At 34.7% G+C, this 72,089-nt stretch overlaps 2 protein-coding genes and 1 pseudogene across 3 annotated transcripts; 1 reads left to right on the plus strand and 2 right to left on the minus strand.

Annotated features, from left to right (window-relative positions):
- The first annotated feature begins 18,382 nt into the window (after positions 1-18,382).
- On the plus strand, positions 18,383-22,185 carry LOC120183690. 2 transcript variants are annotated; one of them, XM_039188347.1, is made up of 6 exons: positions 18,383-18,498; positions 19,918-21,099; positions 21,325-21,375; positions 21,444-21,542; positions 21,640-21,804; positions 21,897-22,185. In XM_039188347.1, exons 2-6 carry the CDS (start codon positions 19,942-19,944, stop codon positions 22,041-22,043), a joined length of 1,620 nt encoding a protein of 539 aa, XP_039044278.1. In that variant the 5' UTR covers positions 18,383-18,498; positions 19,918-19,941; the 3' UTR covers positions 22,044-22,185. The 2 variants fall into 2 exon arrangements, with proteins under 2 accessions (XP_039044278.1, XP_039044280.1); XM_039188349.1 differs by lacking the exon at positions 18,383-18,498 and adding an exon at positions 19,005-19,102.
- A 1,381-nt stretch (positions 22,186-23,566) lies between these two features.
- Positions 23,567-25,700, minus strand: LOC120183681. The gene has a single exon (XM_039188342.1). The coding sequence runs from the start codon at positions 25,259-25,261 to the stop codon at positions 24,011-24,013; it is 1,251 nt and encodes a 416-aa protein (XP_039044273.1). The 5' UTR covers positions 25,262-25,700; the 3' UTR covers positions 23,567-24,010.
- Positions 25,701-26,758: 1,058 nt separating this feature from the next.
- Positions 26,759-32,291, minus strand: LOC120183709 (annotated as a pseudogene).
- Between the last annotated feature and the right edge of the window lie 39,798 nt (positions 32,292-72,089).

Here is a 72,089-nt window from a genome sequence, read left to right on the forward strand (position 1 = left end):
ACAAATTCTTGGATTTTTTCCTATGAAATTTACGTGCACATGTTATCACGAGGGAAAACATCTGTGTCATTTCAGATCGCAGAGTTGGGATCAAAGCAGCAATGAAGTCTTTCGGTCCAATGTGGCAACCACCCTTTGCCCAACATAGGTATTGTCTCCGACACATTGCTGCGAACTACCATGGAAGGTACAAGAGGAATGATGAGCGTCAATTAATTGTGCACATGGGTAAGTGAAACTGATGTAGTTTGTTTTCTTTCGATCCTTTTAATTTTTCAAAGAAAACAAGTTCGTAAGTTATACATTTGTTTATCAGGTTACGAACTACTTCCTCGAACTTTTGAATCAATGCTTCAAGATTTGAGGGCGAAGAACGAGGAAGGATACAATTATATTATCCTCATCGACAAAGAAATGTGGACGAACGCATATGATGGTGGATATCGATATGGACACATGACGACCAACTTAGCAGAGGCAATAAATTCAATCTTAAAGGGTGCACGTCACTTACCAGTAGCGGCTTTGGTAAAGACTATATATTTTCGTTTGAGGGCACTTTTTACGAAGCTCGGGGGACAAGCTCAAACCTGGATGCAAGGCGGTCATGTCTATCACCCTATATTAGTTGCAGATCTACAGAAAAAAATTATGCATCAAATGGAATGTCTGTAACAAGCTTCTCTAGAAGGCATGAAATGTTTCGTGTCACAGAGTTACCGTGACCTCTTCAAGGGATTGAAGCTGTGTCGTTAAGAGTAAATCTAAGTGACAGAACGTACGACTGCGGGGTTTTTCAAGCTCTAAAGTATCCATGCTCTCATGTGATAACAACTTGCTCGCATACACGTCAAGACTAAAACCATTTTTTGAATCCCGTATACCTACTATCTAAAGTTTTTATAAGGTATACGAATTTGAGTTCCTCCCATAGGTAATGACAAAGACCCTGATGAGGTTCAAGATTGACTTCCGATTGTACCAAATCCGAGTTTATTGAGGGAGTGTGGTCATCCAAAATCCAATCGAATTCATTTGCAATATGGATATTCGAGAAAGATCTAGACAAGATAGAAGATTTGGGCATTGTAGAAACCCATGACACAATAGAAAAACATGTCCACTTCTGTTGTCATCAAGTAACAATTGATGAGGAAATGATGTAGTTGTTTATCAAATAATAATTCTTGTACTTTAATTTTCATTTACTTCAAGTTAATGTTATTCGATAACCGCTGATGAAGATTAAAAAAACGATACAATTATACAAGATTGGACGTTGGCGTTATATTAATGAATAATTGATATTAACGATACAATAAGTATTAAATGGTAAATGATAACCAAATTACAATAACTTATATTAAATGATAATAAACAAAATTAAGAAAAATAAATTAACAAAAAAGTCAAACAAATTTAACAAAATAAATTAAAATCAATCCAACCATATTAACGAATTAAAGTAAGTATTAAATGATAAATAATAAAAAATTACAATAAAAAGTCCAATAAACAACTACAATAAAAAAGTACTAAATACAAAAATAATAAAAAAACAAAATCTATCGTTGCTTGCGACGCGAATGTGTTCCGTAGGGCGGTGGCTGTCGGTCTAGAGGAGGATTTCTTCGTATCACTGGTTGTGACTCCTCGCTATCATCATCATCGCCATCGCCATCATCATCATCGCCGTTGTTGTCGTCGTCGTCCTGAGCAGCTACATTTTGTTGATAAGGAGCTGATGACGATGAAGCACCTCCATAGAATAATGACCCTTGATGTGTATGACTGACTATCCCAACAGCCTGCGAAAATTGGGAAAACTCATAAAACCCAGACATCGCTGAGTGTGAAAACTGTACAGGAGGTGGCTGTGATGCGGCCATGGGTGATGAGGCTGAACCCGCCAAATATCCAGCATATGAACCCTACGTCGGATCTGCAAACATAGACCCATAATAGCCTCCAGGAGGGGTCATAAAACTCTGTGACGGTGGCGGCAACGGGGTCATAAAACCAGGTGAAGGCGGCGGCGGCGACATCTGGTAATGGAAAGGCGATTGCAATATCATATTTGGTTGCGGTATGTAAGTTGATGGATACGGTGGCTGCTGTGAAGGTCCTGCTAGTGCAGCTGAGGATGAACCGGAAGCACCTGTTCTTCGTCCATGAGTATGGGGACGATGGTGCTGTGTCGGTGAATGTCTCTATCGATGTCGCGGAAAGGCCCGTCTTTGAGCATCCTCGAGAAGCATAAATGGTTTCCCGTTATTATTGAACCACTCATAATAACCGTCAGCAACCGTCAATAGGTCATAAAAAATGGGCTCTCTACGTGGAAGACGCCGATGTCGATCCTCCCTCAACACGACCCACTCATGATGCCTCACCATCCAATCTGTATTTGTCTTGCCGCGTCTATCTGTGTTATGCAACTCGTCCATATTGCGAGGTGCTTCCGGAATTGGTTGAAAACAACCAAATTGCCGGAGCACGCGATCAGTGGAGTGCCACTCGACGGTCGCATAACAGATCAAATGGACCATTGCCATCCAAACATCTGATGGGCCCCTCAACTCAGGTGGGATCACCGTCCTCACATCATCAGTAGAATATGATACCCATTCAAACTAAAACAAATATATATAATTTTTATCAAAATAATAATCTAATTATATAAATATAATCTAAAATCAATTTTTAAACATTAAAATTCATACTTGTGTGCCAGCCTTCTGATCGATTAACACCCTAATTTTTTCTAAATCGTCATGTAGCTCCTGATGATTTTTCCTATCAGTAGACCACCTATTCAAGGAAAAAAATTATTATACGCTGTATCAAATGGTTAATATACGAAATCAGTTTTACAATTACCTCAATAGTAGTGGAAATATGAATGGGTTCTTGACAACGGGAAATAAAAAGGGCAATCGATACCATGCCCAAGACTGCAGCAGCAGGAGACATCCGTCGATAGCATTTCTCATGTAGTCAATGGCTCGACACATCTCCCTGTACAAGAAAGTCAAAACTGTCGAGCCCCTACTGAGTGATCCGACCAGATGAAAGTCGCTAAGATGTCACAACCACATGCAGTGAACTTGGTTGCACGATTTTTCTGGCATCAGCAACCCTCCTATCAGCTACAGTATGCATGCCCGTGCATACATTTTAACTTCATCATCAGAGGCATCCTCGCTCAACTCCTGAAAATTGGCATCTAACTAATTTAACGGTATCCGACCACTGTTAAAATTTTCCGGGACACGCCCTAGATTTTCCCGGTACAAAGTAGTCCATGAACCCTGCGCGATCCCTGATGTCACATCTTCATACACCGGAAGCCCCAGGTGTATAACAACATCCTCAAGTGTAATCGTGCACTCTCCGCACGGAAGATGGAATGTGTGGGTCTCCGGCCTCCACCGCTCTACTAAGGCAGAAATAATGTCTAGTTCTATCTTACAGTGACCCTTATATCTACCTATGTAACCGAATCCAGCGTCTACTAAATACGACAAGATACAGCTAGATATCACTAACTTAAGGTTCCTAATAAAAGGATCTAATACACGGTCCTTCTCCTAAAATTAAATAATTACAAAAATTAATTCTTAATCTAATAATCATGCATTAAATAAATCAATAAATTATTACTAATAATTTAAATTAAATTAAAACGATAAAATGTTATCGTATCAGCAAAGTGTCGAGATATATGATTTTCATCCAAGCGAAGTAGATCGCCTTCCACTATATATCTGCAAAAAAAATTATATAAGTTAAATATTAAATAAATTAAATACTTAAATAAATTAAATATAAAATATTAAAAATATAATAAAATATACATTAAACAGAGAAATGATATTCCTATTTGAGAGAAGTTGAGAGAAATTGAGAGAATTTGGTGTGATGAAAGTGATTGAGGATGGGGTATTTATAGGGAGAGATTGGGGGGGGGTGAAGCGTCGGGGTAGGTGGGTAATTAAACCTAAGGCGCGCCACAGAGGGCGCGCCTTACTGACGCGTGACAGATTCACTAGTAAGGCGCGGCCCTTGCCCCGCGCTATACCCTACGTAGCCTAAGGCGCGCCCCAAGGGCCGCGCTATATACACGTGTATGTCATGTCAGCATAAGGCGTAGGGCGCTCGTTACCCCATGTTGCGCCAAATCAACGTTAAACGCGCGACAAAGAGAGAACCTTACTGCAAAGGGTGTTAGATTAGGAAATATATCCTGAATGGTGCCTGATCGGAAATATTAAATGAAAAAGGTGATTTTTGGGATTAACGTCTTTGGGTGGATAATTTGATTGGGAAAAACAAATAGAGAGGGGATTGTCTCAGGAAAGGCGGGTTAATATACGGCTAATATACGGCGTTACCAGATACATTAAAAGATATTTAACAAATTCGGTTTAGCGCTACTGGAAATGTTGACTAATAATAATGTAGTAGGTCTAAGTCATGAAGAAATATTAAAAAATTGTACAACCGACAAACTTAACTTGTCGGTTCGTGTCGATCCAAATTAAAAATGTGTCGATCCAAAACGATATAACAGGTAAAACTATGACAAAACCGGTATTGAAATGATAAAATCGGTAAAGTGCTACCGTATACATTTAAAGTGTCGGTACTTTAATATAAGGATCGACACTTCGTGAATTTAAAAGAGAAGCAGTTTTAAATCTTATAAAGTGTCGATACTTTTAAAAAATTTATCGATCCAAAATGATATACCAGGTAAAAATATGATAAAACCGGTAACAAAATGATAAAACCGGTAAAATGTTACCGGATATATTGAAAGTGTCGATACTTTATATAAGGATCGACACTTTGGGAATTTAAAAGAGAAGCAGTTTTAGCGCCTATAATGTGTCGATACTTTAAAAAAATATATCGATCCACAACGATATAACATGTAAAAATATGATAAAACCGGTATCAAAATGATAAAACCGGTAAAATGATACCGAATATATTGAAAGTGTCGATACTTTCGTAAGTTCGTGTAATAAATTATCGACACTTTCAAAGAAATAGATAATTATCCTTTCGAAAGTATCGACACCTGACATAAAAGTATCGACACTTTTGTATTTGTATCGATTAAATATAAATAACATATCCGATGAAAATATAAAGGTCATAGCTAAATATCCTCTGAAAATAGATAGAACGGACGAGTTTTTGAAATCGAAGAGTAATTGTTGCTGCATTTCAGAAGGCGTTTCTAAAGCGAAGTTTGTTTGTTTGTTGCTGCAGTCGAATCGAAAAGTATGTTGTTGAAACCCTAATTTTTTATTATACAGTAATCGTGATAGGGTTTTATGTGTTGTTTAGGGTTTTGGAGTAAAGATGCATTTGGGACCGATTGCAGGTAGAAAGTGATATTCAAGGAAAAATATAAATGTCGATACTTTAATTAAATATTATAGGTAAAAAATGATATTATAGGTTGTATAAATGTGCCGACACATTTTGGTGTGGCCATTCAAATTCTTTTGAAAAAAACCGTTTTACCACAAGAGTAGTTATCTATATTTGTATATTGAATAAAGTGTATGTAACAAAATAATTTGATTTGCGTAAACTGATATATGAAGGAAAAATGGAGTCAATGGGTTGGAAAATTGTTGGTGGAGCAGATGACTTTGAAATTGAGGCCGAGACTCGAAAGCAACCAAAGGGTGGATATATGTACTTCTAGTAAGTATCAATGTATTTTTGTTATTATTGTTGAAATGGTAATTGGATTAAAGTATGGATAAACTTTAAATTGATTACAAATTTTAAATGTTGACAGTATGGCCGAATGCAAAAGGATGAAGGAAGATGACACACAGAGCGGTTCGGTATGTAAAATGAAATTGACATTGAGTAGTATTTAGTGTTAATGTATTGATTAAGAAATGTTTATGTTTAATATTAGGTGACAAAAGATGTGAGGTCCAAATGAAATTCAATGAGTGATGCTGAAAAGGAACCTTACATCACACAGTCAAGGAATGATAGTAAAGAATACAAAGAACGGAGGAAAGCACATGAAAATAAGGTATTCATTAAACTTGTAAATACATTGGTACAAAATATATAAGAACTATAACATTATATATTGTTAAAAAATCTAGGAAGTGTCGACAAGATGCAGCATTAAAAGGGTGAATTCATTAATTAAACACCTTAAGGAGAAGGGTCAGTTGAATGTGCTGGGAGAAATAGGTTTTGGATCGTTGGTAGGAGTAAGGGATCGACCTATTCGGAGGGAATTGTGTCGATCCTTGATGGAGCAATTTGATGTCAGACAATGTATTGCTAAGTATGGTGATTTTTCATTTCCTCTCGGGATCCCATGTGCTGCAGCCGTATTGGGGGTAGAAAATGAAGGCAAAAGTGTTGTAGAAGTCTGTAAGAGTAAGGACTGGAAAGCACTTGCCTCCAAATATGGTTTGAAGCAGAAGGTGACATATGCTGAAATTGAAGAGGAAATAAAAAGTGGATCTTACGTTGGGGATGAGCTGAAGGCCTGAGTTCTATTATACCTTGTCGGTATCTTTCTTTGCCCAACGGGTAATACGTCAACGAACAAGGAACATATGAAGCTCATTTGCGATGAAGGTTTGAAGGGTGAATTCAATTGGGCTGAATATATCCATTCGAGATTGATTGAATCAATAATCACCTTTAAAAAGGGCAGCCAGAGATACCTCAAAGGGTGCATAGCAATCTTAGAGGTAAATGAGTTGAAGAACTTTTTTGTGTTTTTATATAAAAATATAAATTTTATTATAAATGCAGGTTGCCATGTTCGATTTTTGGTCGGGCTGTGAGCTAGTGTCGACTTATGAAAGAACCGGAGTGGCACGCATCCGTGCATGGGGGGAAGGAAGAGGTGGTTAGAGTGATGGTGAAGTTGAAGTTGGATAGAGCGAAGAAGCAAGAAAGGGTAATAAATGTAATTAAATAATATTAAGAATATAATCAATGTCTTAATATTGTAATTTAATTTTGAAGGTTATTGGCAAGGATGTAGAGGAGGCAGTGGAGGCAGAGGAGAAGAAAGGAGAGATGGTTGTATTGGGGGATGACGGTGAGTGGGACGACGGTGAGAGAAAACATAGTAACTTTGACATTTTGATGTCTGAATTGGCTGATATCAAAAACATCCAATTTGATATCATGCAAAGACAATCAAGAGTCGAAGAGAAACTTGATAGAGTCGAAGAGAAACTTGAGAGAGTCGAAGATACACTTGAGAGGCATAAGGGGGTAGTGGAAGGAAAAATAGATGGAGTGGTGAAAGAAGTAGAGGTGTTGAGGGGTGAAGTGGTGAAAGAAGTTGGGGTGTTAAGGGGTGATATTAAGATGGTGACGGGTGAAAAATTTGAGGGAGTGGTGAAGGAGGTTGTGGAATTGAGGAGTGAACTTACGGGGGTGAAGGGGGTGGTTGATAAATACTTGGATGGAGGAGATCAATTGAAGGGTGAAATAAAAGAGATGAAGAGCTATGTAGAAAAAAAATACGATGAACTGAAAAAATATGAAGAAGAAAAGAGGGAGGAGGAAGAAGAAGAGATGGAAGAAATGAAGAGGAAGGAAGTCGATGTTATTTATACACCGGAGAGTGTTATAGCAGCAGATTTGGATTCGGAATGTCCTGCACCCCAGAAGAAGAAGCAGAAGGTAAGTTGAATAAAAGAAAACTTAATTTGATTTTTATTATGTTGTTGTGACAAAAATTTGTATGCAAAATTATAGGTTGAAAAAGCAGATATTCCAAGCGGAATTGATGACATCGAAGCTGCAATTTGTGATTATTTATGGAATAGTGAGTTAGAATCGGAGTAAGTGAAATATATTGGTTTGTGAGTTATATTTAAATATTTCATGACAACATATTAATCCTAATGATTCATACATATATTCTGTAATCTCAATGGGAAATCAATTCGCTAGTGTATACGACGTTGCAACATTGAAGCCTACGGAATGGGTTGGCGGTGTGGTAAGTAGAAAGTAGAAAATGTTAAAACTTATTGAATATGTTCTGATTGTGTAATTAATTTTGTTAGGTTATTGATTTGCTCGCCTGGATAGTATGTTACGATTCTCAGAAGTCACTCTGGAGGATTGGCTACCTTCCATACCACTTAGCGGTGAGTTAAATTAATAAATGGAGATAAGTAGTGTTATAGACGGTAAATTAATAATGTTTGTTGCGTAATTGCAGCAGCAAGCGTTGGATGCCAACAGCAAAGAAAGTGTTGAGAGTATTGCTACCTTCTGAGGTCCCATACTGAATAACTATGTGAAATTCACCGACTGTGAGAAGGTAAGACACCATACCAATTGCAAATGATGTTTTCGGATATAGAATGTTGAATTTTGTCAAATTGGGTGTGAAATTTGTTGCAGATCATAATCACAATAAACTACCATAATTCACACTGGTATCTGTTGGTGTTGGATATGGTAGATCGTGTTGCAACAATATATGATAGTATGTTTACAACTGAAGCAGCTAAACAGAGAGTGAAGGATGCTAAGAGATTGGTATGTATGTATGTATGAAAGGACATTATGTAAATTATAATGCATAATTTTTTGGATCATAACTTCTTCTATTTTAATGCAGATTAAAATACTAGATTTTTATAATAAGAAACGCATTTGGGTTGAATCCTGTGGATCTCTAGGAAAGTATCCCTTGAAAAATTTCAAATTTGTGGAGCATAAGAAGAATAAGCAATTGAATGGGTATGAGATGTTATCACAAATAGAAAGCTTAATTTATGCAGTATTCATCATAATTGACATGATTTTGTAACAGACATGATTGCGGCATGTATGTGATGATGTGGATGGAATCGATCGGTTCTACAGGGGCAACTGGTGATTTTGTAAGTGGAAAGAAAAATTCGTTTGTGGTAAAATTGTTAAAAGTAGTAGATTGAATGCTGTAGTTTACAATACTTAACGTTCTGACAATTTGAATATAGGTTGTTGGAAAGTGGGATCGATCGCGAATATTAAACGATCTCGTAAGCCACAATTAAAATCAACGAAGAATGGAGATAACAAAAGCTGCCATGATACATAAGAATAACAAAAGGATGCAATGATGTAAATGTAGGGTTAATTTTGTATAAGATTTATAATTTTGTATACGATTTATAATTTTGTATGTGAATATAATTATGAATGAGATGAGAAAAGTTAGCAGTATGTTGTTGTACATGTTTCTTATACACATTAAGGGTCATGTTGATACTTTAAAGTAAAAGGCAAATTTACAATATGGCAAACAGGGTGCAACCATAAAGTGTCGATCCATATATAAAAAGTGTCGATCCCAAAAACATCGAAACCCAAAAGTATAATGTAATAGGTAATTTTTCAATCTAATCGGTGCAAGTATACCGGTTTTATGAGAGAATAGGTCTAAATAATGCATCGACACTTTTTTAGTTTGTGTCGATATTTCTGGTCCAGAATGAATGGCAAACATGCTGCAACCATAAAGTGTCGATCCATATATAAAAAGTGTCGATCCCATAAACATCGAAAACCAAAAGTATAATGTAATAGGTAAATTTTCAATCTAACCGGTACAAGTATACCGGTTTTATGAGAGAATAGGTCTTAATAATGTGTCGACACTTTTGTAGTTTGTGTCGATATTTTTGGTCCAGAATGAATGGCAAACAGGGTGCAACCATAAAGTGTCGATCCATATATAAAACATGTCGATCCCATAAACATCGAAAACCAAAAGTATAATGTAATAGGTAATTTTTCAATCTAACCGGTACAAGTATACCGGTTTTTATGAGAGAATAGGTCTTACTAATGTGTCGACACTTTTGTACTTTGTGTCGATATTTTTGGTCCAGAATGAATGGCAAATATGGTGCAACCATAAAGTGTCGATCCATATATAAAAAGTGTCGATCCCATAAACATCGAAAACCAAAAGTATAATGTAATAGGTAATTTTTCAATCTAACCGTTACAAGTATACCGGTTTTTATGAGAGAATAGGTCTTACTAATATGTCGACACTTTTGTAGTTTGTGTCGATATTTTTGGTCCAGAATGAATGGCAAACAGGGTGCAACCATAAAGTGTCGATCCATATATAAAACGTGTCGATCCCATAAACATCGAAAAACAAAAGTATAATGTAATATGTAATTTTTCAATCTAACCGGTACAAGTATACCGGTTTTATGAGAGAATTGTTATATAATATGTATTGACACTGTTTAATGTTTTGTCGATACTAATTTAAATATCAAGTGTTTTTCCATCGTTCACTATATATAGTACTCTAAATCGAAAAACCCTAAACATAAAGGCAAGCAGGCAGAAGATAACTCTTCCTCTCCGAAGAATACTAGCGTTACCATAACAGTGACGATCAGATATTCATGTAAATTTATCGATATTTTATGGGTTTGATTGATTTCTATATTGGAGTTTTTTTCCTGAATGTGTTTGTGTTCCATTGTAATAGCATCCAACCAAAATGGCTCCAAAACGTCAGCATCAGAAGCGCGGTCTTTCTCAAAGCTCTTCTCAACCCAGTTCTTCTCAACCACAACCTCATTCTGTAACAAACGATTCTTCTGAGGAAATCAGGTCCTTCGAAACTCTGAACTTTAGATCCGATATGGAGAAACAAACCAAAGATGGCAGACGAGTTTTAAAGTAAGAAAGATTCGTCCCGAACGTGTCATTGACCTGGGTTTCTTGTTTGATGATAAATATGCATTTAGTTTTAAATCCACATTTACATCTTGGGGTTGGCTTGAATTTCTTGGTGTAGAACCAAGATATTATCCCAACCTAGTTAGAGTCTTCTACAACAATGCTTCCTTACAGCACGAGCCTAATAAGACTAATATAATAGGAATTAATACACATATCATGGGGAAGGATATATATATATATATCTCCGGAAACTATTGCGGAGGGTTTAGGTGTAGCGAATAAAGGGGATTCAGATGAAAATGGTGTAGATTGGTCTACAATTAAACGGGTTACTAGAAATAGCCCAATTCACCTCGATGTAGAGTCGAGAGTGTTTCACAAAATGCTCACATGGTATATCCGGCCTAGTGGGGGAACACATTCAACGCTTCGAGACAACGATTATTGGTGGATAGCAAAGTATAAATCCAAATCCAAAACGGCTCCAAACATTGCAAAACTCATATTTAATACAATTGTATATATGGTCACAAAGGGAGCAACAATTTCAACTACACTACCATATGGATGTGTCATCACCCATCTGTTAAAGAAGAAGGAAGTTGATTTTTCGCATGACGCCCCTGTTCGATTAACCCGCAAGATTGACATGGTATTTATTAAAAAAGAGAGATATGATTTTGTTGAAAAACTCGGTTGGAAGCGTGTCAAGGAGGTCGGATTAGATCAAGAGAGGGAGGAAATGGACCCCGTTGGCCATGAAGAAGAGCAACCAAGTGGAGACGCAATGATGGAAGAAGCTCCAGTTGCAGAGGATGTCACAATTAAGACCGTGATGGAATACATGATCAATTTTTGGGAGTATATTGATTCCCTTGTGAGTGGAATGCGATCCGATATTTCATCATTGCAACATGAAGTCTCCATGTTGCGTGACGAATTACGTCAACGACATCAAACGAGTTAGGTAATTCATTATTTATGTTTCTAAACATTTACACGTTCTGAACTATATTTTATTTTCTTTTAACAAATGTGGACAACCGAGCGGTCAATGAAGATGAAGCTGACGATGAAGATGACGATGAAGATGACGATGATGATGATGATGAAGATGACGATGAAGATGACGATGATGATGATGATGATGATGATCCAAACAAGTATATCGTGTCTGCAACGCCGCCTTCAAGAAAACTTTTAATTTTTGATCTCAATGGTGTCCTTGCCTACATCCCAATACTGCCTGCAGGTTTTAATTCTATTATTTTGTATCCATTATTTTAACATATAAGCATAGAACTTTAATCTCATTTTCTTCATGTTGTAGATGTTGTTCTCAGAAGAGGATTATTTGAATTTATGCAATTTTGTGTCGACAATTTTGTTGTTGCCCTTTGGTCTTCAAAGATGAGGTTAGAACATGTTTGGAGCAATTGAATTACTGTAGTCAAAATCGTTAATATACATTTGAATGTTAACATTCAAACTTGATTACAATCTCAGGCATAACGTCGACCGTGTACTTGAGAAACTACCTTTATTTTCTGAGCATTTTCTATTCGTGTGGGTAAGATGAATGTCATTACAGTTTGCTGACTTTTCGTTGTCTATGATTCCTACATATTTATGTTCGACTGTTTGTGAACAGGATCAAGAAAAATGCAAAACATACGATGATGTTACCTACTATAAAGATCTCAATGATGTTTGGAACGCGTGTCCAGATTTTAACGAGCTAAATACACTTTTGTTCGATGATTCAGCGGAAAAAATGATTTATAATCCGGTAAGTTGCATTTATGCAATATGTTTTTCCAGTTGAACAGGTGTTCAGACATTGATTATTTTAATAACTTATGTGTTTATATAGAAATACAATTACATATGTCCACATACCTTTGACGCTGCTTTCCATTCGAACGACAATGCTCTAGGTATGACACAAATTTATTCATGCTTATGCGAATTTAGTTTATTGTTTGTAAAATTGCACCTTATTAGTTTGATAATTGAAATTATTTATGTATGTCCTCAGAAAAAGGCGGAAACATACGAGAGTATTTGGAAAATTTGTTGAAGGCCTCTAATGTTCCGAACTTCGTTAGAAATAACCCTTTTTCATCGGATTAATTTCGTTTGTCGGTACATTATTTGAACATTCTTGTTATGTATATTTTGGTGTGATTTTATTGTGTGTATATTTTCATTAATTATTCCATATTTGCTTCTCTGTATACATATACATTTGAGGATTGTTGAAATATCAATACTAGTTATTAATGTATTTTACATCTGCTTGCAAATGTATCGAAACACATTAATATATCATTGTTTTCCATGATATCCACAACAAAGTTTTCACACTTTTTAATATTTTGTCTGTACTTTATGTCCAGATTGGAAGAAAAATGTGTCGATACCTTGTCAAAAAGTGTCGACATTTATACATCGAAACCCAGAATTATAATGTAATAGATAATTTTGTAATATAACCGGTATAAATATACCGGTTTTATGAGCGAATAGGTCTACAACCTATATCGACACTTTTTAATATTGTGTCGGTACTTTATATCTAGATTGGAAGAAAAATGTGTCGATACCTTGTCAAAAAGTGTCGACATTTATACATCGGAACCCAGAATTATAATGTAATAGATAATTTTGTAATATAACCGGTATAAATATACCGGTTTTATGAGCGAATAGGTCTACAACCTATATCGACACTTTTTAATATTGTGTCGGTACTTTATGTCCAGATTGGAAGAAAAATGTGTCGATACCTTGTCAAAAAGTGTCGACATTTATACATCGGAACCCAGAATTATAATGTAATAGATAATTTTATAATATAACCTGTATAAATATACCGGTTTTATGAGCGAATAGGTCTACAACCTATATCGACACTTTTTAATATTGTGTCGGTAATTTTAAGTAACGCGGTTTTTATTCCTTCATTCAAAATATTTATATGTACATACAATAGGAGTCATGTTGATACTTACGATATATGGAGATCGTTGTCATTCCATTCCGTCTTCGAAAAATCAGTTGATGTAGGCTGTGTGCTTGTACTCAAACTGAGCTTGACTTGAGGACATGTTAGTTTGTTATGTCCCTCACCGTTGCAGTACCCACATCGCCTAATTTTCTTCTCGACCTTGTTCTTCGACACTTCTTTTTGTTTGCGTTGTTTTCGTTGAGGGTCACGAACATTGTTTACTACAATGCTCTGGTTGACTGAATCATTCAAACCAAACGAGTTTTCTAATTCTTCTATTAGTTTTTTCATCTCATCTCTTGCGGTTTTGAAAGACTCGTCTGTCTTTGATGCAATGTAGCATAACCTACTTGACGTTGAACGTAGAACAGCGAACCTTGCCATTTGCATCACTTCTGGAGACACATTCAAATCAACATAGCTGGGTGCAGAAGCCTTCGCATCATTAGTCCACCTACTTTGAATCAAAGTCCCGGGCAAATATGTGTAGTCCAAGTGCTTCAAAATGTGAAGTTGATGGCGACACGGAAGTCCAACGGTCTCGAATTTTTTGCAGGAGCAAATTAGAGTTTTCGTACGAGAATCAAAACTAATTTCAAATTTCCTATTTTTTTCTGCGTACTTTGACAAAATATAATGTTGACATTCATCTGATAAGGACTTAATCTCTGCCTCAATCCGGTACAATGTCTCCCGTATAAGTTCATCTTGGAACACACGAAAAGATTCGCGGGTAAAAATCGCAACGACATGGCTTTCAAGGTCGACCAGTTTTGTGATCTGGAAGGGCTTCATATGGGAACTTAAGTAATCCGCTTTCAAATCGTTCATACGCATTCTACTAATTCCATCTTCAATTGCACGAACAACATCTAAATATGTCTTCTTGTGTTTCAGTGCAATAGCTAGTGAAGCATTCATAGACTCACACCTTTGTGTTGAGCGAATATTGGCAAAGAAATGACCGGTTAGATATGCTTGTGCCCATAAGTGTCGTGTATTTCCCTTCTCAATCACCCATAGATGCTTTTGGACGTTGAATTCTGAAACAACCGAACGCCATTGAATATCAAATTCCTTGGTTGTCCACCAGGAAGCCATGCATTTTGAGAATGCTGCTGTAAACTTTGGGTCACCAATGTTAGCTTGTGCATTGTGAGAAAGATGCCAAGAACATAATCTGTGCTTAGCATAAGGGATAACAGATTTGATAGCCCTCTGCATTGCCCTATCCCCATCGGTGACAACTGAAATAGGTGATTTATTCATCATGGCTTCTAAAAAATTCTGTAGCACCCACTCGAAAGATTGAGACGTCTCGTCAGCGATTATGACAGTGGCAAACACAATTGTGTTATGGTGATGATTGACACCAACAATAGGCATAATTGGTCGACCATACAAATTATCTTTGTACGTTGTGTCGAACGCAATTACATCATCGAAGCATGTGTAATCCGATCTCGATGTAGAATCCGACCAAATAAGATTATACAATGCCCCCGATTCGTCTACCGAGTATGTCATAAAAAACCAGGAATAATCATGTTTCTTATAATCAAAGTAGGCAATAAGCGCATTCACATCCCCATCGACGATTTCCTTTGCTTTACCTCTTTGAAGTGCATTGTAGAGGTCTTTATATGTAAATCTAACATTATGATCCTGCCTGCTGCGTTAAATAGTTCATTACTTGTGACGTGCCAACACCGACCTCTTTCAATATTGTTGCCTCATCGATATCAGCCTTACTTACAGCTCTATTAGAACGCATAAATGGTGTCATAGCAGGTGTGCACAATGCATGATTATGTTTCTGATCAGACTTACTTATAACCCACTGATCGTTTGTATTTGTTGCTGTAACTACGACTCTAGCTTTACATCATGTTCTTATGACTGGCGTATGAGCACGTTGACGATCAACAGTATTGACTTTTGATACTCGAAACCCTTCTTTGGAACAACAAAATTCTTGTGTCTTCACATTCCCTTCCACGTCAAGCCGTGTTGTTCCCTTACGTGCACTAAACCCATGTTCCCGTACGAATCCCTTGTAAAAGTACCAAGCTTGATCACGTGAACAGAAGAGCTGACCAACCAATCTGTCAGATTCATCAACATTATGTACTTCATGGCATTCCTCGGTTGGCTTAACATTGTCTACATCAGTATTATCCATGACAAAAATTTTGTTGTGCAAGTTCAGTGGTCCAGGAGTTGATGGAGATGCAAGCAAAGGTTCATTTTGAACATGTTTCAGTTGTGCTGCTTTCAATAGGATGTGGTATTGGTACTGGTAGTTAAAGGGTAGGTACAACATTAAATTCACAGTACATATTTAGGTATGTACAATAACTACAAGTATATATTATCATTAAATTTAGGTATGTACAATAACTACATATTTAGGTATGTACATCTTTTGAGTGAGTTTTAAGATATTAATTTAGTAATTATAGGCGTCTAATGATTTATTTTTTACGTTACGGTATATATTATTATTAAATTAAAAACAATAAACATATATATTACATATTTATTATTATCTTTGGTTAATATTGTTAAATTTAAATACTAAATAATATTTTATAAAATATCAAAACAATCAAATAATTTTTTGTGTAAATGAAATTATTAAATTAATATTGTAGGTGGAAAACATGAAACACTATTACAAAAAATTGAAACATAAATTACATAACTTTAAAAAAGTATCGATCATTTTTATAAAAAGTATGGACACTTTCAATATAATAGGTAAAAATATGATGGAATAGGTAGCGCTTATATAATGTAATAGGTAGCGTTTATATAATGTAATAGGTAGTGCTTATATTGTAAAGTATCTATCCTTTTTATAAAAGTGTCCATACTTTTTTTCACTGTGGAAAACATTAATTTAAGGTTATCTTTTGAGTGAGTTTTAAGATATTAATTTAGTAATTATAGGCGTCTAATGATTTATTTTTTACGTTACGGTATATATTATTATTAAATTAAAAACAATAAACATATATATTACATATTTATTATTATCTTTGGTTAATATTGTTAAATTTAAATACTAAATAATATTTTATAAAATATCAAAACAATCAAATAATTTTTTGTGTAAATGAAATTATTAAATTAATATTATAGGTGGAAAACATAAAACACTATTAAAAAAAATTGAAACATAAATTACATAACTTTAAAAAAATATCGATCATTTTTATAAAAAGTATGTACACTTTCAATATAATAGGTAAAAATATGATGTAATAGGTAGCGCTTATATAATGTAATAGGTAGCGTTTATATAATGTAATAGGTAATGCTTATATTGTAAAGTATCTATCCTTTTTATAAAAGTGTCCATACTTTTTTCACTGTGGAAAACATTAATTTAAGGTTATCTTTTGAGTGAGTTTTAAGATATTAATTTAGTAATTATAGGCGTCTAATGATTTATTTTTTACGTTACGGTATATATTATTATTAAATTAAAAACAATAAACATATATATTACATATTTATTATTATCTTTGGTTAATATTGTTAAATTTAAATTCTAAATATTATTTTATAAAATATCAAAACAATCAAATAATTTTTTGTACAAATGAAATTATTAAATTAATATTGTAGGTAGAAAACATGAAACACTATTAAAAAAAATTGAAACATAAATTACATAACTTTAAAAAAAATATCGATCCTTTTTATAAAACGTATGGACACTTTCAATATAATAGGTAAAAATATGATGTAATAGGTAGCGCTTATATAATGTAATAGGTAGCGTTTATATAATGTAATAGGTAGTGCTTATATTGTAAAATATCTATCATTTTTATAAAAGTGTCCATACTTATTTCACTGTGGAAAACATTAATTTAAGGTTATATTTTGAGTGAGTTTTAAGATATCAATTTAGTAATTATATGTATCTAATGATTTATTTTTTATGTTACGGTATATATTATTATTAAATTAAAAACACTAAACATATATATTACATATTTATTATTATCTTTGGTTAATATTGTTAAATTTAAATTCTAAATATTATTTTATAAAATATCAAAACAATCAAATAATTTTTTGTGCAAATGAAATTATTAAATTAATATTGTAGGTGGAAAACATGAAACACTATTAAAAAATTGAAACATAAATTACATAACTTTAAAAAAAAGTATCGATTTTTTTATAAAAAAGTATAGACACTTTCAACATATTATAATTTAATAGGTAAATTTGCAATACTATCAGTATAAATATATCGGTTTACTTATAAAATAGATCAATATAAACACTAATTATTACATTATATAAGTGCTACCTAATATGTTATTATATTTTATAATATTTTTAGTTAAATAATATAATATAATCACTATAAATTTTAATTAATCATATCGTATATTAACCGTTTTTTAGACGGCGCAGCGCAGAGAGTGCTAGAGTTTCGTTGACCTTCCTTTGGCTAATTCCTTGGCAGAAAAGTACCTTGGGGTTTGAATATTACCCAACACCAATTTGCTGTTTAGGTACTGCAATTGCCAATGGCTTTTGCTTCTTTACTTTCTTTCCTTTCAAGTTCCAATAATATAAAATAATAAAAAATATTAAGAATTTAGCTGCCAATTGCAAATTTGCAGGCTGCTTTGGGTCTTCCTAATGCGCCTTTATTTCTCTCTTCTTTATGCTTTTATCATCATCTCCTTTGAACACCTTTCCCCTTCTTCAATTTTTCAGAGAGAACCAAACAGGTACACCATGATTGCTTACCCCTTTCCTTCTTATTTAGTTTTCTTTTTTCACCCGCACTTCCATCATATTTATCTATTCAATTAACCTTTTTTTTTCTGAAGAAACAAAAATCTGGCCATTAAAGGTCATTCTTTCTATCTCTTTTTTCCCCTCTAAAAAAAGGATCTTTGTTATAATCCAAGGGTTTTTTGGGTTATAAATAATATGAATGAATGATTACTTTGCTTTCCAAGAAAAATTTGGTAACGGAGCCTCTCGAATTTCTGTATGGTGGCTTCGAACTTGGAAGAATTTCTTCATTTCTTTTTCGTTTCTTTATTTTTTTCTCTGTTGGTTTCCTTTTAAGTTTAATTTAGTTTTGAACCCTTAAATCACGGATAAAGTCTCTTTTATTTTTAGGAAAGAAGAAATGAAAAATATAATAAAAGTGATCGTGTCGGCCTTTGAAAATGAAAACCAAACTGAGAGAGACTCACTTTTGTTGGGTTCAAACACAAAAAATACTGAAACATGTGACCATATACCCTCCTTTTTTTTCTTATTTACTTTTGGTTTTAAGAAAATAAAACACCCAAAGCCATGTTTTCTCATTTGATTACACAGGTGCTTATTTCTTTTATATCCTTCTCCCTCTTTTCTATGCTCTCAACCATCCATGTATTCTTTTGGTTCAATTCAGTTTTGAGGTGATTTTTTTAAAGAACAATTACTTTGGTTCTATTCATAACCCTGTCATGCAATTCTAGAATTATTTGTTTTTGATGGAAAGAAAATTGAAATTTAACACCTTGCTGAACAAGCCTAGTAGCTTGTGATATAGAATTGTGTTTAGGACTCTGTTCTGCAAATTTTCCTTGTTAATGGTTTGTTTTCCGTTCCCCAGCTCCTTTGGAAGGAAGGGTGCATAGGTTAGAGGCTTAGAGCAATGAAGGTTATACAAACTCTATCTATATGGTTCCAAATTTGAGTAGCCTTTAACTATTGTTACTTGTCACTATCACTTTGGTGATATTTTTGCATTGCTTGGTGGTGATTACGTTAATGGCTCTTGAATCATAGCCTGAGTAAGTTATAAGCATTCAAGTTAATAAATTGAAGTCGCAAATTTGGTTTTTGTGGAAAGGCAAAACCATATTGAAGTTGGATCTATGTATGAACATTTGCGCCCTTGTTTCTTGTTTTGTGTGTTATGCTAGTTTTGTGTTGAAAGTTACCCAGCTTTAGAAGTTTGACAAGTGGTCCTTGTTCTTTAATTTTTTTTATGGAAAGTAGCATCAAGAATAGTCATCAGGAATTGTTTTGTGTGTTATGCTTGCAATTATGGTTTTGGTTTCTTTCTTTTCCCTCCTGAACTGAACATATGTCATGGTAGAGGATCTCTGTCATTACTTGATACATTTATTTTGATTTATTTCCAGATATAAAGGATACTTGTGATCTACATGGATGGATATAATGGTAAAAGAGCTGTTGATGGGCCTGTTGTACATGGAAAGGGATCGGGTCGCATTTTGAATGACAGTGTTAATAACAGAGAACAGAATGCTCAGTTTTGCAATCGAATTGGATGCAGTGGTAGGCTGAATTCCTCAAAAGGCACTCCAAATGGTGGCTTCGATAAAGCCAAATCTTCAAGGCCTTACCACTCTTCATCAAGTGGAAAGCAAGTAATTGGAAATTCCTCTAGGGTATCCTCTGCAGTTAGTAACACTAAGAAATCATCTACAAATCCTCGGAAAAAGCTATCATCTCAGCTGGAAACGGATTCATCTGAAACTAGTAGCCTAAAGGATGAGCCGGAAGTGCCTGAGCTCATACCTCCACCAGGAAAGATTCTGCATCATGAATCCAACAATGCAGATTCTAGGGATGTTACAGTGATGGGAGTTGGAAGCTCTAGTGTAGCATCGAACTCTAGACCTTGGAGAAAATTTATACAAAGATCTGGGTTGGGCAACCAGTATACTCTGGCCAGTCCATCTGTTACTTTGGGATCTCAAAGCACTTCCCAGGTGACTCGTTCTAGCACAAGCAAGTATGGTTTGAGAAATCTAAGATGTAATTCTATTTCTGATGTTGTGATAACAGGTTCTTCATCTTCGGATTCAAGCCTCACCAAAAAGAAAGACATGGTAAAAAAGAGAAACTCTGATGAGGAGGGTACTTCCTCCACAAAAGGGAAAAAGTTGAGTGGGCCATCTTCGGAGGGACGGAACAACATTTCTGGCCATGGTGTCTCCATTTCTGATTCAAAACGTGGCAGGAATTGGCCTTCTAACAGAGATAGCGCTGTTGTTGCTTCAGTTAGAACTCGGAGGTCAAACAGTAGTTATGTTAGAGGGAGACTCCCTAACCAAGCAAACAGAAATAGTTTAACTTTGAATGAGTCCCCTATAGCAATGCTTCAAGTGCCTCAATCAGATATACCTAACGATTTGAGTGCTCCTGTTTCAACTCGTGCTAGTCGTTACAGTCAATTGGGTAGTGTAAGTGAGGATTTACACAGTATCATGCAGTCTAGTCCTTCAGAAGTTGGCACTAACCGCACTTTAGTGAACCGGGATAGCTTCCGGCGCTACAATATGGATGGCATTGCAGAGGTATATTGATCTCAACCTGCATTGTCCTATGCATGGAGTTAGAACTTTCTAATTTTTTCATTGTTTCCTTCTATGGGCAGCGTAATGTTACGAACAGCTTTTACCCATTAATATCTGAAATCATCTGGTGTTACATAGTTCTCCCCAGGGAGAGGTTAAAATGAATCATAAGTAGCTTGTTTGAAGTATTGTTTTATTTATTACTATTGGACTATGTGTATGCAGGTATTATTGGCACTTCAGAGGGTTGATCAAGATGAAGAGTTGACATATGAGGTAATTAGGCTTGAAGTGTTTCGTATTGCCTGATGGTTCTGTTGCTGATTTCTGTTTCTGTCTTGCAGCAATTACTTGTTCTAGAGACCAGCTTGTTCCTGAATGGCCTAGACTTTTATGATCAGCATAGAGAGATGAGACTGGATATAGATAATATGTCATATGAGGTTTGTTTTTGTTTTTGAGTATACATTTTATTTTGCCGGGTATCTGCTTTTTGTCAAAGATAAACTACATGATTAGCCTTTCTTGCTATCATGGCAGGAATTACTAGCTTTAGAAGAGAGAATGGGTGATGTGAACACCGGGCTATCGGAAGACTCATTGTCCAAATGCCTCAAGAAAAGCATCTACAACACAGCATCTTCAGAGTATGCAAATACGAGCTGTGAGGGTGAAAAGGATGATGTCAAATGTAGTGTTTGTCAGGTAGTTAAAACTTTATGCTTTTTATTTCTTCTACTCGTCTAATAATGAATGGGAGCACAAGGGTTTTTCATTTGATGATTTTATGTTTGCAGGAGGAGTATGTGATTGGAGATGAAGTAGGGAGGTTACAGTGTGAGCACAAGTATCACGCAGCATGCATAGAGCAGTGGCTGCAGGTGAAGAACTGGTGCCCTATTTGCAAAGCATCAGCACAGAAACCACAGTCTTCACGAATTTGAAGAATGGAAAGAAACAAGGCAAAGAGAGTTTTCTTTTGTACAAATTGATGGTTTATCTTCACGATTATTATTATATTAACTTTATATTATGTAAATATGGAACCTCTTCATTAAAGTCGGCTAATAAACTGCTGTTTCTGCACTAGAACTTATCCCCCCCCCCCCCCCGAAAGGAATGCATATCAGATTGCACATGTTACTGCAGTTGTTGAAGTCAGTTAATTTCTGGTAAACGTTAGTTAAGTGTATGATGTACTTACTTTTCATCCCTTCCTTGAATGCAAAAGCAATTATGTTTTTCTTTTCTTTTTCTTTTTTGTCCCTGATTTTTGAAGGTTTCATCGGCTTCCAAGTTTAAATTCTAATTCCATTTTGGCAGAGCAATGCAATGCAAAGCAGAGGCTTTGGAACCTACTTCAATTTCCAAATATATCATTTACTAATTCAACAACTGAACCTTGACACCGGGTTCAGAAGTAGCTAACATGGATAACATATTTAACAAATCCAATACTTTTCTTCTCACATCTTCACAAGTGGTACATGAATTAGCCAATCTCTCCACTTAATAAATTATAACTGTTTGATAATAGCTGCCTCACTTAGATTTGCCCCAACCACAAGCAGATGACTCATAGATTAAAAGTAACGCAACACTGAATCTCTTTAAAGTGTTCCGAGAATAAACCAATGAAATAGTGATAAAGATTAATGTTACAAGCAAAACAAAGGAACCAATAACATTTCAATAATAATAATAAACTAAAATCACTACCAACTTACCATCACCAACTTTTGCTCAATGTAAATATAACCAAGGAACACGGTTTCCAGTTTTTAGTAGCTCAAAGCAGAACTTCAAAATATAGCATCCTGTATCTTATAAATAACAAGAAAAGTTATACTGCAAAACAACTTTTTCAAATCTAGAGCAGAATGAAATTGAACAACAGTTATAAAACGCAACAGCAAGTAAACTCCAACTGAACATGGAAGGGGTGTTCGTACATAATTAGTATTATCCAAATTGAGAACCTTTTACTTCTTAACATCACAAGCAATCCAAATGCCCTTTTCCTGTTCCAGATAGTCAGACATCAGAAAGCAGATTGTATGACTTAATCCAGGATATGAACACTTGTAGAGCATATAAACCAACCTAGCATGACGGCTCTGCAGAGACCTAAATACCCTCACCTATAGAGCTTATGATCAATTAAAACTTCTTAAAATTTGTTAGCTCAATAAGCAACTCATGAACTTTGTTACATTAGATAGCTTGAACCTAGAAATTTAGTACGTATCAAATCAAGAATCAGAACAATACTTTGAGCACCATGAAAACTGTATGCCACAAAATCTAATAAATGATAATTGATTACAATTAGCAAGTCAAAAACTCCACAGAAAAATAGAACCGGAAGCATAGAAGCTAGAAATTTCAGCACTTGTTGAGTGGCAGCATCTAGATACAAATCACCATGGATAATTTAATGGATGCTGATTTGTTATTATTCATGGAACTCAATAAATTCTCAGATTTTAAAATTACATATAGCCTTATACAGAAGCCCTTACGTAAGTAAATTTACCTTTCAACAAGCTACAAAACAATTTTCCTGCAAAACTTTCTTAGGCTTCCTACTCGATGACTGCAGTTTGCAAAAAAAAGCTTGAGATCTGTTGAAGTGGCAGAAGATGGCCAAAAACAATGCTAATCGTACAACATGACAACCAGTTGTCAGTACTTCCTTTTTAAGCAACTTAGCTCAGTTGCTCAGAAGTAATTTCCAGATTTATCCTGGCTCTGCGGCAGGGGTACACGCATGCCCACACTTTAACCCACAATTTCATCTTCAAGGTGCAGAGCTTTATGCAACTGGGCACCATCTGTTTAATGTCAATAATGGGAAAGAACTGTGACCGTCAGTGATCGTTTTTGTCAAGAGCATTTTGCACAGAATTCACTATTCAAAAGAACGCACACAAATTTTTTTCAGTAGCAACGGCCAATCTTCACCCAGCTGCTGGGGATTTAGCTCCATTGCCACTTTAAAATCAAGCAAAGATATCGAGCAATGCTGCACAGGTTCCTGCAAAACTTCTGTGGGCCCAGAGCTACTCTGCATATGCAAGTGGTTACTTGGCCACATACCATTAATAAGCTTTCCTTGAGGGTGCTGCTTCTGGGCAAACTGCTTTTTCAATTCTGGTGTAGACTTTGATCCAACCAGATCTACACACGACCTGATAAGTTTCTTTAAGTATACATCCAACATGTTATTTAGCAAACTAGCACATTCCACAGAAACCCCACTAAGGCCCTGTGCTGCTGCGATCTGCTCCATTCGTTTCTTCAATGTCTCATTATCATATAAACAACCACAACCATAGTAGCTAATGAAGTAGCCACGGCATGCAACTGGCAAAGCTTTGCAGGCCCCTCCAACACTAACTGAGCAAAATGGAATCCCAAGTGGTTCTAGCAGAGGGCTTCTGAAGAGATTAATGTGGTTAACTTGCTCCAGCACCTCCCCATCTTCAACAACAGCTGCTTCAGCCTGGTTTTTACAAAGCAGCCTTGGTTTTTCTGTAGAGTGCGCCAAACCTTCTCTGTCAATTTCAGGCAGCTCAGCAACTGCTTGAAGATGCTGTACTGGTCTCTGGTAATCATAGGAAATCAAATCACCATTTTCGAAACCCAATTTACTGCCATTATCTTCCATTGTCATCGAGTGATGTAAGATACTCTCAACCTTCCCATTTGGCCCAAGTGGGCGGGGTCTATCCCTGAGCTTTCTATACCGCACTCCGGAGCTAGGCTTTCGTGGGGATGACACGGGGAAAACTCCATTTGACCAAATGTCTACATTTTGGTTGGGAACAAGGGATCTAGTCTGACCATGAGCATCTTCTCTACCAGGAGACCTTTTCAAAGTTTGTATCAAAGATTTCACGGCAGCTTCATGAACTGGAGGTGGAGTCTTAGCCTGGCATGCATTTTTCAAGATTGAACGTATCAACTGATTATGCAGTGACAAATGATGCCTCCCAATAATGCGGTAACATGACTTATCAAACTTGCATTTACTAAGCTTCTGACTTAAAAACCTACTCAAATTATAAAAATACCTTTTTGACCTCTCAGCCCCAATCTTCTTCACTATCTGAACTTTCAGTTCACCTAAATTGATTCTGGAGCCCTGCTGGGATTGCATTGCTGAATGAACAGATTCTTACGCCATTCACAGAACTAAAGAATCGCAGAAACCAGTTAACAACCCAATTTACAGTTATTGTCCAAATCCGCTTTGCATAACATATAATGCAAACCAAACTCTCAGTCTATGCATAAAGAAAGTAAAGCAGCATGCTTGAGAGAGAAAAAAGCTCAGAATTCCCAAGGTGGATAGAGTTATTTCAGCTTCCAAACATGCAGGAATTCACCCAGGGAGAAACCATACAATGCAAACCAAATGTCATTGTTGCAGAACCAAAACCCAATGGGATCAAACTACACTTGAGTAGTTGATAGAAACACCAGTAAACAAAGCCGAAACCCTAAACCCTAAATCAAAACCCTAGAGCTGGAATCACCGAACTTAAAAGAAACAACAGCACGTCATTTCAATCCCGCGAACCGAAAATTAAATGACTGCAGCAATTAAAACCCTACAAGAATTTTTTTTGTTAAGAACTGGAAAATTAAAGTTGCAAGAAAAGAGATAAGTGGATTAGGTAGGATAAGAGCCAAGAAAAGAGCAAGAATTGCAGAGACAATAACCAGAATGGAAGCGGAAAAACAAGCTCACATCAACGAAAACAAAAGTTAAAAGATTGATGAGGCTGACCTTGATTGAAGTAATTGCATATAAATCGAAAGCCACTAAGTTGTTATTTGGGTTGTTAGCAGCAGGCAGCCTCGATTTGTCATTTACAAGCGAGTTCATTATTATTACTATTATTTATGTTTTTCGAGCTTTCTTTTCCTTTCCTCTTGATTTACTATTATAATTTCTGCTCCGCTTTGTGTTGGATCGATCGGTTGCTCTCTCACTGCTACTATTTAGTTTCTCTATTTTCTATTTAATTAATTAAATCTTATTAGATCGTGGAATCTCTCCCTCCCTCTGCTCTCTTCTTTCCCGCTATCTCGTTCTGTTTCCCTTTTATTGCAAACGTGTTTTTCATTTTCATTTTCCAAATATTTGAACCGAGTATCTGAGTTCATCATTTTGGGCATTGTCATGCAAAATTAAGTCTCTTTTAGTTTCATAAATAAATCATATTACATAAATTTTCCTATTTTTTAAAAACAGTTTTAATTAATGAAATAAAAAAATATGGGTAATGAAATCGCAATGAATTGTAAAATAAATAAGATATCATGCAGGCAGGTTACATACGTTATAAGTTCTAACGTATAGTTTTATTAATTGAAAGTCAATTTGTTTAAATAAGTAAATATATGGTTTTAAGTGATTGTCCTGACTTTTCACCGGTTTAACATCAAAACAAAAGTAGATCATATGGTTTAGTGTATGTTAATGTTAATCGTGCATGAATTACATTTTTCTAGTACAAATTGTGAAAATGTTAACAATTTTAGATTAGGAGAATTTTCTTGTTTAAAATGCAAATTGTTTTGTTTAATTCGAAGAGGACGCAAAACATTAGAATGAAGTTCCCTCATGTATCATAATAAAGGGCAGCTGAAATATTTATGATATTGTATATCAACGACTAAAAAGAGGGGAGAACAGTTAACATAAATTCCAACATTTAGGGAAACGAAAATGGAAGTCTGGGAAACAATACTAACATTAGCGGTGAAAAGGGCCTCGTTCATCGTCATCGTCACTATTTAAACAGTGTAATGCTGCTGAATGGTATCGATATCAAGCCCCTTGAGCTTAACAACCGATTCAACATGCCCCTTCAGTGTATTCAGCTCCCTCAACCTACACAAAATAATCGTCAAATTAACATCCACTTTTTTTTCAAGTGCATATGTAGGTGCAGAAATTTGATGGCTGACCTCGCAACCTCAGCCCTGCGCTTGGCCTGCTCTGCAATCTCTGAAAGTTCCCTGTAACTGCTCTTTTCATGGAAAATGCTTGAGGTTTCAGGTGGTTGAAGGCCATGCAGAGTTCTCTGCGCGGTTGCCCATTGTGCTTCTCTCTCCTCTTTTCCATAATCTTTCTTCGTAGTGAAGGCAGTCTATAATGCAAAAGAGCCAATTAAATTCATGAGACCACAAAAAAAGTCAACGCACTTCACCAATTTGGGATGAATGGAACATACTCTGTTCTCCAAAAGGTTGTCCCAAGCTTTTCCACTAAGAACATAACGTATTGCAAACTTGAGAAGATCCAGTGGGATATGTTACCACACTGTATAGCCAGATTACACCAGCCCATCCCCAACCCATACCTTTAATCCTTGCGAAACCCCAATTTGCATACACCGCTATCGAAGTAGCCACCTGCCACACATTTTTAGGTCGTTTTCTGTTAATACACACTATATGTATACATATATGAGCCTTCTAAAACCTTACGGTTAAAAAAAAAGACTTCTGTAATGGATAGTTTACTAGATTAGTTAAATTTTCTTACCAGCTGAGCAATCATAAAAGCACCGACTAGGAGAAGTCCAGGGCGTTCAAAATAGGACCAACTGCGAGACCTTGTGACGAAAATGAGGGCCTGACTTACAATACTAACTTGAAGGTATAAAGCTGCCATCATTTCTTCATTACTATTCCTCAGTGATCTAACGTGAAATGTGTCCTGAAAAAGAGGAAATGGCAAATTAAAAGAAATCTCACCAAAATAATACATAGCAAACGAGGTTCTTACTGAGAAGAAATTGGTGTCTATCATTGCCCAGAAGAATATCACAGTCATTAGCGCTAAGTAACCTCCAAGCACAATGCCAGTAGCAAAAATCTCCTTCAGTTTCCAGCTGTCCGGCTGTGGAGATGGCTTCACTCTGTCCTTGGAAATTGTCATGATTGTACCTATAAATATGATGATGAATTAATCAGATTCAAAATCATGGTGGGTGTGGGTCTGGGGACTTGTATAATAACGCATAGTGATAAAGAACATCTCACCGTCATTCAGGATGGCTATAATTAGAACCATGAAGGGCGCAAAGTCAAACTTCCATATCAAGGCGATAAACATGAAGCCAAACTGCCAAATGACAATGAAAAACTTAATCTATTTGTAAAGAGATTTAGCATTACAAGTACTCTGCTTCTTAGAGGTCTTTGTATACTTACCACAATACGAATGGTGATTGAAACTGCATAGATCTACAATGTGAAGGAATAAGAGAAAAAAAGGTTACAATCACTTCCACTGAGGAATAAGAGAGGGAAAAAGTAAACAATTATATTACTCACAGTGTAGTTCTTCATCCTTTGGAAAATAGCCCTGCTGGTCAGCACTGCACTGATAATGACACTTAGCCCGGGTTCAGTCAGTACGATGTCTGAAGCACTTCGAGCGGCATCTGTAGCATCAGCAACAGCAATTCCAATATCTGCCTTCTTTAAAGCAGGGGCATCATTCACACCGTCTCCTGTCATGCCACAAATATGTTTTCTCTCCTGTAGCCTCTTAACTATTTCATATTTGTGTTCTGTCATTCGTATGGAAAGGAATTGTTAGAGAGAAAATTTAAAAGAGTAGAGGCCCTATAATTAATTAATTAAACTTTATCAACAAAGTTCTTAAAGCACACCTGGAAACACTCCTGCAAATCCATCAGCCTTCTCAATCAATTCATCTATAGGGAGAGCAGCAATGGAAGCGTCCTTGTCTTGTCCCAGCAAAGAAGATGAAGGATACATGTTTGTGCCCATTCCAAGCCTCCTTCCGGTTTCCTTGCCAATTGCAAGCTGATCCCCTAGGTATTTAAAAAATAGTATAAAGATTACATCATGCAATTATAGATAATGTTCAATTCTAAACAATTAAACAACTCTCACCGGTAATCATCTTAACATTCACTCCAAGGTTAAGAGCTCTTCTGATTGTTTCAGCGCTATCATGCCTTGGAGGATCAAATAGTGGCAACAAACCAACAAACTCCCATGGTGCCCCAGGACTATCTTTTGTTTTCTCAGGTATTTCCTGCAGAAATAGAAATCAAACATAGTATTATTACCACAATTTAGTTTTCTCGATTCAAGCATGTGCAAGTTTACTTTCCTGACCTGTCTTGCAACAGCTAAAGACCGAAGCCCACGTTCAGCAAATTTATCAATAACTGCATGAACCTTTCTCTTGACATCTTCTTTGCAATTGCAAAGAGTTATAATCTATTTAAGAATATTGAAAGCATATGTGTTAGAAGTTACCTACCCAAAAAGGTAATAACTATTCTAGAATGAGAAAATAAAGTACCTGCTCCGGTGCACCTTTGCTAGCACGATGCCAGTTTCCATCAGAATCAATGTAGGTTAGTGCAGTTCTCTTGTCTACAGGGTTGAATGGGAGGAAATGAATCTCTCGAATGCCAGCACGTGCCTGCCCAATTAGTATAAAAAATGACTAAGGAATTCTTGGACCCAATCCTAAATATAATAAAAGACCAGGAAGACAAAAGAAATACCTCCTTTGGATCTGCAAGCATTCCTACAATTGCAGCATCAATAGCATCCTGATTTTCAGTCCTTGAAGCCCTTGCAGCATAAAGAATAACCTGCTCTCTTTCGACTCCCTTTGCAAATACTTCAATTAGGTTTCTATCAACAGTAAGTTTGTTCAAAGTCAGAGTTCCAGTCTTATCACTGCAGAGAACATCCATTCCTGCCATTTCTTCAATGGCTGTCATTCTCTTTGTGATAGCCCCTTGTTGAGAAAGCCTGTGGGAACCAATAGCCATGGTGACAGACAACACAGTTGGCATAGCAATTGGGATTCCACCAATCAAGAGAACCAGTAAATTGTCAATCCCATCCCTGTACTTGCGGTGCTGTATTGGGTACATGACTATTAACTCAACGACTATTCCAACTGCAATTGAGCAGATGCAGAAATTACCAATGGCAGTAAGCACTTTCTGGAAATGCCCAACTTGATTGGTGCTGTCCACTAGGTGGGCAGCTTTACCAAAGAATGTGTGAACACCAGTTGCAATAACAACTGCTTCTATTTCGCCCTGTTTACACGTTGAACCAGAAAACACTTCATCTGATGGATTCTTCGTGACAGGAAGAGACTCCCCAGTAAGAGCAGATTGATCAATCTTCAAAGGATCACCCTCAAGAAGACGAGCATCCGCAGGAACTATGTCTCCCAATTTAATAGTGATAATGTCCCCTGGAACTAGAATTGCTGCTTCTTGCTCGCTCCATCGACCATCTCTAAGAACCTATATGTTACAAGGACAACAAGCGAAATCATGATTAAATAAGACAGAAAGATATTCAACAAACTGTTGGGTTGCTGAATGTACCGCACCTTAGTTTTCGGAGCAAGATTAGCCATGAGAGCAGCTGCAGCGTTACCTGCATTATTTTCTTCAATAAAACTGATGGTGGAGTTGATCACCAACAGGACAATTATACCAACGAAGTCCTGCCAGTCCGGAGGCCTTCCATCACCATTTGCCAGGGCAATGGCCATTATAGCAGCAGCTTCCATGACCCATGACAAAGGGTTCCACATAAAACCCAAGAACTTGAGAACTTTGCTCTCCTGTTTGCAGAGTATCATACTATGTCATACAAAAAAAATACAAGCTAAAACTTTACAAACTTAAATGTAAGTGGTTTATGGTATGAACCTTTTTCTCTTCTAGTTTGTTTGGTCCAAAAACTTGAAGGCGATTGTTGCCTTCCTCGGTAGTCAACCCTTCTCTTGTACATTTCAACTGCTCGAAAACTTCCTCAATAGGAATCCGTTCCTGTAAGCAATTGTCACTTAGCCAACTTACAAAAAATGCATTTTAGGAATATGTATGTTGATTTAGTTTAACTTGTGATCCATGCAATAACCAGTGATTTCAGTCGTTCGGTTTTTTCTCGGAGAGAAATCAAATGCAACTGAATAAAAAACCCCATGTATAACCAGGGACAATCAATCATCAACTAGGATAACAGATATCATAAGCTTCTTTTGCTGAAACTTTTCATAAACTAAGACTCCATGTATAGCCTACCTATGGGGAAACGATGCTGTTCAAATCAACCGACATGAAAAAACAGAACAAACAATACAGAGGACCCTGAAAAGGGAGGGAATATTGTTATTTGTTCAATAAAAAACAAGTAATAAAGAGAGGAAATATAATATTTTTCCTAAACACGTGAAGAGATTCACGTTGAGTTTCGAAAAGCAGTATAGACAAAAAGACCTGTCCATTGATATTTACAGTCCATCCATTGAAGTAATTAATCTTTTTGGTTCAATTGAAATAATTAGTGAGCATAGTCATGACTGTAGCTATTGATATAGTCATAGGATGCCCTTGTCAAACTCTATTTATTGCTGTTAAAAAAGGAAAATAAGAAATCCTCTTTGGCTTAGGAAATTACCAAAGGTTGAAGAATTATATTTTTTCTTTCTTTCTAATACCATATAACAGAAGGCTTTTATTATGCAATTTCCAAAGAAAAAAGTAACGGAGATGCTTCAAGACCCGAAAACTCTACTCACGCAACGAGAGACAGATATGTCAAATTAATAATATCATAATATTTATTAAATCTTAATTTGATTAGAATAATAATATTTATTACCTAATCGTAACGGAACGAATGGCTAAAATATGTTTGGTATGGCACCAAAATCTTAAAAAGAATCGACTAAAATATCGTTTGAATCATAATATCTTGATTTTCATCTACAAAGGAAAGCCCGGAAATCGTTTTCCACTCTTTTTGGCAAAAATTCACAACAAGTTCAACAACATTAAAAAAAAGAAGCATCGTTTGTATCATGCATGGTGAATTCTACTCAGATAGCCAAAAAGTAATGGAAAGAATCCCCTGCTTTGTTGAAAGCTGGAATCATAACAGTAGGGGGGCGGGGGAAACACGATTCATGTATAAACGCTTTTTGTGTGAAGAGAAAACAAACACAAAACCGGGTTGCATGTATCGGATTTATAAGATTTATGTAAAAGAGAAGAGGGGAAAAAATACCAGATCAACGGACTCGTTTTTTATCTCCTCGAGGCTGATGCCCATCTTCCAAGCTTAGTAGTGGGAGCCGCAGCCAGAAGCTATAGGAATACAAAAAAGAAAAGCCACACACACTTAAATACTCCTCTTCGCAGAAATAAAAACGAAGTCTAATAGTAATACTCGAGAAAAATGAAGGCAGAGAAAGATAGAGAGACGTATCTCAGTTTTTATTTTCTTTTTTACCTTCTGGGGTGAGTCTTACAAACGTAAAATAATGGAGTCTGTGTGTGGAGTTGGTGAGTTTATATATACGTGAGAGGAGGAGCCTTATGTTAATAAAAGCTGGAAGAAATGCGCACCGAGGTTGGTGGGACAGTGGGAACCCTTAGCCTGGTCCTTCTTGGCCTCTTTGACTCCTCACGCGCTGCTTACCTCACTCTCACATACTCGTCCCCCGAATCTCCACGGACTTTTCTTCGCTTTCTTATTTTCAACTAATTAATGTCAAGCGTATCTCTATACCTACCTTACTCTGCATACATACATTCATGTTTAAATAAAAGCAATAATATACTAAAATTTCTTTATATTTATGGTGTTTGAATCTAATATTTTAAAAAAATTATTCATGTGAGTTATTAAATTAAATAATAATTAGTTAACAATTTTTAAAATAAATGATTAAAAATTCTCAATTGATATTTTTATTCTTTCCTCGACTTTAAATTCAATACGCGTTAGAACTAAAATTCCTCCTACCCTACTTAAAAATTGTTTAAAATTAAATAAATAACAACTAAAATCAAAGTAAGTAAAAAATTTAATATTTTTATAAATACTTGGTTGAAGTAATTCTTTATATATGTTTATAACTAAATAAGTTTTATATTCTCCCGGTGCGCGATAGCGGGACTATTGCTGGCAGTTTTCCGTCCTTTTCCTCCGATTTTCTCTGGTTTTCGTGGTTTTCCTTCTGATTCTTCTTGGTTTTTTTGGAGTTGTGGTGTTTTAAGGGGTTTTACTTGGTTTTCTGGTTTTGAATCGGTGACCTTCTCGTTTCTTTGTTTGATCTGAGGTATTGTTTGCTCTGCTTTGTGGATGATTGGAGATGAAACGGGGTCAACTCGTATGAATTGGAGGCAGCTGTTCGCCGGCCAAAGGGATTTTTCTCTCCAATTCTTTCCACCGGATCTTTTGGATGGGGCGATCAAGGTCAGGCCACCGGCTGAAGTTTTTGCTGTGGGAGTGAAGGTTTGGGAGAACTCGCTGGTTGCACAATTTTTAGGTAAGTCCCCCAATTTCTCTACTGTTCAGCGGCTGGTTAGGTCATTGTGGGGGCTGTTTGGGCAGGTTATGGTTAATTTTGTTGGAGAGGAGCTTTTTTCTGTTTCAATTCCCGACCTCAGAGTCTTGTGAGTGGGTGCTCTCCAATGGGCCTTGGCATATTCAAAATATGCCGATTATTCTTAGGCGGTGGGAGCCTAATTTGCAGTCCTTGGAGTTCAATTTGGAAAAAATTTCGGTTTGGATTCATCTTAATCGTATCCCTCTGGAGTTGTTTACTGGCATCGGTTTTAGTTACATAGCTAGTGCTCTTGGCACGTCATTGTACATGGATGAATCTACTGCTCATCGTCACAGGTTGGCTTTTGCCAAGGTTTGTGTGGAGGTGACGGTTGATTCAGTGATTCATAAATTCATTGATGTCCAGCTACAAGATGGTTCGACTGCGGCAATTGAAGTGTTTGCTCCTTGGATGCCTCCTCGATACCTTCACTGTGCGGTTTTTGGTCATAGTGAAAGAGGTTGTGAACATGTGAAGAAGGTAAGCCAGCAAGTTTGGGTACCTAAGGGCATGGCTGGGAAGGCTACGGTTATTGTTGGAGATGCTCCAGCAGAATGTGCTATGTTCTAGGCAAGAGAAGGTTGTTGTAAATATTACTGCTTCTGTTGAGGGACAGAATATTGTGTCTGGTTCAGTTTCTGATGTGATGGAGGTGGTTACGGAGTGTGTAGGGGTGGTTGTTCAACGGTTGGCTGTTGGCGCTGCTGGGGTTAATGCTCAATTGCCAGTGGTTGGGGAGGTTGTTGAGGTTAGTGCTTATATAATAGAGGTTTCTGATCTTGTTTCGGCTGTTGAGGTGACCACTGTTTGTGCTTCTATAGTGGAGGAGCTTGATGGTAAGGGGAAGGGGAAATTGAATGAAGTTCAGGTTGATTCCCCTTCTTTGGATATTCGGCAAGGTCGTGAGGCTGCTAAGGGGGTTGCTTGCATTAATGCACAGATTGAAGAAGAGCAAGAAAAATGACCGCAAGGGGAAAAAGCAAGGTTCTTCTACTCCGGTTAGTTATGAGGTGTCTGTTTTGGAACACTAAGGGGTTTAATAATCCCCAAAAGCAGGCTGGGGTGTTAGAGAAAATAAAGTGTCTGGATGTTGATTTGGTTTGTCTTTTGGAGACCAGAGTTAGTGAAGTGAATAAGCAGGCTGTATGGCGGAAATTGTTTAACGGTTGGAAGGGTTTTCATAATTATGCTTTCTCTGAGCTTGGCAGGATCTGGTTGTTATGTAGGGAGGGTATTGATGTGGCTGAGGTGTCGATTAATGATCAATGCATAACCTGTTCAGTTCAAGTTGCTGGTGTGTGTGTTTATGTTTCTGGGGTTATTCTTGGGGTTGATAGATACTTTGGCAACATCTTAGGGAGCTTAAGGACACTATTGGGGATGTTCCTTGGTTGGCGGCAGGTGATTTTAATGTGGTGCCTTCTCCTGAGGAGAGGAGAGGAGAGGAGAGTTCTGGGCCTGTTGGGTGTAATACCCAAATTTTGGTTAGTGATTAAAATGTAAGTTTTGAAAGTTTGATGATTAAAGTATAAATTTTAAAAAAGTTTAGAGACCAGAAATTTAATTTTTTAAAAATTATATATTTAAGCCCGTAAATGAATATTTCGGTATAGAAATCGGATAATTGGATCGAATTGAAAATTTACAAAAATGTGAAGGATGCTAGATAAAGGTTAGAAATATTATTTTCATAAATTAAAACAGTTAAATTCAACATGGATCATTTGAATTAAGGTCAATTTTTTATGTTAATCCAAAATTGTGAATTTTAGTAACTAAATTGTAATTTTTAAAAAATTACAAGGACTAAGGTGGAAAGTAGATTTTTATTTATTCATTTTTTACTTTTGGAATATTAAAATGGAAGATATTCCAATGACAAGTTGAAATTATCATGTTTAATTAAGAGCAAAATGATAATTTCACATTAATTGAATTTTAGGTTCATTTATATTAGATAAAGTCAAGTGTCATATGATATTAATTGAAGAAAAATAAAAATATTGCAGCATCTTTCGACCCCAAAACGTGAACTGCTATAGCTAGGTAAGAATTTTTTTGATTTCATTTTAAAGCTTATTCAATTGATTTTTGGATTAAACTATTAGATAGAGAATCGGTCTACTTGAAATTCTCTATCATTTGATATAAATAGTTCATGGAAAACATGTTTGGATGATGATGTTCATGATTAGAGTTTACAAAGAACATGTTTGATTTTGAAGAATTAAATGATGGTTTCTATGTTAATAGTGTTGTAGAATAAATTCCAAGCTTTTGTAATGATTAAAATCAAGTAGAAATGCTTATAATCAATTTGCTCAAGTTAGGGTTTATGGAAATTGGTTGAAATTGAGTTTAATTTGATGTTATGATGATTGAAATTACATGAATTTGATTATAGGAGATTGAATTCATGATTGAAATTGAATGAAAATCAAGACCTAGTATTCTAATTATGTTCGGCCATAGGGGAATAAATTGGGGGGAAATGTTGAAAATTTTCATATGGTCTATAATTGATACTAAAAGTGTTCTATATGATTTGGAGATCATTTTGGATCAATTTGGAGCCTTGAGATAATAAAAGGGCTAATTTATAAGTTTTGAGAATTGTAGGATATTATTGCATAAATGTGATAATTGGAGTGTTCAATTCTGAATTTTAATATTTGAATTGCTAGAATTTTAAGTTAAATAAGTAATTTGGGATCAAAGTATAAATTTGGATAAATTTTGTGATGGAATTCGAATAGTCTCAAAAGTTGAGACTTAATTGTGAATTTTCAAATTTGGTGGTATAATTTTAGTATGAAATTTCAATGCTGGAAATTTATATCAGCATGCTGATTTTTAAGTTTAAATATTGGATTTGGGATCAAATTGCAAGATTATTAAAGTGGGTGGTTGAATTCGAAAAGTCTAAGGAAATAGAGGATGAAATTACAAGTTTTTGAAGGTTAAAATATTGAATTGAGTATATATTTAAGGTGATGGAAATTTTAGTAATTAATGTGCAATAATCATAATGTGCAATTTACCGTTAAGAGTGAAATGCATGAATAAGTTGTTTTATTAAATGATTTGTTATCTCTGCATCATGGTTGGGGTAGATTTTCACAGAAAGCGATTGTTTCTGAAAAATGTGAAGGGTTCTGAAATAAAAGTAATCGGAGAAAAAGGCGAAATTATCGCCTAATGTGATATTTGTAGCATTGGCAACAATTTTGATGTTAAAAGGTTGTTCAGCTTTTTAGGTAAAGGTAATTGATAACTGAATATCTGAAGTTAGATCGAAATCGTACCAAATGGTTCTAACCGAACTCAGAGAACTAAAGGCACAATTACATGAGTTACTTGATTGGAGTTTTATTAGTCCGAGTGTGTTTTCGTGGGTTACAACGATATTCTTAGTTAAAAAGAAATATGGATTGATACAATTATGTAGGGATTACCCTTAGTTGAATAAAGTGACGGTAAAGAATGAATACCTTTTCTAAGGATTGATGATCTATTTGACCAACTTAAAGATATTTTAACGGTTTCGAAGATTGGTCTTCTATTTGGGTATAATTAGTTGGTGATTAAAGAGGAAGATGTTCTGAAGAAGGCTTTCAGAACCTGATATGGTCATTATGATTTTGTAATGATGTCAGTTGGACTGACTAATGCCCCTGTAACATTAATAGATTTGATGAATTTTTGGTCGTGTTTATTGATGATGTTTTGAGTTTATTCTAAGACTAAAGAGGAACATGGCACCCACTTTCGCATTATACTTTAGACACTTCGTTATATGCCAAGTTGTCAATATGTGAATTATGGTTACTGTAAATTATTTTTCTTGGTCATGTGATTACAATAGAAAGAAACAAAGTAGATTCAAAGAAAGTACAAATTATAGTAGAATGGAAATTCTTAAAGACGTTATGAAGTTCAATATTTCTTGGGATTAATTGGTTTTTATCAAAGATTCATGAATTTTTTCGATAATTGCGTCTCCACTTGTTAAGATGTTTAGAAATGATGTGTTATTCGTTTAGACAGAAAAGTGCCAAGAAAGTTTCAATATGCTTAAGAAGATTCTAACAAAAATATATGTTTTAGTGCAATCATAATCAAGTAAAAATTCTGTAATTTACAGTGATGCATCTAATAATGGATTGAGATGTGTATTAATATAAGAATACAAAGTGATAGCCTATGCTTCAAGACAATTAAAGATGCACAAACAAAATTATCCGACTCATAATTTGGAGTTAGCAGCTGTAGTTTTTGCTTTAAAAAGTTGGCACTACTAATTATGATGAGCGGTATTATATTTATACAAGTTATAAAAGTTTGAAACATCTGCAAACTCAGAAGGTATTGAATCTAAGGCAAAGGAGATGGAATGAGTTTTTAAAATATTTTGATTTGATTATTGATTATTATGTTGGAGAGGCTAATGTGGTAGCTGAAGTTTTGGAGCTGGCATTGATAAGATTCGATAGAGAGGCAAATGTGAGTGCTTTGAAAGCTTTAGATGATTGACTTTCAATGAAGAATGATGGTGCACTTGTTGCAGAGTTAAGGTTGAGACTTTCTTTTTCAGATTAGATTAAAGACCTTCAAAGCAAAAGTAAAAAAGTATTAAAAAATGATTGAATATCAAGGAAATGATAAAGTATTTCTTAAAGTTTCATCTTAGAAAAAGTTATGAGATTTAAGCATAAAGGAAAGTTAAATATGAGGTTCATTAGTCATATGCGATTATAAATATAGTTGGATATGTAGTTTACTAGTTAGTATTACATCCGAAAATGGATAAGATTTATAATGTGTTTCATGTATCTATACTTCCAAAGTATTGATCAGATTTTTCACATGTCATTACACCGAAGGAAATTGAGATCCAACCGATTTATCTTATGAAGAGAAACCTGTAAGGATTCTAGCACATGGAGTTAAAGAACTAAGAAATAAGACAATCTCATTGGTAAAAGTTTTATGGCGAAATCATAAAGTTAAAGAAGCAACCTGGGAACGAGAATAGGATATGAAAAAACAGTGTCCTCATCTTTTTACTTAAGATATGTAGATATGAATGGAAAATTCGAGGATGAATTTTCTTGAAGGGGGAGGAATTGTAATACCCCAAATTTTGGTTAGTGACTAAAAAGTAAATTTAGGAAGTTTGGTGGTTAAAGTATAAAATTTGTAAAAGTTCAAAGACCATTAATATAATTTTGAAAACTTTTATATTTTATCCTGTAAATGAAAAGTTTGGCCTAAAACAAGAACTTTCGTGGCAATCAAATTTTTGGTACGAGATTTGTGTTAAAAACTATATATCGATAAAGTTCAGTATAGAAATCGGATATTCGGATCGAACCAAAAATTCACAAAAATTTAAAGGAGGCTAGATAAAGGTTGGAAATATTATTTCCATAATTTAAAACAGTGAAATTCAACATGGATCAGTTGAATTAAGGTCGATTTTTCATGTTAATCCAAAATTATGAATTTTAGTGTCTAAATTGTAATTTTCAAAACATTGCAAGGGAAAAGGTGGAAAGTGGATTTTTATTTGTTCATCTTTGACTTTGGAATGTTAAAATGGAAGATATTCCAATGGCAAGTTGAAATTATCATGTTTCATTAAGGGTAAAATGATAAATTCACATTAATTAAATTTTAAATTCATTTATATTAGATAAAGCCAAGTGTAATATGATATCAACTGAAGAAAAATCATAAATTTACAGCATCTTCCAGCCCCAAAGCGTTAACCACCATAGCTAGGTAAGAATTTTTTTTATTTCATCTTTAAACTTATTCGATTGTTTTTTGGATTAAACTATTAGATAGAGAATTAATCTACTTGAAATTATCTATCATTTGGTATAAATAGTTCATGGAAAACATGTTTGGATGAGGATGATCACGATTAGGATTCATGAAGAACATGTTTGAATTTTGAAGAATTAAAGGATGGTTTTTATGTTATTAGTGTTGTAGAATAATTTCCAAGCCTTTGTGATAATTAAAATCAAGTAGAAATGCTTCTAATCAATTTGGTCAAGTTAGGGTTAATGGAAATTGGTTGAAATTGGATTCAATTTGATGTCATGATGATTGAAATTGCATGAATTTGATTATAAGAGATTGAATTAGTGATTGAAATTGAATGAAAATCAAGTTCTAGTATACTAATTTTATTCGACCATAGGGAATAAATTGGGGGGAAATGTTGAAAATTTTCTTATGGTCTAGAATTGATATTAGAAGTGTTTTATATGATTTGGAGATCAATTTGGAACCTTGAGATAGTAAAAGGGCTAATTTATAAGTTTTGAGAATGTAGGATATTATAGCATAAATTTGATAATTGGAGTGTTCAATGTTGAATTTTAATATTTGAAATGCTGGAATTTTAAGTTAAATAAGTAATTTGGGATCAAAGTGCAAATTTGGATAAATTTGGTGATGGAATTCAAATAGTTTCAAAAGTTGTGATTTAATTGTGAATTTTTAAATGTGATGGTATTATTTTAATATGAAATTTCATTGCTGGAAATTTATATCAGCATGCTTATTTTTAAGTTTAAATATTGAATTTGAGATCGAGTTGCAAGATTATTAAAGTGGGTGATTGAATTCGAAAAGTCTAAGGAAATAGAGGATGAAATTGCAAGTTTTTGAAGATTAAAGTATTGAATTCAATATATATATTTAAGGTGCTGGAAATGTTAGTAATTAATGTGCAATGATCATAATGGTAAAGGATCATTATGAATTTAATGGAAAAGTTAAGGTGGATTCTAGAAAGAATTCATAATTAGTGGCTTGATTGTGCAATTGACAAAAGTTGAAGAGTTGATGAAGGAAATAAATATTTATGGAATCGAATTAACATTTTTTAGAAGTTTGAATTTTTTATGGAAAATATAATTTAGTTTTATATCGATTTAAGTATCGATTTTATTTCTATTGAATTATATATTTAAGTTTAGATTATGGTAGTTCGATACTAACATAATTTGAATATTTTATGTTATTTTATGACTTCGTCAGACCACGATCTTCAAGTAATTTGAAAAGGGAAGGAAAAGTGCGTCATTGAGAAGATTATTTCAAGGTGAGTGTATATTTAATTCGTATTTATGTTATTGTGCAAACATTGGCTTGCGATGAGCCAGTGTCGAAGTTGCTATGATAGGAAGTGATTCTTAAATGTTATGAAATTTTTTGATTCATGCATATATGTTTATTTCGTAAGCTAATAGAAGTAGTAAATAAGCAAAAGGATGAAAGTTAGTGAAATCTGTCTAGATTTGTGAATTGAACACTAAGTTTAGAAAATCACCATAAATTCTAAAGAAATGATTAGAAGGTGATTTTTATATTGTTGAATTCTTATTTCAGTCTAGTTTTGTTTAAAAGAAACGGTAAGGAGTATACAATAAGATATGAATTTTTAACCAATGATAGGTCGGAAAACATGAAAGCAGTTTCTGCTCAAAACAACTTCTATAAGTCAGCTTTGAAAATTCAGTATAAATTTTACAAGTTAAACTAGAAGAAGTGCTTTATATGGTTAGATTTTTATTCGACTCTAGTTTTCAGTGGTATAAGCAGAATAATTTTTAAGTATATATAGTAATCCAAAATAATATTTCTTTGAAGGTAGTGCAAACTGTCAGAGTATGAAATTTCAATAAATTCTGTAGTTAAAGCAATTGAAAGCAAATGATTAAATATAAATATTAGTGATACTTATATTTTGATTTATAAATAAAGTGTCAAAGTGAGTGCAGTTTATTTATTTGTTATTCTGATTGAGGATAACTTTTGATAAGTTAACCTCGTACTATTTAAAGTATGTTTCTATTTTAAATACAGATTATTTCCATAATGTTTATATAAAGTTTTTTTGAGTAATTTAGGGTATGAATTGTCCAAGTTTATGTTTTATGATGATGAATTAAAAATGATTTTGATTTTTAAATATTGATTATTAAATGATTATGATATGATTTAAAAGCACATTGTATGTTGCATTGAGAGTCTCGTAGGTACATTTGGCATGCCATTAAGCTGAATTCATTCAAGTTAAGTTGTAATATCCCAAATTTTGAATTGGTGACTGAAATGTAAATTTTAAAAGTTTGGAGATTAAAGTATAAAGTTGTAAAAGTTTAAGGAATAAAAATGTAAAATTTCAAAATTTAATTTTTGGATCTGTGAATTAGTATTTTAGCTAAAGATATTTAATTTAGTGGTTTCAGAATTTTGATATGGAGTTTGCATATAAGTTTATTAAAGGACAAAGATCGGTATATTAATCGAATAACCAGATCGAATTGGAAGATTAAAAAAATTTGAAGAAAGGTAGATTTAGGTTGGAAAATTATATGGATATTTTTAATTACTGGAATTTAAGTTGGATTGGTGGAATTTGGTGAGAATTGCACTATAAATTAAAATAGTACAATTTAGTGACTAAAATGAAATTTTGAAAATTGAAGGCTCAAAAATAAAAATTGAGAGATGAGAATTTTACATCTATTTAATACTAATAAAATAGATATGAAGGAGTGTCATGGGTGTATTTCTGGGAATTTATTAAAGGTAATTTTGGTTTTTGGGCTAAAAGGAATAAAAAATTCATTTAATTAGTTTTAAAAGTTAATAATTGGGAGATTTTTTCTTAGAGTTTTTGTGATCTCCTCTTCTCTTCTTCATCTACTTCCGTGACTCCATAGCCAAAAAGGTAAGTTTGTTTTTTCTTCAATTTTGGTCCATTTTAATTAGAATTTAGACTAAAGTGTGAAATAGGAAAATGTTATCTACTAAATTATCTTTCTTTTGGTATAACTTTTGCATGATTTCATGCATAATGAGTGAAATGGGTTTTCATGGTGGTTGGAGGGGAGGTGATAAATCAATGAAATAAGATTGGATTTTGATTTTAAGAGTGTTATGGAATCATATACAAGTTTAAAAGTTGATTAAAAATCACTAAGGGGCCAACTTGGAAGATTCGGTTATGTAGAGGATTTATGGGAAATTTTTTTATTTTGATTTGTTTTTAACGTGAGAATGATTAGAATGAATGGAAATGAGTTGTAGGTGAAGAAATCAAGCTTGAAATAAAGTTGGAGGCCATTAAGGAATTTCTTTAAAATTTTCGGCCTTAAGGAAGAAAATAGAAAAAAAAATTATACACAAATTTCTTTAAGGCTTAGAATGGATGTAGGAATGATTTCATGTGATTGGAATTAAGTTTTGGATCAAGTTGGAGTAATGTTAAGTTTATGAGACTATTTTGTAAAGTTTGGGAAATTAAAGGAGTAAGATGTGAGTTTTTGAAAATTTAATTATTGTGCTGGAAATTTTGTTAGAATGTTGAATTGGGGTAAATTAGAAAATGGTATGAGATTAAGGATCAATTGGAAGGCTTGGGAAAAGACTAGTGATGAAATGATACAAATATAAAGTTGAAGTACTAAGTTGGAAGTTGTGAAGAATGGTGAACATGGTGATTAATTTAGGATTGAAAGTGATCATGAAGGGATTAATTTGAGGAGAACATATATAATTGATTAAATTATATAAATATAATTGATTAAAGTATAGAAATTATTGTCGAATATATTATGGTTGTTTGTTTAGGTAAATGCATATTTATATGTTAGTTAGATACTAACATATATCTTGAAATTTATTTTTCGGATAAATTAATTCTCAGATAGATTGTGATTGCAAATCAAGTTAAATCAAGCAAAAAGAAAGAGACAAAAGACTGAAGTGAAAGCAAAACTGACACTAAGATTTACTAGTGAGGCAAATGTGAGTGCGTCTAATTTTTTTATATATTTATATGATGAGGAAGACTTGTGATGAGTCGACCTCAATTATTTAAAAGAAACATTTTTTAATAATTTCATTATATCGAGTTTAGATGCTTTTAAATATGAATTTCATGAGACATGTTCTTATGATATTTTAGCTATATGTTCGAATAAATTTACATGTGTATGTTACAATTTTAATAAAAGCCTAATGTGTATATTTGAGAGTGTGAGGTACAAATGGCATGCCATGAGGTGGAGTGACTATATGATATGCGAGTTTATATGACACCTATGGTACAATCCTACTACGACACTTTCGAGTGCAATACTACGAGGCACTTTTAAGTGCATATAGTGTGCACACTCGTCGAGACTCACGTACCTAATATTCTTGGTTATAAAACATTGGGCTATAATTACAAGTATGAATTGATACGAGTTTATATGATTTAAATATGGAAAGTATGAGTTACTCGAGTACTTGTTTTATTCTTACATATTTTACGTGAATTATTTTGAATAATTTAGTTTTTATGCATTTTAATTGTTATTTTATTTATTTCTAAATATGTGATTTTTATATAATATTTAGTATATTGTTTAGTTTTATTTTAATTTTATTGACACCTCACTAAGTAAATACTTAGCGTGTGATTGGTTCACACGTAGGGAAAGGAAAAGACTGCTGAGTAGGGGTAGTTATGCATTACCCAGGAAAAATCAAGATATCATATAAATCAGTAAGGACATCTATTATAATATTTTGTATATTTAATGTCATGTAAAATATAAATATTTTAACTACATTTTAAATAGGGTTTTAAAATATAAAAGTTGATACTTATTTAATATAGTGTTAATGTGTTCTACGTGAAAAAGTTCTATGTGAATGTGTGCAATGTGGATAAAAGATACTTTGAATAAGGTAATGAAAAATAATTATATAGTTAAAGACCAAAGTTATGTATGAAAATTAGAGGTATAGTTAACATGCCAAGAGTTGAGGGTTCTACGCGGTCCTTCAGGACAATTCTATGTGGTCCTTCGGGACAATTCTATGTAGTTTTTATGGATAAATCTATGTTGCACTTCGGTGCATATTCTACGTGGCACTTTGGTGCAAATTCTACGTGGTAGTTTCGACTGCAATTACAGTGCACAACCTCAATGTACTCACATACCTTGAGTTCTTAGTGATATGCGTTAGGCTAATAAAATAAATTGATATAAATTGAACAATGTGTAACTGTATACATTATTTCATGAAGGGTATATTGGTTTCTGTATGTAATGTTTTCTCTGAAATGTTTAAGCAAGTGTTTTTAAATATTTTGTTATGCTCATTATTGTCTCACTAAGTCAACTACTTAGCGTGTGAGTGATTTCCCATGTAGGTTCAAAGAGATCCGAGGAGTAAAGATATGAAAGGACAACATACACTTGAAGACGATTAAATTGTAGGTGGTTTTTGTTATTTTGAAATTTTGTTGGCATGTATCATAAAGGTTTAAATCGAAATACTCTGATCAATTTTGTAACCATGCTATTTTAAATTTATGTAAATATATTAAGTATTTAATTTCATTTTGAAATATGAATTTTTAATATTAACTTTTATATAAGGGTTCACCACTAAAATACAAGTTAAGGTTTAAATTTCAAACAAATTTTAAACAAATTTTCAAAGAGTCAGAGTTTTGAAAAGTCAATGTGACACCTCATATTCGTATCCGAGTTGGGTACGGGTTGGGGGTGTTATATACAGTTGATTTGTTCCCTTGTGAATGACCATGGGCATCGATTGAATGCTGAAGATTAAATTTTTGAGGAGGTTGTTGGTTTCTTTCTGAGTTGCTTGGGGTTCGGGACATCTCTGTGTCTGAGGTGAGTGTGAGCCTACTTAAGGAGATTTTGGGCATTACTTTCTATGATTTAGCTAAGGATTAGTTTCAAAGGAAGGTGACTAGTGAGGAGATCAAGTCTACCATGTTTGTCCAGGACTCTGACAAGGCTCATGGGCCTGATGGGTATACTTCTCTCTTTTTCAAAGTGGCTTGGGATATTGTGGGTGAGGACCTGATCAAGGGCGTGTTATCTTTTTTTGGGAACTCAGATATTTTCCTGCCATTAATTCTACTACCTGGTTCTTTTTTCGAAGTGTTTGAACCCTAATCACATGATGGGTTTTTAACCTATATCTTTTTGCAACGTGATCTATAAATGTATTGCTCAAGTGATTGTTGTGAGAGCGCTTTTGTTCCTAGCCGGAGTATAATGGATAATACTTTAATATCCCAAGAGATGGTTAAGGGCTATAGTTGTAATTCACTTTCCCTTCAGTGTGCTATGAAGTTAGATTTGTAGAAGGTGTTTGACTCTATTGATTATATTTTTTGTTCACTATTTTGGAAGCTTTTGAGATGCCAGGTGTGATGAATGCTTGGATTAGAGAGTGCGTCACTTCGACCTCCTTTTAGGTGTCTTTGAATGGCAGTCTTGTTGGCTTCTTTCGTGGGGCAAAGGGTATGAGGCAATGGGACCCTTTGTCCCCTTATCTTGTTATTATTGCTATGAATGTTTTGTCCAAGTCCCTTGATAAAGTTGCAGAGTGTGTTGTGTTCTATTGTCATCCTAAGTGTCTTTGCTTTGTGGATGATATGTTAGTTTTTTCAAAGGGCACTCTCAGCTCTGTGGTTGGTATCAGGGAGGTGTTTAGGTTTTTCTGGGGTTTTTTCGGGTTTGAACATTAACGCTGCAAAGTCAAAAATGTTATCATCTGGGATCGAGGATGATGTGTTGCAGGGGATTATGGAAGTGATAGTCATTTGGTGTGGGAAGCTCCTAGTAAGATAACTTGGTATTCCCCTTGATACCAAGAGAATTTCTTTGAGAGACTGTGTTACTTTGATTGAGAAGATTGAGGCTAGATTACAAGGATGATAGGCCAAAAACCCTCTCTTATGCAGGTAAACTCCAGCTCATTCGTTCTGTCATTTATAGTTTGAGAATTATTGGAGTAGTCAGGTTTTTCTCTATGTGGTTGTTATCAAAAGAATTAGTCAATTGTGTTATCGTTTTTTTGGAAAGGGGAAGATAGAGGGGCCAAGGGGGCGAGGGTTAGTTGCTCTCATATTTACTCTCCAAGTCTGAGGGAGGGCTTGGGCTTAAAGACCTTAAGACTTGGAATTACGCTTGCATGGTTACTTTATTAGGAAATTATTTCTTAAGGAGAGGTCCATTTGGGTTGCTTAGGTTCATGCGTATATCATCAAGAATAATATGTTTTTGAACTTGTCTTGTCCTCAAAACTATAGTTGGTCTTCGAGGGCTTTGTTGCAGGTTCGACCGAAGGCTGCTAAGATTCATCGCATGTTGGGTCGGCTTTTTCTTATACCCGGGATATTTGGAACACCTTGAGAGTGAAAAAAGAGAAGGTTCATTGGGAGAGACTTGTTTGTCATTCAGGTCATACTCCCAAATTTTCTACTATTGCTTGGATGGAAATTCTGAATAGGTTGCCTACCAAGGATAAGTTTATCTCGTCTGGGATGTTTGTGGATGGTGTTTGTGAGTTCTGCTCAATTGAGCAAGAAACACGAGATCACTTGTTTTTTGGATGTGTATATTCTAAAGCTGTGTGAGAGGGTATCCTTTACATTTGCCAAGTACATAGGAGTGTGTTGGATTGGGATTGGGAGTTGTGGTGGGCTTGTTGTTATTTGAAAAGTAAATCTTTGTTGTCATTTTTTTTAAGATTGCTTGGAATTGTTATGTGACTTGTATTTGGAGGGAACGTAATTATAGGCATTTCCGAGGGGTTGGTGCCACTATTGGAGATATGGTCAAGCGAATTGAGGAGCATGTGAAATTGAGGTTTGAGGGTGTGCAGATTCGACATGGTAGGTCTGCTAGTAGGGAGCTTTGTTTGGTATGGGATTTGTGAGTTTGTTTTCTTTGGGGGTATAGGTTTTTTGTTGTTGCTATTTTGTAATTTTTGGTTTGTACTTTTGGGTTTGAGCTGAAATGAAATGCATATTCATCGAAAAGTTTTATATTCTTATTATAAAGAAAACATTTAATGGAAATACATTTAGATGAACATCTCGTATTATTTTTCGTATATTTTACGTCCTCGAAGAATACTTCTTCGCTTCCGATGCATTCAGTCATAAATTCATCTTATATTTTATAGTATATGTTTTGTTTTTTTAAAATAGAATCGGATACTGATATCCAAAAATAGTGGTCTTTTTTGTATTTTTTTTCTAAGAAAATAAATTTATTATCGTTAAATAGATAAAAATAATAAGAGTTGGAATTTCTGAATTTGGCACCATTACTTTTAGTTATAAGAGAAAATAACCTCAGTGACCAAAATTGCCTTATAATATACGATTTTAACCAACTTTTTTTGGATTTGCCAAAATGACCAACAAAATCGCAATGCGAAATAAAAATCGCAACGCGATCTCTAGAATCGCAAATCAGTTCCCAGAATCGCAACGCGATTATGAAGAATCGCAATGCGATAGTACAAATTCGCATTGCGATTTTCCATAATCACAACGCGAACATATAAATCGCAACGCAGTTCTGACTATCGCAACGAGTATCCGTAAAATCGCAACGCGTATCCGTAAATCGCAACGAGAATACGTAAATCGCAACGCATATCTGTAAATCGCAACGAGAATACGTAAATCGTAATGCATATCTGTAAATCGCAACGATAATACGTAAAATCGCAACGCGATTTTTAAAGCGCCATTATAATCGCTACGCGTATTTTATTTTCAAATTCCAAACACGAATATTAATTATCGGAACACTGAATCGTCCACAGCATATCCCGTAATCGCAACTCATAACCTAAAACTTAAAAAAAAAATCACAACTCAGTCCCATCTCCATCTCTCACTCTCTACGGCGAAATCCGTCCCCATCTCCGAAGATTTCCGTCCCCATCTCCGACGAAATCCCTCACAACCATTCACGGTCAGAAATCCCTCACAATCATTCAGAAATGGAAAATCAACCTCCGAGGGTTAGTTTTTTTAATTATTTTTATTTTGAAATTTTTGCATTATTTTAGGTTTTTCATATTGAAATTGATGATAAGTTTACTGGTAATTTCAATAATAGATTAACCATTTCACTTAGATTTCTTATTAAATTCATTCGATTGCTGCCAATACTGCTAAACTGTTTAGTCTTTAACCCTGTGAAGTTAGTATTTGTCTTTGTTTTATCTTTTGGTTGAAGTAATGCAATCAATTAAAGTTTCAATTTGCAGAAGAAGAATAGTTTCTAAACTTAAAATCGCAACATGAAAATGAAAATCGCAACATGAAAATGACTATCACAACGAGAGAAATGAAAATCGCAACGCGAAATGAAAATCGCAACGAGATAATCGCAACGCGAAACCAAAATCACAACGCGATTTTAATTTCTCGTTGCGATTCTCATTTCGCGTTACGATTCTCTCGTCGCGATAGTCATTTCTGCGTTGCGATAGTCATTCTCTCGTTGCGATTTTCATTTCAACCAAAAGACAAAACAATGTTGCAAATTTTAGTTTCAAGAATAAACTACTACTCTTTATGTTAATTGTTTTTGGTATATCTTCACAGTGTAGCTTTTGGTATATCTAACTTGGTATGTTTATTGTTTTTGTAGAAATTTTTTTTCGGCTTCATTGACATTAAGGAATAAAGTTAGCCTAGCCACTACAATTGCTTCGAAGCTTTCACCTGCACAAAGAAAATTGTTTGAGGAAACCTACTTCGGGCCATGGCTGAGAGTACAGCATCCGGGTGGAGATGCTAATTTGACCCATTTGTGGCTTCAGACCATGACTAGCGATCTACCCGACAGTATACAACATGGTGAGGAAGAGATATGGTTTTATTTTCCACCGGCGTATACTTGTTTTGGGCGAAAGGAGTTCTGCTTAATCACTGGTCTACGATTCGGACACGATGATGTAGGCCGGTACACTCGTCATATCACCCGCTCATCATGGTTATCCCTGGTTTTTCCTGATGAGTCAATAGAGAAGCCGAACTTACACGTCGAAGACCTGAAGAAATTGTTTAATAAGAAAGATGGTTTTACTCGGATGAATAACGTCGATGTTGTCCGAGTATGCCTTTTAGTACTTGTGTATGCCGGCTTTTTAGGCAGAGAGGCCAGACAACCTATTCCTCAGGAGCTAATATTATTGGTAGAGGACCTAAATGCATGGAATTTGTTTCCGTGGGGTTCGTATATATGGAAAGCTACCTGGACTAAGTTGTCGTCTTCCTTTGATGACCGTAAAAGTTTGCGTGGCGATGGGTCGAAATACACTTTGTCAGGCTTTGTTTGGGCCTTTAAGGTAAGAATTTCTATATAATTTTTTCAAAATTATAATTAATTATTTAACAATTACTAATGTTTATTATTATATTGTTTGTAGATTTGGATATTCAAGGCTTTCCCCAGCATGCAGACATATGCATTAAAAACTTCAAATGATATTCCTAGGGCTATTTCCTGGAAGAAGAAACGTCTGTTGGATTGGGAAGACTTAATACCATGTGCGATAATAAATAATGTAAGTTAACACAAATACTATCATATATAAACAAGTTATTAATATTAGACGTTTAACTTTGTTTGAGTTTTTATATTTTTAGGAGGCCAACACTCCATTACAGAGACTGACACCCACGGAGGCTGAGCTTTCCACTGATTGGTGGCAAGCTAGTCAGCGTTTTTTTGATGGCACAAATGATGAGCAGCCTCCACTTCCTCCACTTCGAGAGCCATCACCTCACCGAGAGCCATCACCTGATCGACCCGACTATACACCTCTACAACGATAGCCATCATCTATCCCGTCACATCATCGAGCCTCTTCTCCACCATCACCTCATGATAGGCGACCGACAAAGATGCCACGACTTCTATCTCCCTATTCTCCATCTCCACCTCCACGGGATGAGTCAAGGGAGTTACGTGATGAGGTCAATGCATTGCGTGAGGAGATCGGTACTCTACGCGATAACGATGGTGCATGGCGTGTGGAGGTGTCTACTTTACGTGGTGAGGTTGCCGCTCTACGTGAGATGGTAGTATCATTGCAGAATGAGGTTCATACTCTACGCAACGAGGTAAGTTTAAGATTTTCCATATTTAACTTGATGATAAATTTACTCGTAATTTCACTTAGATTAAGAATTTCACTTAGATTGCTTAGTAAATTTATTTGGTTGCTGCCAATACTGCTAAACTGTTTATTCTTTAACACTGTGAAGTTAGTATTTGTCTTTGTTTTCACTGTTTAAATATCATGTCTGTTTATTTACTGATTTTTGTATTTAATTATTTAGCAGCCCGATAAGGTGGATGCTTTACGTCGGGTTTTTCTTGCACGACGGAGTTCACGCATCAGACGACGTGCACGTGCTATTAAGTCTCCGTACACCCCAATAGTGCAAAGACACCGCAAGAAGAAGCCCGACTCGCCTGTCATCCCTCAAGAGTCCACTCCTATCGTTGAAGAGGCCCCTATCATTCATCGAGAGTCTCATCCCACCGTTCAAGAGGCCACTGTCATTGTTGAAGAGGTCCCTCCAACCATTCAAGAGCCCGATTCACATGGCGTCATTTGTAAGATTCTTGAGAAACCCTCTGACGTGCCGGACATGATGAATAAGAGTTAGCTCTCGTATGAGTTACTGGCCAGTACCATTCTGGTATCTGAAGTGGAGAGGAGACAACTACCGGACACAATTCTGGATAACACCCTTTGGGCTAAGACCGCAGTTGATTTTTATCTACATGAGCGGAGCCAGGGGTGTTTCACTGACATATGCAAGCTCAACGATGATATCTATTTGTTGCTTGATCGGTCTTTGTGGGGCGTATTATTAGGGGTCGAAGACAATGGCTATTTCGATGGAGGGGTAAGTCTTATATTTTTCTTATATTTCAATTTTATTATTTTTTTTAAATTTATGTAAGTCACTAATATATGTCTTTTTTTGTAAAACAGCATATCGATGCGTGGGTGTCACATCTTCTAATAATTAGGAAACTTAAGAAAAATAAAAGAAATACACGATATACAATTATGCCGACGTCTTTTAACGTCGTTCACTTGAAGAATCAACGAGATGAATCATTTGCGTTGGGCAATGGACAAGCTAAACTTTATCCTGCATGGTGGGAGGTCGATAAGGTTAGTATTTATTTTAGATTGAGTTTAAAGGTATTCATAAATAAGTGCGCAAATGAATGAATTATTACTTATGATTGCATGTGTTTATCCCTATTTTGGAAAGTAAACATTGGCTTCTCGTCGAGCTTCAGCTCCCATCCCTTAAGGCAATAGTATATGATAGCATGATAAATTACATATCATTGGCTGATTTAACAGATATTATTAAGGGATGGAGCTCTCATTTGGCTAAATTCTTGGATGCGATAAATTATTGGACTCGTTCTGGAAACAAGAAGCCAAAGAAGCTCAATATTACAGTTAGCAGAGACGAGACCGCACCACAACAAACGAAGGAAGCCAGAGGGGATTGTGGTCCTCTTGTATGCATGTGCTTGGAGCGTTTGACGATAAGAAGTACACATTTTCTACCTCCCACCGATAGAGATAGAGGTGCAGTAGGCTTGTGGTTTCGGTATTTTATGGCTAGAGCGATATATGCGAGACGCTGCCTACCTGCATCCGCATTATGAAAGTGTCCATAAACAATTGGTAAGTTTATAGGCTTTTGGTTTGAAAATATTTGGTTAAGTAACTAGAATTCAATTATTTGTTGTTTGTAGGTTTTAGATGTGTAGAAGGTGTTATTTGAGCAAATGTTTGGTTTCTGCAGGTTAATCTCAGAGGTGAGCTGCGTGAAAATGATGTATGGCTGCAAAAGTTGATTCAATAGTAGATGAGGAAATAAGAATTATTGCTTATTTTTTTGATTGTTTAATTAATTTGTAAAAGATGATTTGTAAAAGTTGATTTGTTTAATTGATGTGAACATAATTCTTATTTGTGCTTGTTTAATTGATTGAAATGTAATGGTTGATTTTGTTGATTTCAATCTGCATTATGTTGAAGGCAAAAATGACTATCGCAATGCGAAATGAAAATCGCAACGAGAGAATCGCTATGCGAAATTAAAATCGCAACGACAAAATCGCAACGCGAAACTAAAATCGCAACGCGAAACTAAATTCGCGTTGCGATTTTCATTTCGCATTGCGATTCCCTTGTTGCGATTTTCATTTCGCATTGCGATTCTCTCGTTGCAATTTTCATTTCGCATTGCGATAGTCATTTTCGCGTTGCGATTTTCACGTTGCGATTTTCATTTCGCATTGCGATTCTCTCGTTGCGATAGTAATTTCCGCGTTGCGATAGACATTAAGATGATTGCGAACGTCATTTCCGTGTTGAGATAGTCAAATGAATGCCTAATAAGTGATAACAACTGAACAGATCATAGCAATTTTAAAACTCAAGTTACTAATACATACCTAACTGAAAATGTTAAAAGTTCACACATAAAATCCACATAATACAACGTTTGCATTTAAAAATCACTTAAGTTAACAGTCCCAAAAGGTGAAGCCGGTTGTGATTGGGATTTTAAAGATGATTACGATTTTAATTTCCTTTTGCTTGACACCATATGAGCTTTTGATTTTGATGAGGATCCATATTTTGGTAGAGGAAAAGATGATTGTGATGGCACTGGTGATCCACATGTCAACCTTGTATGACCACTTTCCTTGCACCGACTACATGTCGATCTCTTATTCTCTTCACCCTTAGACGGTATACGATCGTGACTTTTTGGTCGGCCAGGTAGCCTTTTGTCAATGGCTGGTGGAAAAACTATTTGTAAGTCATCTGGTATGTCCCACTCAGAAGGATGTGGAATAGCGTAGACAATCTCGCCATAAGTCTGTCGATATACTTCTGTAGTGTAGCAATCCATAGCGTATGCGCTTGAATCATCTTGGTTTAGATGAAGAGAAACTTTTATAACATGGCCACACGGATAACCAGATGTTTGCCATTTCATACAACTACACGTCTTTGCATTTAGATCGACAAGCCCATTTAAGTTATTATCCATTACTTCAAACAAAGTGTTTGAACATGGTTCAACTCTCCATGACGTTGACTTCACAACACGTTTCGTTATCTTTTTTTCTGTCCATGGTGTAACACGTTGTTCCAATGTTCCTGTAAATTTAAATAAATAATACTTAGTAAAATATATGATAATTTATGAATTTAAAGAAATAATACATGCATGGTTTCTTTTCTTGTAGTACCACTGTTGAATAGAGGCTCGAAAAAACTCCATTAACATAGTAATGGGTAATTTCCGGGAATGACGACTTGGAGCGTTGATTGATTCTGCACTATTAGACGTCATGAAACCATATCTTGCTCCAAGTTGATGTACTCTTGACCATCTTTTAAACCCGACATCTTCTAGTGTTTGAGCACACTGAGGCAAAACACGTCTTAAACAATTTATATGCTTATTAAAATCCATTTCCCGATAAGCTTTTACAGCCTTCCAGTATGTCCATTTGTGATTTTTTTATACCAGCAGACCTTGATTTTAGATTTCTATACAAATGAACACCACAAAGTCCATGAAAAGCATATGGGAAACACCTTCTAACAGAGTTGTCAATTGAGTTTGCCCTATCGGATATGATTGTCAGATTGCTAATAGGACCTATGTAATCCCTAAGATGCCCCATAAACCATGTCCATGAATCAGAGGTTTCAGATTTGCCAACCCCGTAAGCTATTGGCAGTATCCCATTGTTAACATCCATGGCTACTGCTAATAAGTTTACTCCAAGGTATCGACATTTTAAATGTGCTCCGTCAACTATAATAACTGGGCGCATGCAATTAATAAACGAATGAATCTACAAAATCATATACACAAGAAATATAATCATTTAAATGTGAAATGCATGTAACTAACAAAAATGAGTCAGCAAAATTATATTGATTTACTAACCGCAGCACCAATGGAGATAAACATCAACTCAAAGCGTCCATCTCTATCTGTTTTGATATGAGTTACCGACCCAGGATTTTTCAGCTTTAAATTGTGACAATAAGCCAGTAGTTGGGCAAACGATGCTTCTGGCGACCCCCTCAACAATTCCAAGGCATAACATTTGGCTCTCCAAGCTTGAGAATATGAGATACTAATCTTGAACCGAGCATTCATGTCAGTTATAATTTCATGTCCCCGATATACCCTACCATTCAAAAACGTTAACTTAGCCAGAAAACCACCCAACACCTTTTTGTTTGCCTGTCTATGGTGAGGAAAAACTTGGGTTCTTGAACATGTATGTTTATCAATAAAATTCCTAACTTGAAACATTTCGCAATCTTTTATCCTCTTTGCAGTCATACGCCACATACAGTTTTTGTCAATCATACACCTTGTTTCGAAACGATCTTTGCTTGATTTGTTAACTTTTAGTTGATAGCCATCTTCCACACATTTCGTATACAAAGCTATCTTCAAGTCTTCCTTTGTATCAAAACAATCATCTTTCTTGATACGAATAATTTTTGTGTAACAATCAACTGCTATCTTTACCAACTCTTCTTCCGGTATCTGAAGTAATTCTGGCATATTCCAGTTATACTCCCGTTGCATTTTCTTCGGGGACTTTTCTTTGGGGATTTCTTCTTCTTCTTCTTCTTCTTCTTCAGTGTTATATAAATTACAGAATGGATGTTCAACATGTTCATTTACAGTCGTAACTTCCTCCTCATTATCATCAACAACATCTTCCTCGGCAACGGCTGTTTCATCATCAAAATTCGGGTATTGACCAATATCAAAATCATTACACGCAGGGTCTGTTTATTCTTCTGAAAAATCATCAAAATCCGAGTATTGACCAAGATCAAAGTCCGGGTATTGACCAAGATCAAATTTCGAATACTGACTAGTACTCACAATTTTTCTATTGGCTCATCATCGTCTAACTGGTCAATACGAAAACTGAATTTGGTGCTGAAAATTGATTGAGATTTGGATTAGGGAAAGGTTGTGGGTTTTGAGATTGTGTTTGGTATTGGAAATGTGGTGAAACATATTTCTTGGTGATGAAATTGTGGTGGAACCATTAAATTTTGAGCACCATAAACTGGGGTTGAAAAACTTAGTTGATTACTACCGCTACTGACCCAACTTCACTACTTCTAGGTTCAACAACATACAATGTAACATCATCACTTGAAACACTAATGTAAGCAATGAATCGTTCAACATCTTCATTGTCGGTTAACAAATAAACTTTACCATTTCTCTGATAATATAGCCTAAATCCACTTAGGGGCTCTAAATTCAATTTATTTGCAACATGTAACATTAGAGTTTTATAAGTTAACTTTTTTAATGACAGTTGTAGTTGAAGATTCATGGGTAAATGCATATATTGTAAAACACCATGAACATTCTCCCATGACCCTCCAAAACACAAATCTATCCAAACATGATCAACATTAGATGATTTCATTATTGTAAATTAATTTACTAAACAAACGAGCTGCGGAACTAAAACCTGTTGCCGGATGGGGAAGGATGTCGTTGGATATAGGAACGGATGTCGCCGGAGAGAGTGATAGATGGAGATGGAATGAGTTGCGATTTAGGGATTTAGGTTATGAATTGCTGCTGCTGCGTAGTTATATACCCAAAACATTTGTGTTGCAAAATTAAAACCTATTGCGAATTCAGAAATCGAGTTGCGAATTTGAAATTCAGTATTGCGATAGTCAGAATCTCGTTGCGATTTACAGATTCGCATTGCGATTTACGTGTTCGCGTTGCGATTTACGTATTCGCATTGCGATTTATGGATACGCATTGCGATTTACGTATTCTCGTTGCGATTTACAGATACGCGTTGCGATTTACGTATTCTCGTTGCGATTTACGGATACGCGTTGCGATTTTACGTATTGTCGTTGCGATTTACGGATACGCGTTGCGATTTTACGGATACTCATTGCGATAGTCAGAATCGCGTTGCGATTTATATGTTCGCGTTGCGATTTTCATATTTGCATTGCAATTATGGAAAATCGTAATGCGAATTTGTATTATCGCATTGCGATTCTTCATAATTGCGTTGCGATTCTGGGAACTGATTTGCGATTCTGGAGATCGCGTTGTGATTTTTATTTCGCATTTGTGATTTTGTTGGTCATTTTGGCAAATCCAAAAAAAGTTGGTTAAAATCGTATATTATAAGGCATTTTTGGTCACTGAGGTTATTTTCTCTAGTTATAATAATCATGTATAGAGTTTTTTAATATTAGCAAATGACAATAATACCTAGGAAGTTGTTTTATTATTGTCACAAATATGATTAATTCAAAGTAAATTATTTTAAATTATAATTATAAATTACATGAAGTAAGTTACCTCAGTGATTAGATGAATGGTTTATATCTTTAGAGGTTCTAGGTCCGAGTAGTAGTAACTGCAATGGTAATAAAGTAATCATCCTAGATTAATAAAAAAATTATGATAACAAATTTGATCTGTAACCGTCAATTTAATATTATAATAGAATATATTGAAAAATAATTAATAGATTAGATATCAACAATTATATATATAATCATTATAATGGTAGTGTATTATAAAATCATGTATTGAATAAAACTTTGCATGTTGATACATCTATGAATTTTAATTTTGTTAATCAACAACTAATATTTAAAATAAATAAAATAATCCTGATATACACAATGAGAAATATAAGTAAAGCAAACTACAAAGTTCATCATTCGTTTTTTACTATATTCATATTTTGCTCACTAAATCTTAAAAAGTTTAAATTTGCTCACTCAACTTTGATATTTTATATTTTTTGTCCTTACGCCTTTAATTATGTAGTGGCATTATGATAAGACATCTATCTTTTGTTTTTTTTAAATACTAAAAAACTTTTTTTTATTTTTTATGAAAGTACCCTTGAAATTTGTTTTCTCGAATTTTTAACCTGATTTTTTGTTTTCGTTTGATGTTTTGGTGTTGAAGTATATTCTTTTAAATTCTAACACCGACAAAAGTGGAGAATGATGAAAGGAAGATATATATTGATTCTATAGTGATCAAAAGATGATTTTTTAAAAGAAAATGGGACCTCGTTAAAAAATCCCTACATAATTGTCGAAACCGTGTTACCTAATATGCGTTGTACCAGAAACGTGTCGGACACCATCTTACCTAATATGCGTTGTACCAGAAACGTGTCGGGTTCGGGAGTCAGTTACGGTCAAGGAAGGATTAACACCCTTAAACCGCCCTTTCGGTACCAATTAATTTATTGGTTGTCTTTAATTGCGAAAATTAAAATTTAAAAATTCGATTCAAATTATTTACCTTCGGTTGAAATTACTACCGAAGAAAAAATAAACAAAATGGTAGATGACAAAATGAAATATTGAATGCTAAACAAAAAGAAAAAAATGAATAATGAATAATAAATAATAATAATAAAATAAATAAATAATAATAAATAATATATTATCATTTCCTAATTCCTATTTATTATGACAAATGAACATGAGAAACACCAACATGTGAAATAAATACAACAAATATAAAACTCATCCATTTCAAAACAATCAGCGTTTGTATTTTATAAAGCAGAAAAAAAACAACAATTATAAAATTCCGCAAACAAACACGTTCCAAAACAACAAAAGAAATTAAAAAAACCTTTCAAACTGAAAATGGAAATTAATGCCCGTGTATTCATCTCAGCTACAAATCTGTAGCTCTTCTTCTTGCTTGCTTTTGCACCACTGGTGTAACACCGGACTTGGATTTAAATGTCTTGGGATCGTGTGAAGCAGCAGCACACTGGGTGCTTTATGTTTTAGACTCTGGAATGTGGTCCCACGTTTTTCTCTATGTTTTGTATGTAAATCCCGTGTTACAATAGTGAGTTACAATGGCTATTTATAATGCTTGTGGATCTTATTTTTAGGAGTTTGAATCATAGTAGAACTCTATCATATTTTTAGGAGTTTGAATCCTAATAAAACTCTATCCTATTTTTAGGAGTTTGAATCATAATAAAACTCTAACGTTATGTTTGTTTTCTGAATCTCACTAAATCGGGGTTGTTAAGAGTGTTGTACACAGATAAAAAGATGTGTTGACAGCTGCCCCTCTTTGCCCATAGTCGTGTAACGGGGATAGAGCAAAGATTAAAAGACATGCTTTTTGTTCGGTGGAGTTGAAAATTGACTATGATGTTTCAATAACTCCCTGTCGAATTGAGTTGCGGATGACTCCTCTGTCGTGAAGTCGAGTTCATCTTGAAATAATACAGAATTGAAACCGTAGTTCAGAATTTGAATCAGCACGTGGCTTCTCGTTGCCCTTCGGTCTTCTTCTTGGATTGGAATCGAACTCAAAAATCTTCGTTGACAGATAGCTTTTCTTGACTTAAGCTATGCTACTTGAAAATGGTTGCTTGTCACTAAGGCACGACTAACCCGGGTCTTCTTCTCGACTTGAAAACCTCGATTGCAACCGAACAATAGTGATTAATGTATCATCGAGCTGAATAGAATCGACCTCGACAATTTTGTTGATAGATAACCCTTCTTGCCTTGAGCTATGCTGTAAATTTGATTTGCCTCTGAGTTGAATGTAATCGAACTCAAAGGTCTTTGATGACAGATAACCCTTCTAGCCTTGAGTTATGCTGTAAATGATGTGCCCTCAAAGCTGAGTGTAATCAAACTCGAAGGTCTTGGGTTTCAAGAAAAACAATTTCAAAGGTTTTTTTGTGTTTCAAGAGAAACAATTCCAATGGTTTTTGTTTCAAGAGAAACAATTTCAAAGGTTTTTTTTGTATTTCAAGAGAAACTGTCTCAAGGGAGGCAAAATTTTGTTTCAAGAGAAACATATTCAAAGATTGGTGTTTCAAGAGAAACTGTCTCAAGAGAGACAAAATTTTATTTCAAGGGAAACTGTCTCAATAGAGACAAAATTTGTTTCAAGAGAAACTGTCTCAAGAGAGACAAAACTTAGTTCCAAAAGAAACTTTCTCAAGGGAGACGAAATTTGTTTCAAGGAAAACATATTCAAAGATTTTGTTTCAAAGGAAACTGTCTCAAGAGACACAAAACTTTGTTTCAAGAGAAACTGTCTCAAGAGAGACAAAACTTTGTTTCAAGGGAAATTGTCTCAAGAGAGACAAAATTTGTTTCAAGAGAAACTGCCTCAAGAGAGACAAAACTTAGTTCCAAAAGAAACTGTCTCAAGGGAGACAAATTTTTTTTCAAGGAAAACAGATTCAAAGATTTTGTTTCAAGGGAAACTGTCTCAAGAGAGACAAAATTTGTTTCAAGGGAAATTGTCTCAAGAGAGACAAAATTTGTTTTAAGAAAAACTGTCTCAAGAGAGACAAAACTTTGTTTTGAGTAAATTAGTCTCAAGCGAGACTACCCCTTGTTTCGAGAGAAACAATCTCAAAGGCAATCGATAATCTGCTTGTTCCTGCATGTTAAAGAAATCCTTTCAGAAGCTCTAATCGTTGACTTAAGGAAGTCAAATCTGTGGATGACATGTTTGTTGTGACACTAAATCACTTTATCGGGCACGATATCATTCGTCGTGAAGTTAAAATCGTGTATGGCTCCTTCGTTGTGAAGTTGAGCCTCGAATTGGATATCCCTCGTCCTGAGGTTGAAATCCAATCCTGAGTAAGTTGGTTCTTCGCCGTGAAGTTGAAATTGGCTCTGAATAAAACTTGAAAAGTTTTTTGTTGACAGTTAGTCGCCCCTTCGTTGTGAAGTTGAGCAACCACCATCAATTTCTGAATGTGCTTTTGAATCGAGTATCTTTGAAACTTGACTCTAAAAGCTGCAAAAACTTATGTATACAAAAAATGATAAATGCGATTCTCTTAAGTATGTCTAAGATGCATGTAACATGAATTAGTTCTATTTTATCTCCTGGATGGAATCTCGTGCTTTGTCTGATTATTCCTACATGTAGAGGAAAGGCCTTCAGAAGATCTGATAATTCGCATCAGGGTGTTGAATCCCCAAAAATACCCCAATATTCGATGTTGATTCTCCAAAAATGCCCTAACATTTGATTTCTTGCTTCAACATTGATTCTAAGAATGAGTTTTGTGTCTGAGAGCTACATGTCATATACCAAGATCCACTCTAGAGAGATTGTCTTGTTTGAAAAAAATGATTTTCTTTCTATTTTATTTTCAAAGTTCTGAAAATATCAATTAAAAGAGTTTCAAAAAATGTTTAATCAAAAGTTTTGAAAATATTGCCCCTTTCACATTTTTACAATTGAGACGAATCATAAAACTAGAGTTTTTTGGATATCAAAGAATTAATTACATTGTTAATCATTCAATAAATTATAACTATTTGACAAGTTCCAAGATCAAAGCTATCTTTGGGAAATGGTTAAAAAAAATTCTCAGGTTATTGTGTTTGGTTAAAGGTTTGACATTTTTGTTTATTTGATTCTCAAAGGTTTAATGGGGTAGCTTGTATGCTCCTCTACTAGAAGTGTTCTCAAACTCCCAGCTTTCATGGTCACACTCAGTTTGTGCGATGCCTTATCAAGAAATTTGTGCGATTGCCTCAGCTGCATAATTTTTATATTCGAGCCGCCTTTTCAGGTTTTCAACTCGAATCCTCCTTTGGTTTCAATACGTCATTCAAAATTTACGTCTTAAACCCCCCTTTGTTATTTTTCTCTATCATGCATTAAAGATTTTAAAAAACTTTTTGCAAATAAAGATTAATCCTGGCGGGGGAGATGAAATCTGAAGATAGTCTTTTATGTTTAGAAATCCATGTATGATTAGAAGGGACTTTTAAGGCACGTAATATAGGTCATGGTTCATGGTTATGAACGAAAAGGATAAATAAGCCAAACAAGTGTTTCAGGGTATTAAACCAAGATCAAATCATTCTGATGCCTTCAATCATGTCTTGCTCAATTTGAATATGCTTATATGTGTTTCTCTTGATTTTCTTGGATGCTCCATGATCTTCGAGTGAAGTGATTCTGAAATGATTGTACTTGATCAATCTCATAATTTGAATCTTGATGCGTAATTTGAATTGAGAGAATCTTTGCATATGCGTCTTGTCTTCTTTTTTCACTTTTTTTTGTTTATCTCTTTGCTTTTTTCTTTGTTTTTTCTCTTTTTTCTTTTTGTTCTGATTGGATCTTCGCACTTGGCATTTGGTTCACCTTTTGTTATCTCCTTTGAATTGATGTCTTCACTCATGCGAGCAGATTTCCTCCACCTTGCCCCCCAGTGTGGAGGGTGATCCTTGGTTAGGGTTGAATCAGAAGAAAAATACTATAGGCTCAAAAGGGAACACAAGTGATATATATTTTCTCTATTGTGAAGGGATAAAGAAAGAAAGTCGTTCATCATTTCATACATGGAAGTCTTCACATAAGAGGTATCCCTAGGGGGATAGATTTTCATGATTAATTTTATTCACATGAAAACAGTGTAATTAATGCATGATAGAATTATTTCGAATGAATTATTCTTTATGTTTCTTGCTCCCAACATGTCTCAATGTGCAGGCTCCCTACGAAATGCCCCAAGTTATGTCTTAGAAGAATGCTCATGCTTAAATGAACAACTCAATGCTTAGGTCTTAGTGGTATAAAAAAGTCAATTTTGAGTCTAAAAAGACAGTGGAGTGACTTTATTGACTCAAAGAAATGTTCAAAAAGTTTTAAAGGGTGGTAATGTCAAAATCTGGTCTTTTGGTAATAACTATGAATTATGTTGGGTAAAAAATCATGGTATTTTATTTTAGGGTTTGAGACCAGATAAGAAAGGTATAATCTTGCCATATGTCAAAAATCTATAATTCTTGAAGAATTAAAAGAATCTTTAATTCATTTAATATTCGAAGAACTAAAGATTAAAACTCGTTCGATTATCCCACCTTAGAAGGTAGCATAAATGCAGTTATTTAAAAGATTAAGCAAACATGAAAGATCAAAAATGTGTTCAAACAAAACAATGCTCTCAATGCAAATGGTAGATGCAATTTCCCCTTCTTCAATTGTCCATGCCCTAGATCCACCAGGTTTTGGATTTTGCGCTTCAGTGCCTTACAGTTCTCAGAGGAATGTCTGGAGCTTCCTATGTGTTAAATGCACACAACTTCAAAATCGTAGCCCTTAGAATATGAGGACTCTTTTCTCATATCATCCTGGCAGGCTTAGTCCTACAACCAGCTGATCATGCTCCAACTGTACATATTTCAGTTTTTTCTTTAATTGATAAAATCTTGCTTCTATGCGGTGTCATGTGGTTAAGAACACTTCATCGAATCCTCCGTTAATAAATTTTATGTTTATGAAAATGCTTAAAAATGAATGTAGATGCAAAATGCAAAAATGCATGAAATGTTCGAGGCATTGATCCGAAAACATGTCTGTTATTATAAATAATCTTTATTGGGACAAAAGTGTTTTATCTTTTAAGAGACAAAAATATCAAAGGTATATTCTGACTAAATCCTCCAGACCCGGAACAGGTTGACTAGTCATTTACCTTCGTCTTTCATCGATCGAATGCCCTGTCAAACAGCTCCGGCTTCTTTGGCTAAACCGTGCAAGTGACGAGCTATTTTTGTTCCCATAAATATCGAATGATTGCATCTCTGGCTTTCATCCATTCCTGAACATGTTCTCTAACGGAAACACCATTGAAATCCTTCATCAAAGGGATTATCTGAAGTTCATTTGATTACTTCTTGAATTTGTAGACAATGGCTTCAATTCAGCTATCGTTTTGCCATATTGTTCTTGTTATCTTTGAAGAGACTCTCCAAGCTAGTAGCATTTTTATCGTCTTGCCCCTGCAAATTTTGCCAACTCAAAAGGTCGACTTTTGATCTGAATTCTTTATAATACAGCAGAGTGGCATATTCCTCGATTGCGAGTACCACATCTTCTTGGTTGAATTGTCTTGCAGATTGTCTCCCTAACCATAGCCGGACCTCTGCGTTTTTCATCTCTTGTATTACAATCCCTTTGTTCATTAATGCAAATTATTTAGGTTTAACGAACACGTTTTAGTGGATCAACACCCCTTTTAGATGATACAAATGAAAAAATTAAAGAAAATAAAATAAAAATGAAAATGAAAAAAGTTAGTGAGATAAAGATAATAATCAAAATGATAATAAAAATAAAAATTGTTACCCCGTATGATATCTATCCCAAATGTTTATCATTCATGCCCGGACATGATCTCTATCCCGCATGCTAATTTCAAACAAATCCTAACCGCATATTTGTCTAGTTCGCATGCTTTGAACAGAAAATAAAGCAAGAAACAAAAGCAACCTAGGGATTGGAATGAGGTTTTGGGGTGGGCTCTAATTCTATGTACTCTCTCGATTTAGGTTCTAAAAGGGTACCCGAGTTCTCCTTGTTGGTGCCCCCTTAGGCTTGCCAGACCCTTAGTCCTAAACCCATCACAGGCTTGTGTGGACTAAGTTAAACTCGAGATGACACATTCCCTTATGTCTATGCGGTGAATATATTCACACGAAGACATAAGGTATATGAATCCCGAAGGCTACTTGCTAGGCCTGTGCGGAGAATAAATTCTCACGAAGGCATCGCTTTTACCCCCACTTAAACAGGGTTCAAAGCTCAGGTATAGATTGAGAAAAATAACAGTACAACTATTTATTTGAAAATAATCAAAGGTAAATAATTGGAATCGAATAAATAAATTAAAATTAAAATTTATTATTTTCGTATAAAAGACAACCGGAAATTAATTCTGGCTTGACTCACTTACCTGTCCCCAGCAGAGTCGCCAAGCTGTCGAAACCGTCTTTCGGTTGGGCCCGAATTGGGTTTCGACTTGAATGAATTGGGTTAGAGTCACCACCGACCATTTTAAAACGAATTTAGGTGGGTCGGACACCATCTTACCTGATCTGCGTTGTACTAGAAACATGTCAGGTTCTGGAGTCAGTTATGGTCAAGGAAGGATTAACACCCTTAAACCGCCCTTTCGGTACCAATTAATTTATCGGTTGTCTTTAATTGCGAAAATTGAAATTTAAAAATCCGATTCAAATTATTTACCTTCGGTTGAAATTACTACCGAAGAAAAAATAAACAAAATGGTAGATGACAAAATAAAATATTGAATGCTAAACAAAAAGAAAAAATGAATAATAAATATAATAAATAATAAATAATAAATAATATATTATCATTTCCTAATTCCTATTTATTATGACAAATGAACATGAGAAACACCAATATGTGAAATAAACACAACAAATATAAAACGCATCCATTTCAAAACAGTCAGCATTGGTATTTTATAAAGCAGAAAAAAACAACAATTATAAAATTCCGCAAACAAACACGTTCCAAAACAACAAAAGCAATTAAAAAACCTTTCAAACTGCAAATGGAAATTAAAGTCTGTGTATTCAGCTCAGCTACAAATCCTTAGCTCTTCTTCTTGCTTGCTTTTGCATCACTGGTGTAACACCCGACTTGGATTTAAATGTCTTGGGATCGTGTGAAGCAGCAGAACACTGGGTGCTTTGTGTTTCATACTCTGGAATGTGGTCCCACATTTTTCTTTGTGTTTTGTATGTAAATACTGTGTTACAATAGTTAGTTACAATGGCTATTTATAATGATTGTGGATCTTATTTTTAGGAATTTGAATCATAGTAGAACTTTATCCTATTTCTAGGAGTTTGAATCCTAGTAAAACTCTATCCTATTTTTAGGAGTTTGAATCCTAATAAAACTCTAACGTTATGTTTGTTTTATGAATCTCACTAAATCGGGATTGTTGAGAGTGTTGTAACCCGGACAAAAAGGTGTGTTGACAATAATTTACGCTAAATAAAATATCAACATCAAAAAACGGAAGAGGAAAAAGAGTACCCATATTGATATTATTAATCTTATAGAAATATAATTACTTGATAAATTTTGCGAGCTTTAAAGACTTTTTTTTTTTGGAAAACCTAAAGTACTACAATGATAGGAGGCAATGAGCCAACTTGGATGGTGTCTGTAATGATGAGAGAACATGTCGGAGAACGATAATGTTGATAATAACATAATATGGGAATGAAACTCTAAAAACTTTAAAGTTGCTAAGAACATGAAATTAAAAAAAATGAGGTGCCTTCAATATAGTAGAAACAATCCACGTTAGAAAATAGGCCACGTCATTATCGTATTCATGATTTAACACCCGAATAATAGAAATGAAGTAATTCAAAAATTGAGTGATCAAATTAAAATAATAAAGTTTAATGATTAAAACAATAATATGATGAAAATCATAGTTTACTCATACAAGTAATAAAATTAAGGATAAATTACTTATTTGGTACCCCACCTATTCTCATTTATGTTTTGGTCAACTAACTTTTTTTAGCAAAATTGTATCTAATGTTACATCATTTTAGTCCTAGTCATTAAGTTTGATTGTTGACTTAACATAAATGATAATATAATATGTTATAATAACAATTTTAATCCTCAAAAGTTATAAATTTTATCAATTTTCTCCTAATTGATAATAATTCAATAAATCCTCAATATTTAAAAATCATATAAATTTAGGGATAATCTTAGTTTAAAATAGTTTAATAATTCAATAAATTTTAAGATGATGACAAAGCTATTATTTTATTGGAGAAGAGAAACGAAAATGGGAAAATAGACGATTAAGAGTCAAAGCCTTTGGGTTATTGGCTCTTGTTTAAGGTAACTGTAAAGCTCATTTTCATTTCGTTGTTGAATAATTTGAAATAATTCAGTAAAAAAATTAATTTTTGGTTGTATTGTATTGTCGTAATGCGGTTAAATAATTTAATCTAAATTTGATTCTCGTAGCATCTTTTCACATTTTTATTATTTTCTCTAATAAGTTGGTGACACATTATCTTATTGGGGAGTTAGATATATTGAATTATTAAATTATTTTAAATTAAAATAAGGATCAAATTGATATAATTTTGAAATGTTAAGGTTTATTGAATTATATCAAATTAAGATAATATAATGTATAAGTTTTATGAAGGCATAATAATAAAATTACCCCCAACATTTGCACAAAATGTTCACTTTGTCCCATCTATTTTTGGAACATTTTAGTTTCCAATGTTTTACTTTGGAGCGAAATGCCTCCTAGATGGATGGAAATCGTTAGTTGACTAACGGTCAATGTTTCCTATTGATGTGGCAGGTCATGTATGATGCCACATCATCAAAAAATATTTTTAAATTATTTTTAAATATATTTGATAAGTATATATGCAACTAATTATAATTTTAGTTTACTCTAAAAATAAATTTTTGCTAAAGTGGCATCACATGTAGACTTGTCACATCCGTGTGAAACACTGACAGGCAATCATCTAACATTTTTTATCCAACCAAGGGATATTTTGCTCTAAATGAAACGTTGTGGGTTAAAATGTTTCAAAAATAATAGGAGCAAAGTGATCATTTGTGCAAACGTTGGGAGTAATTTGGTTATTATGTCTTTTATAAACTAAAATTGTTATTATCCTATGTCATATCATATCAAATTTAATGAATAATGATTAAAATAGAAAAAAATATAATGTTAGGTATGGTTTTATAAAACAAATTAGTTGGATAATATAAAAGAAATACAAGAATAGTTGGAGTGCAAAATAAGTAATTTACCCAAAAATTAGTTTGTGATGGAGGAGCGGAAGATGGTGTGTGTGGTATTAAATGGAATATTGACTTGTATGCGGCACCACGGTGACGGTGAGCGTGTATTTTCCCACTTGTAATTATTTAACGGATGGTTTTTAACTTTTTATTGCTTGACGCACCACATGCCCTCACGTTACGCCTTAAAATAGGATCCAAAATATTGGTGCATTTTTTTTTCTCAACATTCGCGTGGAAGCGACGCGAGGGGAGGCGAAGCATGGAAGGAAAATAAATGGAAATGTTTATATGAGACTTTAGTAGCCAATCTCTTTGTCAAAAAGGTAGTGGCTGTGGTTGGAAATTTCCGATCATGTTGAGGTTTTGTATTTTTACGTCCCCACCCTTCTTCTAGGATTGATATCCGTCCAATTTGAATTGATTTTTAAAAAAAGAAATATATGTTATAATATTAAAATTAAACATTATGTGAGTTAGACTTATCTTTGTAAAGGAACGGTGGAATCTGTTATAGAGTCATCAGTTTCCTAGATAAATTCTATGAAATGTGTGGACTACAGTTTAATGCGGTCAAATGTGAATTTTATGCTGTTGATATCCCCAATTAATGCCATAGAGACTATACATAGAATCATGGGCTTCACACATGGAAGCTTGCATGTGAGATACTTAGGGGTACCTCTAGTAACGAGAAAACTCTCTGAAAAGGATTGTCTAGTCCTCATTGAAAAAAAATCAAAGCCAAGCTCCATCACTGGTCAGGAAAACACTTGACTTATGCAAGAAGACTCGAACTTATCAGAGCTGTCATATTTAGTGTTGCTAACTACTGTGCATGCAGTTATTTTTACCACAGTCTATTATAAATAGGATCGAGAAACTCTGTTCTCGTTTTCTCTAGAAAGGTTATGACAAGGTTGCTACTGGAGTTAGAGTAAGCTGGAGAATGATATGCCACTCGAAATCTGAAGGAGGCCTTGGCTTAAAGGACTTAAAAACATGGAACAAAGCATGTATGATTCAACTCATTAGAAACATCTTAGCAGGAGAGGGCTCTCTGTGGGTTGCTTGGGTCAAATCCTTATGTGTTAAAAGATAAAGACTTCTGGCAATCAGAAGGTGGAACTACTGTTAGTTGGAACTTCAGAAAATTGCTAAACCTTAAAAGAGAAGCACAAACTATTTTTTTCTACAGGAGCAATGGCGACTCGCGCCATATGGGATGAGATTGGAGTAAAGAGAGACAGTTAATTGGCATAATCTAATCTGGTTTCCTCTGCACATACCAAAACACAACATGATTGCTTGGATGGCTATCTTGGACAGACTACCAACTAGGAATAGGCTTCAACAAATGGGCATTATAACGATGGCTTGTGTGTTATGTGCAATGAGGATCGGGAGACAAGAGACCACTGTTCATTGAATGTCCACTGGCGGATTCCCTTTGGAATGCCATTTTGCGTCTCTCCGGATTAAGGTCATCTCCTTTGTCCTGGAATAACTTGTTAGCATCTGCTTCTCATTCTTTGAAAGGTAAATCCTACTTATCACTATTTTGAAACTTGCTTGGTGTGCCTTTCTCTATTATGTATGGGAGGAACGAAACAGAAGGTTGTTCAAAGAAAATTCCAGAAATACAGCTGAAATTCTTAAAGCTATCAAGGAGATTGTCGGAATTCAACTTAGAGGTCGAAATATTAATAGACTTGATAGTGTTAATATTAATCTTTGTAAGAATTGGAGTATTGAATAACCTATACTCTGTTTTGTGCATAGATTGTTCTTGATTATAGATTGCTTTTCCATTGATGATTTTTTTGTAGCAAACACTGCTATTTGGGTAATAAAAATTTTATTTATCCAAAAAAATATTAAAATTAACATCTTTAAAGTGTTTGTATGTTACACCAACATTTATTCTTGACCGTACGTTTGTATCGAAGAGCACTATTCAATATCAAAATATTTATTTAATGCTCTTACCATTGGAGTGAAGTATAAATTGAAAGACAAGGACAATCTCCGTACCTTTGTGTTGATTGTCAATGTGAATGAAAGATTAGAAACAAAATGCCTTACAATTATATAATATTAATCTCCATGGAAGATACAGTAGTATGGGATAAATTAAAGGGAAAATCCAATCTATTTTATTTATAAAAGAATACGTAATTTTCATCTGAAAAACAAATATTTAAATTTGAGTGTTGTAATCCAATCAGTGGATTCCCTGCCATTTTGCTTCGGAGGATAAGAAATTAAACCCATGACTTGAACCCCCCAATGGTTTCTTAATGCTTTCAACCACCCATTTCCAATTCCAGCGTTGAAAATGATTCTGTGGTGGAAGACATTTAGAAGGTACTGACCCTCAAATTAGAGGGACCAAACTGAAAGCTCTGCATTTCCTACTACTCACCATTCCACGCAACCTTATTCTTTCCCATATTAAATTAACATACATGTATGTCTACGCATGCTAATCTAATATTCTAAAACTTAGAAATTAGATCCAACATTTTCTGGTCCCGTTTCCAAATGGATGGAAAACTAAATCATTCTGCTTGATTTTTTTCACCTTTTTTTTCGAGCGTTGGCCACGTTTTCTTGACCCTGCCTAACTTTTGTTTAAAGCAAAGCTTCACTCCCCTATTCCATTCCATCACATACATGAATGTGTATATATAGTTTTAATTTCTTACTAAATAATTATACACAAAATGGGTTGGGGGGGGGGGAAGTCGACGTATACCGTCTTCTTCCGAATCTTTGGGAGTTATACTGTTCTATATTTTTAATCTTTGGGAGTTATACCATTCTATATTTTAACAATGAAATGATATTTTAATGTAAATACATCTTAAAAAATCATTCATAAATATCTGAATGATAGTTAGATATTTTTTTTGGATAATTGATAGTTAGATATTTGTTGATTCAGAATCTCCTTTTTTTTTACGGACATGGAAGTTTATTTGAAGGGCATATATAGATTCATTTGAAGTCAAACCGACCTAATACCATTTACTAATCCATTTATTTAAAATTTGTCGTTTCTAAATCTTATATTATACATTTAGTTCTGATTTGGGACCTATCAACGTTATATTCATTGGCCCACACTATCACCTAATCTAATCCCAATAACCTCAATGCAACTGGGCATCACATGAATTTCGCTTTACAAAGCTAGGCCATCAAAAGCCTTTAATTAAGTTAAAAAAAAAAACCCAGAATTTGTAATAACATGAGTACATGACCTACTAGTTTCTGCTGCCCGCAGTATGCAATAGTTGAAATTTCTCCCGCATGTAATATTTATAGTATTAGATTGAGCACTTTGTGGCGGTCACCACAAGGCAATGGTCCTTGTCCATATTAATTCCTGAAAATGAATTTTGATTCCTATTGAAGTGTTGATAATCATCATCTCTCACTATTATGGGACAGAAGCAAAAAATCGTCTTGCCTTTCAGTTTAGAGAAAATAACCTCAGTGACCGAAAATTCCTTATAATATACGATTTTGACCAACTTTTTTTCGATTTGCCAAAATGACCAACAAAATTGCAATGCGATCTCTAAATCGCAACGCGATCTCCAGTATCGCAAATCAGTTTCCAGATTCGCAACGCGATTTTGACTATCACAACACGATAATAGATAATCGCAACTCGATTCTGACTGTCGCAACACTGAATTTCAAATTCGCAACAGGTTTTAGTTTCGCAACACAGATGCTTTGGGTATATAACTACGCAGCAGAAGCAACTCATAACCTAAATCCCTAAATCGCAACTCATTCCATCTCCATCTATCACTCTCTCCGGCGACATCCGTTCCTATATCCAACGACATCCTTTCCCATCCGGCAACAGGTTTTAGTTTCGCAGCTCGTTTGTTTAGTAAATTAATTTACAATAATGAAATCATCTAATGTTGATCATGTTTGGATAGATTTGTGTTTTGGAGGGTCGTGGGAGAATGTTCATGGTGTTTTACAATATATGCCTTTACCCATGAATCTTCAACTAAAATTGTCATTAAAAAAGTTAACTTATGAAACTCTAATGTTATGTGTTGCAAATAAATTGAATTTAGAGTCCTTAAGTGGATTTAGGCTATCTTATCAGAGAAAAGATAAAGTTTATTTGTTAACCGACACTGAAGATGTTGAACGATTCATTGCTTACATTAGTGTTTCGCAAGATGATGTTACATTGTATGTTGTTGAACCTAGAAGTAGTGAAGTTGGGTCAGTAGCGGGTAGTAATCAACTAAGTTTTTCAACCCCAGTTTATGGTACTCAAAATTTAATGGTTCCACCACAATTTTATCACCAAGCAAATTTTGTTTCACCACATTTCCAATACCAAACACAATCTCAAAACCCACAACCTTTCCCTAATCCAAATCCCAATCAACTTTCAGCACCAAATTCCAGTTTTCGTATTAACCAGTTAGACAAATGATGAGCCAACAGAACAAATTGTGAGTACTAGTCGGTATTCGAAATTTGATCTTGGTCAATACCCGGACTTTGATCTTGGTCAATACTCGGATTTTGATGATGTTTCAGAAGAAGAAACAGACCCTGCGTGTAATGATTTTGATATTGGTCAATACTCGAATTTTGATGATGAAACAGCCGCTGCCGAGGAAGATGTTGTTGATGATAACGAGGAGGAAGTTACAACTGTGAATGAACATGTTGAACATCCATTCTGTAATTCATGTAACCCTGAAGAAGAAAAAGAAGAAGAAAAAATCCCCGAAGAAAATGCCACGGGAGTATAACTGGAATATGCCAGAATTACTTCAGATACCGGAAGAAGAGTTGGTAAAAATAGCAGTTGATTGTTACACAAAAATTATTCGTATCAAGAAAGATGATTGTTTTGATACAAAG

The sequence above is a fragment of the Hibiscus syriacus genome, unplaced genomic scaffold (assembly GCF_006381635.1).
Source record: "Hibiscus syriacus cultivar Baekdansim isolate YM2019G1 unplaced genomic scaffold, ASM638163v2 tig00112801_pilon, whole genome shotgun sequence".
NCBI lineage: Eukaryota > Viridiplantae > Streptophyta > Magnoliopsida > Malvales > Malvaceae > Hibiscus > Hibiscus syriacus.

Excerpts from the sequence above, each read along its gene's own strand:
- LOC120183690 (XM_039188347.1), top strand. The coding sequence starts at position 19,942 with ATGGATGGATATAATGGTAAAAGAGCTGTTGATGGGCCTGTTGTACAT. Across the intron at positions 21,376-21,443 it reads ATGAAGAGTTGACATATGAG|CAATTACTTGTTCTAGAGAC; the intron begins GTAATTAGGCTT and ends TCTGTCTTGCAG. Across the intron at positions 21,805-21,896 it reads TCAAATGTAGTGTTTGTCAG|GAGGAGTATGTGATTGGAGA; the intron begins GTAGTTAAAACT and ends TTATGTTTGCAG.
- LOC120183681 (XM_039188342.1), bottom strand. The coding sequence starts at position 25,261 with ATGCAATCCCAGCAGGGCTCCAGAATCAATTTAGGTGAACTGAAAGTT.